General features: G+C 46.4%; 2 protein-coding genes across 6 annotated transcripts; one reads left to right on the top strand and one right to left on the bottom strand.

Moving 5' to 3' along the window:
• Positions 1–1309: 1309 nt before the first annotated feature.
• Positions 1310–20337, bottom strand: LOC109740599 (protein PIN-LIKES 6-like). Its single transcript, XM_073496648.1, has 10 exons — positions 20155–20337; positions 3737–3816; positions 3447–3571; positions 3239–3360; positions 2976–3155; positions 2801–2875; positions 2584–2684; positions 2430–2482; positions 2092–2286; positions 1310–1959 (listed from the first exon to the last, which is right to left on the bottom strand). Exons 1-10 carry the CDS (start codon positions 20335–20337, stop codon positions 1838–1840), a joined length of 1236 nt encoding a protein of 411 aa, XP_073352749.1. The 3' UTR covers positions 1310–1837.
• On the top strand, positions 16319–19538 carry LOC120962979 (uncharacterized). 5 transcript variants are annotated; one of them, XM_040387180.2, is made up of 7 exons: positions 16345–16402; positions 16478–16544; positions 17536–17711; positions 18090–18193; positions 18708–18795; positions 18877–19062; positions 19158–19538. In XM_040387180.2, exons 3-7 carry the CDS (start codon positions 17651–17653, stop codon positions 19229–19231), a joined length of 513 nt encoding a protein of 170 aa, XP_040243114.1. In that variant the 5' UTR covers positions 16345–16402; positions 16478–16544; positions 17536–17650; the 3' UTR covers positions 19232–19538. The 5 variants fall into 5 exon arrangements, with proteins under 5 accessions (XP_073353458.1, XP_040243114.1, XP_040243113.1 ...); XM_073497357.1 differs by having other exon boundaries at positions 16319–16544; XM_040387179.2 differs by lacking the exons at positions 16345–16402; positions 16478–16544 and having other exon boundaries at positions 16558–17711.
• Positions 20338–72089: the final 51752 nt, after the last annotated feature.

Raw genomic sequence — 72089 nt, forward strand, 5'->3', positions numbered from 1 at the left:
TCTCTAGTGGCTTGTGCAAATGCTGGTCTATGCCAACTTTAGACTACCACATGCCAAAAAACGTCTTTAGTGGCTTGTCTATTTCGTCGTCTAAAATTTAGACAATGTCCAAACTAGCTACCCGTTATCCACATTTGGACAACCAAGCCACAATGTCCAAACCAGAAATGCTGGCTCATGATCTCGTCCATGCACCAATTCAGAGCAATTGGAGGACGTCCGCAGGGAGGCAGCTGCGCCGACGCTGGTCACGGAGGCTGTTGCGCCTGGACCGCCGCCTCATCAGGGTTGAACCTCTTGCTATTGTTTATTTCTTGTAAATTATATAGGGTGTTGCTACTGCTGAAGCTAAAATAATTTCGCGGGTGGTTTAATTATATAGGTCCATCTCATATGTCCGTTTAACCACAAACCGACAGACCCGGACGATTTGGGGTCGTGCGCTGGAGTTGGCCTTAACTGCGCCCCAAGATCAAGATCTTTCTTTGGCAGGCCTTTAGGGGCTGTTTGCCTTCGGCGGACCAAATCCGCGAGCGGAATGACCCTAGTTCTGATCGTTGCGCCTTGTGCTCTCAGTTGGAAGATGTCGGCCACATTTTCTTTGGATGTGTGTTGGCCAACACGGTTTGGTGTTGCGTTCATGCCTGGCTTAATGTCTCCTGGCCCCAACTCCTTTCATGAGCTTCGGCTTCTTTCATCTGGGCTCCAGGACGGTCCAAACGTTTGTTTTGGGTCGGCGTTGGCTCTTTATGCTGGTCGCTTTAGACTACAATAAACAAATTCATCATTGAGGGTGTTTTTTCTAACAAACCTGCTTATGTCCTGTTTAAAATGTATCTTTTTGCAGCAGTGAAAATTATTGACTAAACCTGATGATCGGGACTCCCTGAGATGCTGATTGCTAAAGTTCGAGCGTCCACCAACTCTTTATCGTCTCCAGCGGATGATGATCCTGCCTAGTCTTGCCGTCCTCTGTTTTTAGGAGTAGGTTGTTGGCCTGCGTGCCTATGTTATGTTTTTATGCTGGCCCGCGTGTCTGTTGGCCGGTCTTATTTCTCGTGATTGTCCTGGATGTTGGTTGGTTGTCCTGTCTGTTATGTCTTGCTACCCCTCGTGGCTTTATTTGTAAAGTCGGGCTCATGCCTTTTTTTTAAAAAAGACGTCGTTTAATAAAATAATTGAGTATTGAAGTTTAACTTGGTGGATCAAATTAAACGGATTTGGTCAAAAAGAAAATTAGTGAGTTAAGTTTAGGGGATCGATTAGAAACGGCCTTTTTTTAAAGTAGTGAATATACTTTGCTAAATGATACTCAGACCGTGTAGTCCTCTAAATTATAGTAATTGGAAGAGATGCTCTAAGGATTTAAAATTCCTATGAAAATCCTTGGAATCAAAGGAACCCATACACGCTGTGGACAACTCATAAAGAGTGCTAGGTTTTAGTGATCCATAACTCTAATGTAGACCGAATGCTTGGTGCATATTCCTTTCTGTCGTTTATGTGAAGCTGCAGGGCATTTCCAGCGGCGGCAGTATCCCGTCCCCGCCACACAAATCAAAAGGAGCCAAGCCCTTCCCGGCCGGGGCGGCGAGTCTTGTGAGGGACACGTCCTGGACGCACAAATCGAGAGCGTCGACAGCAAACTTTGTCCGCGACCGGGAGGTCACTGTCAGTGTCAGCTACTACTAGCATCACCATCGTCGGCGCGTGTGAACTGCAATAAGCAACAGCAGCGTATGAATTGATGTATCGGTCGGAGTGGATGGAGTACAGAGTAACATTTGCTTGGTGGAAGAAGCGGGAACGGAACCACAGAAGGGGTGGAGGCCTGGCCTCAGAAGAGCATCCTGATGTAGAGCACCATCCACCCGGCGACGGAGAAGACGGCGCAAACGTACATCCAGAAGAGCACCGCCGCCGACTCCTCCCCGCAACCGCGCAGATTAGCGACGGCCCCTGCTCGAATCCAACGTACAGAGCAGAGCTTCGTTACTCATGCATGATTTAACCTGGTGCATGTATGCAACATCCATCCACGCGTGGCGGTTTAATTTGGTTGAGTTGGGTCGGGGACATGAATTGTTGTACCGGAGAGCACGGAGGTGGGCATGGAGTGCTGCAGGAGGAGGACGAACTTGAACATGGTGTCGCCCCTCGGGATGAACCCCAGCCTGTCCGCCAGGGCGACCATGCACATCCCCGCCGGTGGGACCAGCACCAGCCGCCCGATGATGATCGCCGCCGTCGTCCTCAGTCCCAGCTTCTTGCTGCCCGCACCCGGACCTGCATCGATTCCAATCAACAACACATACACGCTTTTCTGAGGAGTGCATATCTTTCTTGTACTCGTAGTAGTAATCATTCGCGTTCACTGATAACTGAGGTTACATGCATGCATGCAGGAGAGCACAGCGGACGGAGCTAACCATCGACGAGATTGCCTCCGAGGGCGAGCAAGATGCATGGGATCATTGCCCCCCTACAGGAAGGCAGCAGACCGTATTGTGTTACCATGCAGTAGTATCCTCTAAGGCACACTACGAGATTTGTGTATACTGCAACTGCAATATGAAATTGTACCCAAGAATGATGCAGGCATCGGTAAAGAAGAATAACGGGGCGTGGTTAGTCAGGACCAAGTGCTTCAGGGATGGCGTTGCTCCAATGGAAATCCCCAGTGCCTGACGAACATGTTGACAAACGTTGAATCACAGCGGTGGATGGAAAGGGCAGCCAGTGCAGAGTCTCTGTGTGAGCAGAATCAAACGAGCACTGTATTACAGTATTAATTACTCACCGAGGCAATCACCGGTGGTTGAAACACTCGCTTCAGCTTAAATTTCCGAACAAAGATGTGCAGGCTTTCCAGTGCCTGTCCAGTTTACAGGGCAGGTACCCTTCAGAAAACCATTCATCGGCATTTCGGAAGAACTTGTAACGACAGAACTACGGAAGAAAGAAAAACATCTTACTTTTGAGCACTTGGGAGCTTGTTCAGATGCACGCGACGTTAGCAGGGGAACTTGTTCAGGTGCAGGTGCGGCAGCCAGGGCCGGGGGAGGGGGCTTCTCCACTCTGCTTCCGTCGAAGGTTTCACCAGGCGGCGGCGCAAGCATCTGAAACACGTAGCTGTACAAGATGATCGCCCCGACCTGGCGGCCAAGGACACATACATGAGATCACACCTCACAACCCACAAGGGATGAAACGGGAACGCATATATGTTATGCTGTACCCATTGCCCAAAGGAGACGTATGCGTTGCCGTCCTGCTTGCATTTCTCAGGGTCGCCAAACGGGTTTGATGGGTCTCGACAGAGAGCGGCGATCAGGACAAGAGGCATGTTTCCATTGTTACCTGCATGCATGCACGCACACACCCATCACAAGCTCAGGACCCACGTATCAAACCATGGATCCACAAGCTGGCAGAATACGGCTTGCCTATGGCGATGTGGACAACGGTGAACTTGAAATATGGACGTGGCGGCTGTACAATGAACGCCACAAGAAGGCCCACTAGAGAACCAGACACTGTCCCCAGAACAATATTTAAAGGGATGTACCACCTGCAGAGTGTTGGAGATTAGTATATAAGGATTCTCGTCTCCATTTTTGCTCAGTGTTCTGACGGAGGAAAATCTGTAAGAAGTATCCACACTAATTTCATAGTATTCCAATTCGACCTAGCGTATTTTTCGTGCTAATTAGAGCTAGAGCTTACTGATACTTACCAGTCTAACAGTTTCTGCACTGTAATTGCTCGTCCAAGCTGAGTGAATATAAGGCACGGAAGTAGTAGGGAAAACACTAGCTGGAAACAACAACCGGATATATACAATTAAAACATGAAGAATACATATGAGAATGTCAGGAGCCGTAGGTAGGGACACAACTGTACTATGAGAATTTCAGGCCACTGACGCAATGAGTTCGTACCTACAGGTATTATTCACATGAATTAATATAAGGTGTCATATCGAGAAATAAGGATGACAGTGAACCTCCAGCCTCCTCAGCGATTTGGAGTTCCCAGCCGTTGGATCGTTTTGCTTGATGCAATCTCGGCCGTTCGATGCTCCTTAGGAAAGATCTTGGCCGTCGGATTGAACAGGAGCTCCTGTAGCAATGAATAGTTTCACCCCACTGTAAAGATCTCGTGCCATCGCCGATATTTTGGTGCCCCCACGAGGGTATTTTTGTCATTTCACATCTTAGGTCAACACGCGCCCTTTTCTGATTCGCTCCCTCCTCCCCAATCAGTGGTAGGGTTCGATCTCCTCGTTCGATTCGCTGCCCCCTCACTTCTCTCTCCCGCACATCTCTTTCTCTCGAGAGCCGCCGCCACCAGCCATCCTCCCCATCCGCCGCCGCCGCCAACCAGCCGCAGCCGCGCTACAATCCTCTCCATGTTCCTCTCCCGTGGCTGAGCCAGCCATGGCCGGAAGAAGCGCAAGTCCTCCGAGAAGCAGCCCAAGGGCAGCCGCCTGCCGCTCGGCGCCACCACCTCCCGTTCCTTCGTCCCCTCCGGGCGCCGCCCCTCTGTCGCCAGCTCCCCGCCGGTTCGAGATCCGCACAAGCCGCCGCTCGCCCCTTGCCTCGCCGCACCACCCTTCAACTAACCCGTTCTCTGCAGGTGGCCTCCGCCGGGGACGTGGATGGACGCGGGGCCGTCGGCGAACAAGGATGCGCATGCGAGGTGTGCGGCGCAAAGCAGCGGTCTCCTCCCTGTCGTCGCCAAGCGCCCTGCTGCCGTCGATGCCCTCTTGTCTCCTCCAAACAGGTTTGCTCCCTGACATCTCTCTCCCTCTCAATCTCTTCTTTCTATTGTTTCTTTTCTCAATCACACATAGATCAGAAAGCTCTTGATCCATCAAAACGCTGAATCATGTGCAATTGTTATAGTAGAAACTTCTTCCACTCCTGCAGTACTGATAAGCATTTTAATAAAAACATATCAAGTGTTTCCTAGAAATCGTACATCTAGACTATGTGGACTGAACATAACATCATTAACCACACAAATAGGGGAAGCATCGAGACCTTCAGCTAATTATCATACTCATATATTTATTGTTAAATAACAATCCCTTTGGCTTGATTCTTATCACATAGGAAACCTTTGTTCTGATGCCTAGACATGGCTTCTTTTTCAGGAGCATATACTTGCTGGTACATTATTTTTGTCTAATTTTGTAAAGAACGGCATGGAATATTTTTCTTGGGTTCATTCAAATAGTTGGGATTGACCTGCATGTGTTGCTTGTGTGTTTTGTATCTTTGTTGACAGAACATATGCTTTTATCTTATTGTGTAATGTTTCTTCTGTACTTGCTTTTTCATATTAGTTTGGAGGTGGTTCTCAGAAGGCATCCTCTTGGCACCAAAACTGAGAATGTTTAGATGTAAGTAACACTATCTCAAACAAATCATTTATCCTCAAGTCTGGTATTATGCCTTCATCAATGCCATATTATGCTGACAATTTTGAGGTAGCTCGTGCAACCCTGGTGTGGTTGATGTTTTTCTTGTACATTGTCTTATAGCACCCGTTCAGTACTCTGATCGTGTGAAATACTCCTGTTCAGGAACAAGTTGTAGAAGAGAGTATCTGCTCATAATAGAGATCTGCCTCCCTGCGACGAGGAGTTCATTATTTAAGTAGTTGTGCATGCCGTTTTCAGTAAGCAGAAGCATTACATAAATATTCATTTTGACCACAGGGCAAAAACAGAGGAAATTGATTGTATTTCCGTTTTTCTTAGGACCAGGAGTAGCTGCAGGGTATCACAGAACCAGTTCTTGTTGGAAATATGCCCTAGAGGCAATAATAAATTGATTATTATTATATTTCCTTATTCACGATAATCGTTTATTATCCATGCTAGAATTGTATTGATAGGAAACTCAGATACATGTGTGGATACAAAGACAACACCATGTCCCTAGTAAGCCTCTAGTTGACTAGCTCGTTGATCAATAGATGGTTACGGTTTCCTGACCATGGACATTGGATGTCGTTGATAACGAGATCACATCATTAGGAGAATGATGTGATGGACAAGACCCAATCCTAAGCCTAGCACAAGATCGTGTAGTTCGTTTGCTCAGAGCTTTTCTAATGTCAAGTATCATTTCCTTAGACCATGAGATTGTGCAACTCCCGGATACCGTAGGAATGCTTTGGGTGTACCAAACGTCACAACGTAACTGGGTGGCTATAAAGGTGCACTACAGGTATCTCCGAAAGTGTCTGTTGGGTTGGCACGAATCGAGACTGGGATTTGTCACTCCATGTAAACGGAGAGGTATCTCTGGGCCCACTCGGTAGGACATCATCATAATGTGCACAATGTGATCAAGGAGTTGATCACGGGATGATGTGAGTTACGGAACGAGTAAAGAGACTTGCCTGTAACGAGATTGAACAAGGTATAGGGATACCGACGATCGAATCTCGGGCAAGTAACATACCGATAGACAAAGGGAATTGCATACGGGATTGATTGAATCACCGACATCGTGGTTCATCCGATGAGATCATCGTGGAACATGTGGGAGCCAACATGGGTATCCAGATCCCGCTGTTGGTTATTGACCGGAGAACGTCTCGGTCATGTCTGCATGGTTCCCGAACCCGTAGGGTCTACACACTTAAGGTTCGATGACGCTAGGGTTATAGGGAAAGTATGTACGTGGTTACCGAATGTTGTTCGGAGTCCCGGATGAGATCCCGGATGTCACGAGGAGTTCCGGAATGGTCCGGAGGTAAAGATTTATATATGGGAAGTCCTGTTTTGGTCACCGGAAAAGTTTCGGGTGATATCGGTAATGTACCGGGACCACCGAGAGGGTCCCGGGGGTCCACCAAGTGGGGCCACCAGCCCCAGAAGGCTGCGTGGGCCAAGTGTGGGAGGGTACCAGCCCCAGGTGGGCTGGTGCGCCCCCCCACCAAGGCCCAAGGCGCATGGGAGAGTGGGAGGGGGCAAACCCTAGGTCCAGATGGGCCTTAAGGCCCACCCTAGTGGCGCCCCCCTCTCCTCCCCTTGGCCGCACCCTAGATGGGTTTGGGGGCTGCCGCCACCCCTGGGGAGGGAACCCTAGATGGGGGCGCAACCCCTCCCCTTCCCCTATATATACTTGAGGTATTTGGGGCTGCCATACATATGAGAATGTCTCTCTTTCGGCACAGCCCTACCCCTCTCCCTCCTCCTCTCCCGCGGTGCTTGGCGAAGCCCTGCGGGATTGCCACGCTCCTCCATCACCACCACGCCGTCGTGCTGCTGCTGGATGGAGTCTTCCCCAACCTCTCCCTCTCTCCTTGCTGGATCAAGGCGTGGGAGACGTCACCGGGCTGCACGTGTGTTGAACGCGGAGGCGCCGTGGTTCGGCGCTTAGATCGGAACCAACCGCGATCTAAATCGCTACGAGTACGACTCCCTCATCCGCGTTCTTGCAACGCTTCCGCATCGCGATCTACAATGGTATTTAGATGCACTCCCCTTCCCCTCGTTGCTAGATTACTCCATAGATTGATCTTGGTGATGCGTAGAAAATTTTGAATTTCTGCTACGTTCCCCAACAGTGGCATCATGAGCTAGGTCTATGCGTAGTTTCTATGCACGAGTAGAACACAAAGCAGTTGTGGGCGTAGATGTTGCCAATTCTTCTTGCCGCTACTAGTCTTATCTTGTTTCGGCGGCATTGTGGGATGAAGCGGCCGGGACCGACCTTACACGTACGCTTACGTGAGACAGGTTCCACCGACTGACATGCACGAGTTGCATAAGGTGGCTAGCGGGTGTCTGTCTCTCCCACTTTAGTCGGAACGAATTCGATGAAAAGGGTCCTTATGAAGGGTAAATATAAATTGGCATATCACGTTGTGGTCTTACGTAGGTAAGAAACGTTCTTGCTAGAAACCTATACAAGCCACGTAAAAACTTGCAACAACAATTAGAGGACGTCTAACTTGTTTTTGCAGCATGTGCCTTGTGATGTGATATGGCCAGAAGATGTGATGAATGATATATGTGATGTATGAGATTGATCATATTCTTGTAATAGGAATCACGACTTGCATGTCGATGAGTATGACAACCGGAAGGAGCCATAGGAGTTATCTTTATTTTTTGTATGACCCGCGTGTCATTGAATAACGCCATGTAAATTACTTTACTTTATTGCTAAGCGCGTTAGCCATAGAAGTAGAAGTAATCGTTGGCGTGACAACTTCATGAAGACACAATGATGGAGATCATGATGATGGAGATCATGGTGTCTTGCCGGTGACAAAGATGATCATGGTGCCCCGAAGATGGAGATCAAAGGAGCAAAATGATATTGGCCATATCATGTCACTATTTGATTGCATGTGATGTTTATCATGTTATGCATCTTATTTGCTTAGAACGACGGTAGCATAAATAAGATGATCCCTCACTAAAAATTTCAAGAGACGTGTGTTCCCCTAACTGTGCACCGTTGCGAAGGTTCGTTGTTTCGAAGCACCACGTGATGATCGGGTGTGATAGATTCTAACGTTCGAATACAACGGGTGTTGACGAGCCTAGCATGTACAGACATGGCCTCGGAACACATGCAAAACACTTAGGTTGACTTGACGAGCCTAGCATGTACAGACATGGCCTCGGAACACAAGAGACTGAAAGGTCGAACATGAGTCGTATAGCAGATACGATCAACATGGAGATGTTCACCGATGATGACTAGTCCGTCTCACGTGATGATCGGACACGGCCTAGTTTGACTCGGATCATGTATCACTTAGATGACTAGAGGGATGTCTATCTGAGTGGGAGTTCAATAATCAGATGAACTTCATTATCATGAACATAGTCAAAAAGTCTTTGCAAATTATGTCATAGCTTGCGCTTTAGTTCTACTGTTTAAGATATGTTCCTAGATAAAATTTAGTTGAAAGTTGGTAGTAGCAATTATGCGGACTGGGTCCGTAAACTGAGGATTGTCCTCATTGCTGCACAGAAGGCTTATGTCCTTAATGCACCGCTCGGTGTGCTGAACCTCAGCGTCGTCTGTAGATGTTGCGAAACATCTGACATACACGTTTTGATGACTACGTGATAATTCAGTGAGTAATGCTGACGGTTTAGAATTGTGGCACCAAAGACAGTTTTTGAAACGTCGCAGAACATATGAGATGTTCCGAAGACTGAAATTGGGATTTCGGACTAGTGCCCACGTCAAGAGGTATGAGACCTCTGACAAGTTTCTTAAGCCTGCAAACTAAGGGAGAAAAGCTCAATCGTTGAGCACGTGCTCAGATTGTCTGAATACCACAATCACTTGAATCGAGTGGGAGTTAATCTTCCAGATGAGATAGTGATGGTTCTCCAAAGTCACTGCCACCAAGCTACTGGAGCTTGGTGATGAACTATAACATATCAGGGATAGATATGATGATCCTTGAGCTATTCGCGATGTTTGACACCGCGAAAGTAGAAATCAAGTAGGAGCATCAATTGTTGATGGTTAGTAAAACCACTAGTTTCAAGAAGGGCAAGGGAAGAAGGGATACTTCATGAAACAACAAATCAATTGCTGCTCTAGTGAAGAATCCCAAGGTTGAACCCAAACCCGAGACTAAGTGCTTCTGTAATGAGGGGAACGGTCACTGAAGCAGAGCTACCCTAGATACTTGGTAGATGAGAAGGCAGGCAAGGTCGACAGGAGTATATTGGATATACATTATATGAATGTGTACTTTACTAGTACTCCTAGCAGCACCAGGGGATTAGATACCGGTTCGGTTGCTAAGTGTTAGTAACTCGAAATAAAAGCTGCGGAATAAACGGAGACTAGCTAAAGGTGAGATGACGATATGTGTTGGAAGTGTTTCCAAGGTTGATGTGATCAAGCATCGCATGCTCCCTCTACCATCGAGATTGGTGTTTGCGTTGAGCACAAACATGATTGGATTATGTTTATCGCAATACGGTTATTCATTTAAGGAGAATAATGGTTACTCTTTTATTTGAATAATACCTTCAATGGTCTTACACCTAAAATGAATCTCGATCGTAGTGATACACATGTTCGTGCCAAAAGATATAAAATAGTAATGATAGTTCCACATACTTGTGGCACTGCCATTTGAGTCATATTGGTATAGAACGCATGAAGAAGCTCCATGTAGATGGATCTTTGGACTCAGTCGTTTTTGAAAAGATTGAGACATGCGAACCATGTCTATTGGTATATATGCATGAAGAAACTCCATGCAGATGTATCGTTTTGACTCACTTGATTTTGAATCACTTGAGACATGCAAATCATACCACATGGGCAAGATGACTGAAAGGCCTCGTTTTCAGTAAGATGGAACAAGAGAGCAACTTATTGGAAGTAATACATTTTGATGTATGCAGTCCAATGAGTGCTGAGGCATGCAGTGGATATCGTTATGTTCTTACTTCACAGATGATTTGAGTAGATGCTGAGTGTATTTACTTGAAGAAACACAAGTCTGAATTATTGAAAGGTTCAAGTAATTTCAGAGTGAAGTTGAAGATCGTCGTGACAAGAGGATAAAATGTCTGTGATATGATCATAGAGATGAGTATCTGAGTTACGAGTTTGGCACACAATTAAGACATTGTGGAAAGTGTTTCACAATTAATACCGCCTGGAACACCATAGTGTGATGGTGTGTCCGAACATCATAACTGCACCCTATTGGATATGGTGCATACCATGATGTCTCTTATCGAATTACCACTATCGTTTATGGGTTAGGCATTAGAGACAACCGCATTCACTTTAAAAAGGGGCACCACGCAATTCCGTTGAGACGACACCGTTTAGAGAAACCTAAGTTGTCGTTTCTTAAAAGTTTGGGGCTGCGATGCTTATGTGAAAAAGTTTCAGGCTGATAAGCTCGATCCCAAAGCAGGTAAATGCGTCTTCATAGAATACCCAAAACAGTTGGGTATACCTCCTATTTCAGATCTGGAAGCAAAAGTAATTGCTTCTAGAAAACAGTTCCTTTCTCGAGGAAAAGTTTCTCTCGAAAGAATTGAGTGGGAGGATGGTGGAGACTCTATGAGGTTATTGAACCATAACTTCAACTAGTGTGTAGCAGGGCACAGGAAGTTGTTCCTGTGGCACCTACACCAATTGAAGTGGAAGCTTATGATAGTGATCATGAAACTTCGGATCAAGTCACTACCAAACCTCGTAGGACGACGAGGATGCGTAATACTTCAGAGTAGTACGTGATCCTGTCTTGGAAGTCATGTTGCTAGACAACAATGAACCTACGAGCTATGGAGAAGTGATGGTGGGCCCATATTCCGACAAATGGTTAGAAGCCATGAAATCCGAGATAAATGGAACTTTGAGAAGAAGACGGACGTGGACGGTAATGTTACCGTCTATGAAGCTCGACTTGTGGCAAAGAGTATTTCCACAAGTTCAAGGAGTTGACTACGATGAGATTTTCTCATCCGTAGCGATGCTTAAGTCCGTCGGAATCATTTTAGCATTAGCTGCATTTATGAAATCTGGCAGATGGATGTCAAAACAAGTTTCCTTACCAGTTTTCGTAAGGAAAGGTTGTATGTGATACAATCAGAAAGGTTTTGTCGATCCTAAGGATGCTAAAAGGTATGCTAGCTCCAGCAATCCTTCCATGGATTAGAGCAAGCATCTCGGAGTCAGAATATACGCTTTGATGGAGTGATCAAAGTTTTTGGGTTTATACAAAGTTTGTTAGAAACTTGTATTTACAATAAAGTGAGTGGGAGCGCTACAACATTTCTGATAAATATATGTGAATGACATATTGTTGATCCGAAATGATGTAAAATTTCTGGAAAGCATAAAAGGTTGTTTGAAAGGAGTTTTTCAAAGGAAGACCTGGATAAAGCTGCTTACATACTGGGCATCAAGATCCATAGAGATAGATCAAGATGCCCGATGATACTTTCAAAGAACGCACACCTTGACATGATTTTGAAAGAGTTCAAAATAGATCAGCAAAGAAGGAGTTCTTGGCTGTGTTACAAGGTGTGAGTATTGAGTAAGACTCAAGACCTGACCACAGCAGAAGAGAGAGAAAGGATGAAGGTCGTCCCCTATGCTTTAGACGTAGGCTCTACAGTATGCTATGCTGTGTACCGCACATGAAGTGTGCCTTGCCATGAGTTGGTCAAGGGGTACAATAGTGATCCGGGAATGGATCACATGACAGCGATCGAACTTATCCTTAGTATCTAGTGGACTAAGGAATTTTCTCGATTATGGAGGTGAAAAGGAGTTCGTCGTAAAGGGTTACGTCGATGCAAACTTTGACACTAATCCGGATGACTCTGAGTAGTAAACCGGATTCGTATAGTAGAACAGTTATTTGAAATGGCTCCAAGTAGCGCGTGGTAGCATCCACAAGATGACATAGATATTCGTAAAGCACACACGGATCTGAGAGGTTCAGACCCGTTGACTAATAACCTCTCTCACAAGCATAACATGATCAAACCAGAACTCATTGAGTGTTAATCACATAGTGATGTGAACTAGATTGTTGACTCTAGTAAACTCTTGGATGTTGGTCACATGGTGATGTGACCTGTGAGTGTTAATCACATGGTGATGTGAACTAGATTATTGACTCTAGTGCAAGTGGGAGACTGTTGGAAATATGCCCTAGAGGCAATAATAAATTGGTTATTATTATATTTCCTTGTTCATGATAATCGTTTATTATCCATGCTAGAATTGTATTGATAGGAAACTCAGATACATGTGTGGATACATAGACAACACCATGTCCCTAGTAAGCCTCTAGTTGACTAGCTCGTTGATCAATAGATGGTTACGGTTTCCTGACCATGGACATTGGATGTCGTTGATAACGGGATCACATCATTAGGAGAATGATGTGATGGACAAGACCCAATCCTAAGCCTAGCACAAGATCGTGTAGTTCGTTTGCTCAGAGCTTTTCTAATGTCAAGTATCATTTTCTTAGACCATGAGATTGTGCAACTCCCGGATACCGTAGGAATGCTTTGGGTGTACCAAACGTCACAACGTAACTGGGTGGCTATAAAGGTGCACTACAGGTATCTCCGAAAGTGTCTGTTGGGTTGGCACGAATCGAGACTGGGATTTGTCACTCCGTGTAAACGGAGAGGTATCTCTGGGCTCACTCGGTAGGACATCATCATAATGTGCACAATGTGATCAAGGAGTTGATCACGGGATGATGTGAGTTACGGAACGAGTAAAGAGACTTGCCGGTAACGAGATTGAACAAGGTATAGGGATACCGACGATCGAATCTCGGGCAAGTAACATACCGATAGACAAAGGGAATTGCATACGGGATTGATTGAATCCCCGACATCGTGGTTCATCCGATGAGATCATCGTGGAACATGTGGGAGCCAACATGGGTATCCAGATCCCGCTGTTGGTTATTGACCGGAGAACGTCTCGGTCATGTCTGCATGGTTCCCGAACCCGTAGGGTCTACACACTTAAGGTTCGATGACGCTAGGGTTATAGGGAAAGTATGTACGTGGTTACCGAATGTTGTTCGGAGTCCCGGATGAGATCCCGGACGTCACGAGGAGTTCCGGAATGGTCCGGAGGTAAAGATTTATATATGGGAAGTCCTGTTTTGGTCACCGGAAAAGTTTCGGGTGATATCGGTAATGTACCGGGACCACCGGGAGGGTCCCGGGGGTCCACCAAGTGGGGCCACCAGCCCCAGAAGGCTGCGTGGGCCAAGTGTGGGAGGGTACCAGCCCCAGGTGGGCTGGTGCGCCCCCCCACCAAGGCCCAAGGCGCATGGGAGAGTGGGAGGGGGCAAACCCTAGGTCCAGATGGGCCTTAAGGCCCACCCTAGTGGCGCCCCCCTCTCCTCCCCTTGGCCGCACCCTAGATGGGTTTGGGGGCTGCCGCCACCCCTGGGGAGGGAACCCTAGATGGGGGTGCAGCCCCTCCCCTTCCCCTATATATACTTGAGGTATTTGGGGCTGCCATACATATGAGAATGTCTCTCTTTCGGCGCAGCCCTACCCCTCTCCCTCCTCCTCCTCTCCCGCGGTGCTTGGCGAAGCCCTGCGGGATTGCCACGCTCCTCCATCACCACCACGCCGTCATGCTGCTGCTGGATGGAGTCTTCCCCAACCTCTCCCTCTCTCCTTGCTGGATCAAGGCGTGGGAGACGTCACCGGGCTGCACGTGTGTTGAACGCGGAGGCGCCGTGGTTCGACGCTTAGATCGGAACCAACCGCGATCTGAATCGCTACGAGTACGACTCCCTCATCCGCGTTCTTGCAACGCTTCCGCATCGCGATCTACAATGGTATGTAGATGCACTCCCCTTCCCCTCGTTGCTAGATTACTCCATAAATTGATCTTGGTGATGCGTAGAAAATTTTGAATTTCTGCTACGTTCCCCAACAGTTCTCTCATTTGTTCTGCAATGCAGTAGGCACACTCCACAATCTCAGTTCCTACTCTTTGTTATGCGCTGAGAGGAGGGAAGAAGGACATTGCGGTCGCAGCCCTATCGGCACCGTTCTCACCTGATTCACCCACAACACGTCATGCAGGTGATCTTCTCTATTGATATATTAAGATTATTGACTGCATTTCTTCTCTATGTTTCCAAACATTGTATATATTGTGTGCCCATGATGAAGTTTTTTCATTTCTATCTCCTGTAGCAATAGTCTCTTGTTCTTGCAAAAATAGGCAACTGTGTATATGATTGGGCATAATCTGTATACTGAGCACATCATATGTTCCTCTACCTCCACCATTTGGTCTTGCATGCATGGGAAAACTTTATATGGGTTCTGGCTACAATAAGTTCTATTTCTATGGATACTGGAGTAACATTGGTTGATGGTCTTGATGGTTTCGCTGGTGGTGTTGCTACTTTGGCACTCATTGGATTATCTGTCGCCGCGGCAACCATGTTCTCTGTTTTGAAAGCATATAAGATAAGAACATATTTCTTAGTTATTTTGGCACTGCCATCCTTTACATTACAGGGTGTTTTACATGACAAACAATGAGGATATTATCTACATATGCAGATTTGTTAGTTAAATTTACTGCATCTTTGAAACCTGCAGTTGTTTACTAATCTCTTAAATCTTTAAGCTGTGTGCTTCATTCCTTTAATTTCAGGACTAGAAAGGTGCAGCTAAATAAGAGTTGTTGGCAACATCGTTAATCATGTGTTTAATCATTTGTGTGGAGTAGTATTAGTGTCCTTGCTGGCAATGGTTGACAGAAATCCCTGTAAGAACTTTATCCTACATGCCATATTTCTCTTTGTTTTTCCTTATTTCCGTTTCCTCTGTTTCTTCTAGCATATTTTCATGTTTATTTTCAGTCAAAAGAATTAGAGATGGAGCTTGGGCCAACAATCTCTGAGCAGAGCAGCTGTGTGCCTTTCAAATATGCCTTTAAAGTTCAGCTTCTTAATTGTATAGAACCGTCGAAACTATTAATTTGTTGCTCCGGTAGACTGATTAATTGACCTTGTGTTTCTCCCTCCTGGGCAAGTTTTCTATCGCATACACACGTGGGTTGTTGTAATAGTAGTAAAAAAAGGAAAAATAAGACGGATTTAATAGTAGTCATATTAGTTGTATGGATATCAGTTCATTTTATGCAGAAGCAAGTTTTACCGCTAAATTGGAAGGAATTCTCTGATCGACCGAAACAAACTTTTGGCACACAGCAGAAAATTCCGAGAAACATTTATTTTCACAAAGTTGGGTACTTCTGTTAGTTGAGAAGACATTACAGTTGCGCTACAGTCAGGAGTAAATGTTATTCTTCCTCTGATATATTGCAACAAATTCAGTTTATGCGTCCTCCGATTATTTCTTCTGTTTTTTGGCCTTGTGCTTTTAGCAGTACATGGTCCAGTAGTAATCGGGGACTCAGGGGAAGGGCAGTTCTATCTTCTATGTGAGGTTGACTACTTCTGATTCGCATGTCCTTCTGAATCAGCTATGTATGAAAGCAGAGGCCCTCCAAATTAGATGGTAGTGTTTAGAATTAGTGATTTATCCCATGTGAATTGACCTTTTCCCTGTTCTTTCATCCTTTTTGTTTAGAGTTAATGATTTATCCAGTGCTGCCCATTGCATGCTCACCAGACTTTTTAAAAAGCTTCATCTTAGTTTGCTAAATGTTCTTTCCTACTGAACTAGCTTCAGAACGATTGGTTGGTTTATTAGCCATTTGATTTTTTTGTGCATTTCACGTTTGCTACTAACAAATATTCAAAAACAAATAGTGTTCCTGTCAACTAATTTTGGATCTTATTTGTTGTAGATCCTCTGTTCTTGTTCTCTGTGCGCCGGATCTGTTGCTGCGGCCCTCGATCTGTACGTGTTTTTCCCTGACCGTCCCAGTCGTGGTTGCCTGGAGCTCATGCTTGATTTGCTCTTTTTCCCTTGCAGGTTCGTCCACTGCGGGTGCTCGTGCTTCTGGTCGATTCGTACTACTACGTCGGTCATCGTTCTGCAGGTCGATCCCTTTTCTTCTTCTCTTCTCAGTTCTCCAACCATTTGCTTGCTTGCGCTCTTGTTGGTAGAGGCCTGGCATCAAGGAGTATATTACTGTTTGCTTGTATTTTTGTTCTTGCTCAGCTGGATCGACTATGAGATGGAATCATGGTTTTTTGTCACTTCTATGGATTCTGGTGGGGCCTATTTTTCTTTTTGTGTGTTTCTTCTATGCCCTACAAGTGAGCTGTTGATTTGCTTGTTGGCGCTGCTCACATCATGTGGGGGAGATTTTCAGGTCTAGCTGGTTTCAAAGAAGCGGTCCTTCTTTGTCTTTGTTGTTTTCCTGGTACTTTGCTGTCAAAGTGATACTTTCATATAGCTACATTTCAAAGAGTACATCTTGGTTGCTTTGCTTGGTTTGATGGTCGTGTCCTGTCCTATACGTCTTGCTGTAAAGCCTTGGATCTACCTGTATCTATTTATCCAAGAGCACAAGCAAATCATTTTCGGTCATGCGTGCTTCCAGAGAAGGGGTTTCTCTTTCTCTTTTTTTAAATCTTGTTGGCGCTTTACTATCAAGCAGAGTCCTGGATCTAGCTACTTTTTGGCAAAGTGCATCTTTGTTTTCTTGCTTGATTTGTTGGCTGCCTCACTTTTTCTTTCTCAGGCAAAATATAATAGCCAAAAGAAAATAAAAGATGTACAACATGAACAAATCTAAACCGTGGCTAGCCAAAAACAAATTGTTAGAAATGGGGTTGTTAGAGGTGGCTTGACATTTTAAAATGACAAATTAAAATGATTGTTTTCCTTATTTTGAAGTGGTAGTAAATAGCAACTACCTGGCAAGACTCAACTAAGGCTAAGTGCTTCAAAGGCTTATTGTATTGCTACATGTTTCTGTTTCTTATCCACTCACCCATTGTAGTGCAAGTTTGTGTTCTTGGATTTCTTTCCCTCCATTTCTTTTTTTGGTGAGCGGGTGAGCTAATTGGGCTACTTTCCTCTAGGTCTGTTGCAGCAATTGAATGCTTCAAAGGATTTTAGTGGAGTTCATTGTAGTTGGGTCGCGAATCTCCAACTTGCTTCCATGTCTTTTCTCACTGGAGACACCTCCCGTCGGCGATGGCGATGACCGCTACCCTGCTCCTCTCCCAGCAAAGTCAGGTCTACCTCTCCTGTGAAGGTAATGCCATCTTTGTCTCTTCCTTCAGTTTTCCTCTATTTTTTGTTACATGACTTTGTGGTGCTTAGTGTATGTATCATCTCCTCCTGTCAATTGCTTGAACAACTCTGCTACATGTGATTGCATTAGCAAACTCCATTTTTTTGTATGTAGAAAAACAAAGGAAACTCTATTTTTGTGTAAATACAAACAAATGAAACTCCATTTTTTGTGTAATTACAAACTAGAGAATTTTAGATGGCGAAGACTGCTACCCTGATCCTAAGAATCTACTGACATTTCACCAAATCCTGTTATACTTTTTTTATCAGCAGCAGATACTTGTTTAATTTGTCTTTAGAATTCCATGTAATGACCATACTGATCCTTCTATTTTAGATGTAGCAGAACACATGTTCGTAATTGATACACCTAGGCTCAGCTTCTCTATTGGTATGAAGGCGTGGAGCGTGATTCTCTTGTTTTCAACTCGAGGCGATCAGGTAGGCCCATATAGACACAGTAAAAGGCCTATTTCTTTGTTCCATGCCTTACAAAAAACAAGCAAGGCTGGCATAATATTTCTGGTTCCCTTCTATTGTGTGTCAAACAATACCTTGCGGCGCAAGAGGAGGCGTATTCTACCACGAAACTCTGGGCAACAAAAACTTCACCAAGAAAAGGCTTTCACTATTAGCCCTATATGTTAGATCCAAATGCCATTCTATAGCACTAATCTTTATGCCATTCTCTGTTAGATCAAAATGTTTCTCTGTTAGGCCCGTTTCTCTGTTATGTTAGATCAAAATCTTGCTTTGTATGAAAAAAATGGCATTCTCTGTTAGCCCTATATGTGGTTTGCTTGCTCAATATCGATCTCATTACCGCTTTGTTTGCTTCTGCTACTATATAGCACTAATCTTTATGCCATACTGCTCTTAATCAAGCTAAATGCTTCTGCTTTGTGCTCAACTCCTATTGCTATTAATCAGGATAAATGCTTCTGCTTTATCATAGGCCAGTAAACATGCTAAGCTTGCCTGGCTGGCACACACGCTTAGGCACAACAATCGGCCCCGGCACCGCGCGCCAAGGCGCGCTGCAGGTCATTTATATAGCATCTCTTATTTGTATATTATTCACATATAGCATCTCATTTCTTGGTTGATTGCTTATATATATTCAGCTTCTGGCTCTTTTGCTCCCAAGCTGGCCTCGCTTTCCTCGGTGGTCAGCGGGAGAAGCATGAGGCGCTGCACCTCTGACCCCGTAGTGCTCAGCTCCAATTCATCAGGGAGGCCAGCGGCAAGCATCAAGTTTCCCTTGGTGCTTCCTCATCAAGGAGGACGACTCGGGCAGCGCCGTCCTCAAGGTCCTCGCTGCTTCGACCCGCCTCTTCCGTGCACTTTATCCTTCCCTATTTCTCTTACCGTCGTCGTGCTCGTGCTGCTGCTGATCATAACCTAGGTTGCTATCACTCCTCGGCACTCCGCAGGATAGGCACAGCCGCCACCACACCGCAGAGATGGACGAGGATGTGATGCTGCTCCTTCTTGTGGTGTATGCGTTGGCGTGGCTTGCGGTAGTGAGGCATATCCTCGTGGGCAATGCTATTTGAAGACCATTCAAGTGATTTAAAAGAGAAAATGTCCAGAATGTAAGGAGGTTGAAGATGACGATCAAAAGATTGACATATTAAGCCACTGCCAAGATGCCAATAATGCTTGCCCCTGCCATTAGTAATACCCTTGCTCTTCTTTATGAAATCTTTCCTATTATATATTGATGCATCAACTATCGGTGCAGATTGCGAGATCCCTATTTAAATGCATTCCCTATTTAAATGCATTACTCAGCGGCTGGCCGTGCATATATGTTCCCACCCATCTTATCAATTGTAGGCTTAGAATGATTTATTTCGTCCAAGTGTTGTTCGTCAACAATTCCTTTGCATATGTCCCACCCATCTTATCAATTGTAGGCTTAGAATGATTTGCTTCGTCCAAGTGTTGTTCGTCAACAATTCTTTTGTTTGTTCATGTCGATTCTGGTTTTAGAGGACACATATATTTTGGTAGGAAGTGACTTGTTCTTATGTTTATTTCTGGTATGTACGCAGTAACTAATGTTCCAGATTATGAAATCCCTATTTAATGGATCACTCGGTAGTTGTCCTGTATAAATGCATATGCTAAATCTGGATTCCTACTAACTTGGGACCGGCATCCTCGCGCCAAGGCGCGGTACCGATCTAGTGTAATGTTATTGTGATTGAAGCTAAGTACGCAGGGCCCATTTATCCTCCTTTAAAAACAGATAACCATATATATGTAGTCTGCCCATACATAATTTTGTGCTACGTATAGATTTTCGAAGCCATCGATAGAGGTCTAGTCCATTGAGAATAATTTGAGGTGAACGTTTTCTGAAAGACCAGACGCGCATGGATATGGAATTTGCTCACCCCGTTGAGAAGCTTGCGGCCGTTGGCGTCGAGGATGCCGATGTACCTGGTGGCCATGAGGAAGCCCATGAAGCACAATGTGAACACCTTGGCGATCGGCAGCACCGCAAACTTCATCGACGTCAGGATCGACTCCCCGGTGCCGCCGCTCACCATCGCTTCCATCAGCGACATCTCCATCATGTATGCGCCACCACGTCGACGGCGAATCGGCAGCGAGGTAGCCAAGAGCAATGCAAGAACGCATGCATGCACGCACGCAGTTGGTCAAACGCCGTGTTTAATTACCTCCCGTTTCCTCGGCGGCCGTGCTTCTCTGGATCTCAATCGATGAATTCGGGAGTGCGCGGCTGTTGGTGGTCGACGTGGGGGGCCTAGGCCGATGCGCCCGGGCGCTGCGGAGATGCATGGCGGGGAGCGGAGCGGAGTAGAGCGCGAGCATGTGACGGGTCCTTCATTGCCGCTGTCTCGCGGCCTTGCACTAACTTTGGGGCTCAATCTAACCGTAAGATCAAAGTATATGTATAAAGTTGAATCACTTATTTTGAGACGAAGGGAGTATAAAAAAAATCTAAATAAACTCTTAACCGTAAGAGCATCTACAGCCGGACTTGACAAATCCGGCCTCTCAAACGCCGGGGCACTGACCGGTCACCCCCCAAATAATGTAATCCACATCCGACCACCTAAATTATCATATCTCAAATCTATACAAACTCATGCAACTACGTCGATGCACACACATTGTCCGGTTACCCCATCACTACTACTAAACATGCCATCAGACTACCAAAATTTGGCATGTTTGACTATGATGGAGTTCATCCACGGCTGCCCTTGCCCTTCCCGGCGCCCTTGCCGTCCTTCTCGCGGAAGTACCGGTCGAAGACGCAGTACGGATTGAACCGGATCTGCTCGTCGTCCGAGTTGTCCTCGCCATCACTACTAGGGAAAAGCTTATACACAGGATCTTACCAGCAGCGAGTTTTAAATTAAGGCGCTGCCTGCAATGTAGCAGTAGCGCGCTCCGGCAATACTCGCTGCTGAAATAAACGTAGCAGTAGCGCGCCTCCTCCAAGCCGCGCTACTGCTACAATTCCCACGACCCTGCCGTGAAGCTAGTTCTAGCAGCAGCGCGTTAATTCGGAGCGCGCTACTGCTAGGTAGTTTAGCAGTAGCGCCTTTACCTTTAGAGCGCTACTGCTAAAACTAGCTATCTCCCACCCCCCACGCTCTCCTCTATCCGATCCACACTCACACTCACACTCACTCCATCTCCCCCTCAACCCCCCCGCGCGCCGGTCCTCCCCCGCCAGCCGCCGTCGCCTACCCCTCTTCCTTCTGCGCCGCCGTCAACTCCTCCTCCTCGCTGGACTCGGTACCGCCCTCGTCCTCCGTCCACCCTCGACTCGCCGCCGGCCGTCCCCTCCTCACTCCGCCCTTCCTCCTCCGTCCTACTCTCTGAAGGAAATATGCCCTAGAGGCAATAATAAAGTATTATTTATTTCCTTATATCATGATAAATGTTTATTATTCATGCTAGAATTGTATTAACCGGAAACATAATGCATGTGTGAATACATATACAAACAGAGTGTCACTAGTATGCCTCTACTTGACTAGCTCGTTGATCAAAGATGGTTATGTTTCCTAGCCATAGACATGAGTTGTCATTTGATTAACGGGATCACTTCATTAGGAGAATGACGTGATTGACTTGACCCATTCCGTTAGCTCACTCGATCGTTTAGTATGTTGCTATTGCTTTCTTCATGACTTATACATGTTCCTATGACTATGAGATTATGCAACTCCCGTTTACCGGAGGAACACTTTGTGTGCTACCAAACGTCACAACATAACTGGGTGATTATAAAGGTGCTCTACAGGTGTCTCCAAAGGTACTTGTTGGGTTGGCGTATTTCGAGATTAGGATTTGTCACTCCGATTGTCGGAGAGGTATCTCTGGGCCCACTCAGTAATACACATCACTATAAAGCCTTGCAAGCATTGTAACTAATGAGTTAGTTGCGGGATGATGTATTACGGAACGAGTAAAGAGACTTGCCGGTAACGAGATTGAACTAGGTATCGAGATACCGACGATCGAATCTCGGGCAAGTAACATACCGATGACAAAGGGAACAACGTATGTTGTTATGCGGTCTGACCGATAAAGATCTTCGTAGAATATGTAGGAACCAATATGAGCATCCAGGTTCCGCTATTGGTTATTGATCGGAGAGGTGTCTCGGTCATGTCTACATAGTTCTCGAACCCGTAGGGTCCGCACGCTTAACGTTACGATGACAGTTTTATTATGAGTTTATATGTTTTGATGTACCGAAGGTTGTTCGGAGTCCCGGATGTGATCACGGACATGACGAGGAGTCTCGAAATGGTCGAGACATAAAGATTGATATATTGGAAGCCTATGTTTGGACATCGGAAGTGTTCCGGGTGAAATCGGGATTTTTCCGGAGTACCGGGAGGTTACCGGAACCCCCGGTAACTTAATGGGCCTTATTGGGCCTAGGTGGAAGAGAGGAGAGGAGGCTAGGGCAGGGCCGCGCCCCCCTTCCCCCCCAGTCCGAATATGACAAGGAGAGGGGGGCGGCGCCCCCCTTCCTTCCTCCCCTCCACCTCTTCCCCCTTCCACTCCTAGTCCAACATGGAAAGGGGGGGAGTCCTACTCCCGGTAGGAGTAGGACTCCTCCTGGCGCGCCTCTACCTCCTAGGCCGGCGGCCTCCCCCTTGCTCCTTTATATACGGGGGCAGGGGGGCACCTCTCTACACACAATTGATCAACGATCTTTTAGCCGTGTGCGGTGCCCCCCTCCACCATATTACACCTCGATAATATCGTTGCGGAGCTTAGGCGAAGCCCTGCGTTGATAGAACATCATCATCATCACCACGCCGTCGTGCTGACAAAACTCTCCCTCAACACTCGGCTGGATCGGAGTTCGAGGGACGTCATCGAACTGAACGTGTGCTGAACTCGGAGGTGCCGTGCGTTCGGTACTTGACCGGTCGGATCGTGAAGACGTACGACTACATCAACCGCGTTGTGTTAACGCTTCCGCTTTCGGTCTACGAGGGTACGTAGACAACACTCTTCCCTCTCGTTGCTATGCATCACCATGATCTTGCGTGTGCGTAGGAATTTTTTTGAAATTACTACGTTCCCCAACACTCTCTCCTCCCTCCTCCAGTCGCCCCTCCTTCTCCCTCCTCCCTCCTCCATCCACAACCCCTCCTCCCTGCTACATTTTGATTTAGTAGGCTAGTTCATATGCAACATTTTGATTTAGTTCATATGATTTAGTTGATTTAGTAGGCTAGTTGATTTAGTTGATTTAGAACATTTTGATTTAGTTGATTTAGTAGGCAAGTTGATTTAGTAGGCTAGTTGATTTACTTGATTTATAGAACATTTTGATTTAGTTGATTTAGTAGGCAAGTTGATTTAATAGGCTAGTTGATTTATAGAACATTTTGATTTAGTTGATTTAGTAGGCAAGTTAATTTAATAGGCAAGTTGATTTATAGAACATTTTGATTTAACAATTATTTTTCTTTTCTGTGAAGTGGATCGTTAATCCTTGCTCATATTGCTTTAGGAAAATGGCCCCACCACCACCACCACCATGTCGATTGTGCAAGTCAAGGTGCGCCAGCAGCCTTGCAACTGGCAAGCTGTTCGGCATCTACTTCTAGCTGAGTTTTCGTCATGCGGCGGTAAGAAATTATATGAAATTTAACAACTATTTTATTTTTAGTGTTGACATTACTGCATTGTGTCATTTTGCTTTTTTACACAGATCGTCCCATGCAATGTGAGGCTGAAATTCAACAAGCTGACAGGAGACACTGTGACATTTGGAGGGCCGTACACTATGGAGGTCGAGAAAGGACGCAATATGTCGCAGATTGGAGGACATGGATGTTGGAAATATGCCCTAGAGGCAATAATAAAATGGTTATTATTATATTTCCTTGTTCATGATAATTGTCTATTGTTCATGCTATAATTGTGTTATCCGGAAATCGTAATACATGTGTGAACACATAGACCATAACATGTCCCTAGTGAGCCTCTAGTTGACTAGCTCGTTGATCAATAGATGGTTACGGTTTCCTGACCATGCACATTGGATGTCATTGATAATGGGATCACATCATTAGGAGAATGATGTGATGGACAAGACCCAATCCTAAGCATAGCACTAGATCGTGTAGTTCGTTTGCTGAAGCTTTTCTAATGTCAAATATCATTTCCTTAGACCATGAGATCGTGCAACTCCCTGATACCGTAGGAATGCTTTGGGTGTACCAAACGTCACAACGTAACTGGGTGGCTATAAAGGTGCACTACAGGTATCTCCGAAAGTGTCTGTTGGGTTGGCTTGGATCGAGACTGGGATTTGTCACTCCGTATAACGGAGAGGTATCTCTGGGCCCACTCGGTAATGCATCATCATAATGAGCTCAATGTGACTAAGTAGTTAGTCACGGGATCATGCATTACGGAACGAGTAAAGTGACTTGCTGGTAACGAGATTGAACGAGGTATTGGGATACCGACGATCGAATCTCGGGCAAGTAACGTATCGATTGACAAAGGGAATTGTATACGGGATTGCTTGAATCCTCGACATCGTGGTTCATCCGATGAGATCATAGTGGAACATGTGGGAGCCAACATGGGTATCCAGATCCCGCTGTTGGTTATTGGCTAGAGAGGTGTCTCGGTCATGTCTGCATGATTCCCGAACCCGTAGGGTCTACACACTTAAGGTTCGATGACGCTAGGGTTATAAGGAAGGTTTGTATGTGATTGCCGAATGTTGTTCGGAGTCCCGGATGAGATCCCGGATGCCACGAGGAGTTCCGGAATGGTCCGGAGGTAAAGATTTATATATGGGAAGTCACCATACGGTCACCGGAACAATTCGGGGGTATACCGGTATTGTACCGGGACCACCGGAGGGGTTCCGGGGGTCCACCGGGATGGTCCACCTGCCCCGGAGGGCCTTATGGGCTGTAGGTGGAAGGGAACCAGCCCTAAGTGGGCTGGGTGCCAAACCCCCCAAGGGCCCATGCGCCTAGGGTTTGGGGGGAACCCTAAAAGGGGCGCCCCCTTGCTTGCGGGGCAAGCCACCTCCCCCTGGCCGCCGCCCCTCCCACCAGATGGGATCTAAGGGGGCCGGCCCCCCCTCCCTTGCCCCTATATATAGTGGACGGGTAGGAGGGCAGCCACACCTTTCCCAAGGCGCAGCCCCTCCCCTCCCCAACACCTCTCCTCCTCCGCGTGTGCTTGGCGAAGCCCTGCCGGAGAACTGTCACTCCACCACCACCACGCCGTCGTGCTGCTGTTGGAGCCTTCTTCCTCAACCTCTCCCTCCTCCTGGCTGGATCAAGGCGTGGGAGACGTCACCGCTCCGTACGTGTGTTGAACGCGGAGGTGCCGTCCGTTCGGCGCTTGGATCATCGGTGATTTGGATCACGACGAGTACGACTCCATCAACCCCGTTCTCTTGAACGCTTCCGCTCGCGATCTACAAGGGTATGTAGATGCACTCCTCCCCTCTCATTGCTAGTAAACTCCATAGATTGATCTTGGTGATGCGTAGAATTTTTTTAATTTCTGCAACGATCCCCAACAGTGGCATCATGATCCAGGTTTATGCGTAGTTTCTATGCACGAGTAGAACACAAGTTGTTGTGGGCGTCGATTTTGTCAATTTACTTGCCGTTACTTGTCTTATCTTGATTCGGCGGCATCGTGGGATGAAGCAGCCCGGACCGACCTTACACGTACGCTTACGTGAGACAGGTTCCACCGACTGACATGCATTAGTTGCATAAGGTGGCTAGCGGGTGTCTGTCTCTCCCACTTTAGTCAGATCGGATTCGATGAAAAGGGTCCTTATGAAGGGTAAATAGAAATTGGCATATCACGTTGTGGTTTTGGCGTAGGTAAGAAACGTTCTTGCTAGAAACCTATAGCAGCCACGTAAAATTGCAACAACAATTAGAGGACGTCTAACTTGTTTTTGCAGCAAGTGTCATGTGATGTGATATGGCCAGAAGGATGTGATGAATGATATATGTGATGTATGAGATTGATCATGTTCTTGTAATAGGAATCACGACTTGCATGTCGATGAGTATGACAACCGGCAGGAGCCATAGGAGTTGTGTTAATTTATTTATGACCTGCGTGTCAACTGAAACGTCATGTAATTACTTTACTTTATTGCTAACCGTTAGCCATAGTAGTAGAAGTAATAGTTGGCGAGACAACTTCATGAAGACACGATGATGGAGATCATGATGATGGAGATCATGGTGTCATGCCGGTGACGATGATGAACATGGCACCCCGAAGATGGAGATCAAAAGGAGCAAAATGATATTGGCCATATCATGTCACTATTTGATTGCATGTGATGTTTATCATGTTTTACATCTTATTTGCTTAGAATGACGGTAGCATAAATAAGATGATCCCTCGCTAAAATTTCAAGAAAGTGTTCCCCTAACTGTGCACCGTTGCGAAGGTTCCGAAGCACCACGTGATGATCGGGTGTGATAGGTTCTAACGTTCGCATACAACGGGTGTAAGCCAGATTTACACACACAATACACTTAGGTTGACTTGACGAGCCTAGCATGTACAGACATGGCCTCGGAACACAAGAGACCAAAAGGTCGAACATGAGTCGTATAGCAGATACGATCAACATGAAGATGTTCACCGATGATGACTAGTCCGTCTCACGTGATGATCGGACATGGCCTAGTTTACTCGGATCATGTATCACTTAGATGACTAGAGGGATGTCTGTCTGAGTGGGAGTTCGTTAATAATTTGATTAGATGAACTTAGTCCAAAAAACCTTTACAATATGTCTTGTAGATCAAATGGCCCACGCTAATGTTGCCCTCAACTTCAATGCGTTCCTAGAGAAAACCAAGCTGAAAGACGATGGTAGCAACTACACGGACTGGGTCCGTAACCTGAGGATTATCCTCATAGCTACCAAGAAAGCATATGTCCTTGAAGCACCGCTAGGTGATGCACCTGTTTTCCCAGCAACTCAAGACGTTCTGAACGCCTGGCAGTCATGTAGTGATGATTACTCCCTGGTTCAGTGCGGCATGCTTTACAGCTTAGAACCGGGCCTCCAAAAGCGTTTTGAGCAGCACAGAGCATATGAGATGTTCCAAGAGCTGAAAATGGTTTTCCAAGCTCATGCCTGGGTCGAGAGATATGAAGTCTCCGACAAGTTCTACAGTTGTAAGATGGAGGAGAATAGTTCCGTCAGCGAACACATACTCAAAATGTCTGGGTTGCACAACCGCTTGTCTCAGCTGGGAGTTAATCTCCCGGATGACGCGGTCGTTGACAGAATCCTCCAGTCGCTCCCACCTAGCTACAAGAGCTTTGTGATGAACTTCAATATGCAGGGGATGGAAAAGACCATTCCTGAGGTATATTCAATGTTGAAATCAGCGGAGGTGGAGATCAAAAAGGAACATCAAGTGTTGATGGTGAATAAAACCACTAAGTTCAAGAAAGGCAAGGGTAAGAAGAACTTCAAGAAAGACGGCAAGGGAGTTGCCGCGCCCGGTAAGCAAGCTACCGGGAAGAAGACAAAGAATGTACCCAAGCCTGAGACTGAGTGCTTTTATTGCAAGGGAAATGGTCACTGGAAGCAGAACTGCCCCAAGTACTTAGCGGATAAGAAGGCCGGCAATACCAAAGGTATATGTGATATACATGTTATTGATGTGTACCTAACCAGCGCTCGTAGTAGCTCCTGGGTATTTGATACCGGTGCGGTTGCTCATATTTGTAACTCAAAGCAGGAGCTGCGGAATAAGCGGAGACTAGCAAAGGACGAGGTGACGATGCGCGTCGGGAATGGTTCCAAGGTCGATGTGATCGCCGTCGGCACGCTACCTCTACATTTACCTACGGGATTAGTTTTAAACCTCAATAATTGTTATTTAGTGCCAGCTTTGAGCATGAACATTGTATCTGGATCTCGTTTAATGCGAGATGGCTACTCATTTAAATCCGAGAATAATGGTTGTTCTATTTATATGAGAGATATGTTTTATGGTCATGTCCCGCTGGTCAATGGTTTATTCTTAATGAATCTCGAATGTGATGTTACACATATTCATAGTGTGAATGCCAAGAAATGTAAGGTTGATAATGATAGTCCCACATACTTGTGGCACTGCCGCCTTGGTCACATTGGTGTCAAACGCATGAAGAAACTCCATACAGATGGACTTTTGGAGTCTCTTGATTATGAATCATTTGACACGTGCGAACCATGCCTCATGGGCAAAATGACCAAGACTCCGTTCTCCGGAACAATGGAGCGAGCAACCAACTTATTGGAAATCATACATACTGATGTGTGCGGTCCAATGAGCGTTGAGGCTCGCGGTGGCTATCGTTATGTTCTCACCCTCGCTGATGACTTGAGTAGATATGGGTATGTCTATTTAATGAAACACAAGTCTGAGACCTTTGAAAAGTTCAAGGAATTTTAGAGTGAGGTTGAGAATCAATGTGACAGGAAAATAAAGTTCTTACAATCAGATCGTGGAGGGGAATATTTGAGTCACGAGATTGGCACACACTTAAGGAAATGTGGACTTGTTTCACAACTCACGCCGCCTGGAACACCTCAGCGTAATGGTGTGTCCGAACGTCGTAATCGCACTCTATTGGATATGGTGCGATCTATGATGTCTCTTACCGATCTACCGCTATCATTCTGGGGTTATGCTTTAGAGACTGCCGCAATCACTTTAAATAGGGCTCCGTCGAAATCCGTTAAGACGACACCGTATGAATTATGGTTTGGAAAGAAACCTAAGCTGTCGTTTCTTAAAGTTTGGGGATGCGATGCTTTTGTCAAGAAACTTCAACCTGAAAAGCTCGAACCCAAGTCGGAAAAAATGCGTCTTCATAGGATACCCTAAGGAAACCATTGGGTATACCTTCTACCTCAGATCCGAAGGCAAGATCTTCGTTGCCAAGAACGGGTCCTTTCTGGAGAAAGAGTTTCTCTCGAAAGAAGTAAGTGGGAGGAAAGTGGAACTTGATGAAATGACCCCTCTCGAACCAGAAAGTAGCGCAGCACAAGAAAATGTTTCTGTGGTGCCTGCACCGACTAGAGAGGAAGTTAATGATGGCGATCATGATCAAGTTACCACTAAACTTCGTAGGTCCACAAGGACACGCTCCGCACCAGAGTGGTACGGCAACCCTGTCCTGGAAATCATGTTGTTGGACAACGGTGAACCTTCGAACTATGAAGAAGCGATGGCGGGCCCAGATTCCAACAAATGGCTTGAAGCCATGCAATCCGAGATAGGATCCATGTATGAAAACAAAGTATGGACTTTGACAGACTTGCCCGATGATCGGCGAGCGATAGAAAATAAATGGATCTTTAAGAAGAAGACGGACGCGGATGGAAATGTTACCATCTATAAAGCTCGACTCGTCGCTAAGGGTTATCAACAAGTTCAAGGAGTTGACTACGATGAGACCTTCTCACCCGTAGCGAAGCTGAAGTCCGTCCGAATCATGTTAGCAATTGCCGCTTTCTACGATTATGAAATATGGCAAATGGACGTCAAAACGACATTCCTTAACGGCTTCCTTAAGGAAGAATTGTATATGATGCAGCCGGAAGGTTTTGTCGATCCTAAGAATGCTGACAAAGTATGCAAGCTCCAGCGCTCAATCTATGGGCTGGTGCAAGCATCTCGGAGTTGGAACATTCGCTTTGATGAGATGATCAAAGCGTTTGGGTTTACGCAGACTTATGGAGAAGCCTGTGTTTACAAGAAAGTGAGTGGGAGCTCTGTAGCATTTCTCTTATTATATGTGGATGACATACTATTGATGGGAAATGATATAGAATTCTTGGAAAGTATAAAGGCCTACTTGAATAAGTGTTTTTCAATGAAGGACCTTGGAGAAGCTGCTTACATATTAGGCATCAAGATCTATAGAGATAGATCAAGACGCCTCATAGGTCTTTCACAAAGCACATACCTTGACAAGATATTGAAGAAGTTCAATATGGATCAGTCCAAGAAGGGGTTCTTGCCTGTATTGCAAGGTGTGAGATTGAGCACGGCTCAATGCCCGACCATGGCAGAAGATAGAGAAAAGGTGAGTGTCGTCCCCTATGCCTCGGCCATAGGGTCTATTATGTATGCCATGCTGTGTACCAGACCTGATGTAAACCTTGCCGTAAGTTTGGTAGGAAGGTACCAAAGTAATCCCGGCATGGAACACTGGACAGCGGTCAAGAACATCCCGAAGTACCTGAAAAGGACTAAGGATATGTTTCTCGTTTATGGAGGTGACGAAGAGCTCATCGTAAAGGGTTACGTTGATGCTAGCTTCGACACAGATCTGGATGACTCTAAGTCACAAACCGGATACGTGTATATTTTGAATGGTGGGGCAGTCAGCTGGTGCAGTTGCAAGCAAAGCGTCGTGGCGGGATCTACATGTGAAGCGGAGTACATGGCAGCCTCGGAGGCAGCACATGAAGCAATCTGGATGAAGGAGTTCATTGCCGACCTAGGAGTTATTCCCAATGCATCGGGGCCGATGACTCTCTTCTGTGACAACACTGGAGCTATTGCCCTTGCTAAGGAGCCCAGGTTTCACAAGAAGACCAGGCACATCAAGCGTCGCTTCAACTCCATTCGTGAAAATGTTCAAAATGGAGACATAGATATTTGTAAAGTACATACGGATTTGAATGTCGCAGATCCGTTGACTAAACCTCTTCCACGGGCAAAACATGATCAACACAAGAACTCTATGGGTGTACGATTCATCACAATGTAACTAGATTAATGACTCTAGTGCAAGTGGGAGACTGTTGGAAATATGCCCTAGAGGCAATAATAAAATGGTTATTATTATATTTCCTTGTTCATGATAATTGTCTATTGTTCATGCTATAATTGTGTTATCCGGAAATCGTAATACATGTGTGAACACATAGACCATAACATGTCCCTAGTGAGCCTCTAGTTGACTAGCTCGTTGATCAATAGATGGTTACGGTTTCCTGACCATGGACATTGGATGTCATTGATAACGGGATCACATCATTAGGAGAATGATGTGATGGAAAAGACCCAATCCTAAGCATAGCACTAGATCGTGTAGTTCGTTTGCTGAAGCTTTTCTAATGTCAAGTATCATTTCCTTAGACCATGAGATCGTGCAACTCCCGGATACCGTAGGAATGCTTTGGGTGTACCAAATGTCACAACGTAACTGGGTGGCTATAAAGGTGCACTACAGGTATCTCCGAAAGTGTCTGTTGGGTTGGCTCGGATCGAGACTGGGATTTGTCACTCCGTATGACGGAGAGGTATCTCTGGGCCCACTCGGTAATGCATCATCATAATGAGCTCAATGTGACTAAGTAGTTAGTCACGGGATCATGCATTACGGAACGAGTAAAGTGACTTGCCGGTAATGAGATTGAACGAGGTATTGGGATACCGACGATCGAATCTCGGGCAAGTAATCTATCGATTGACAAAGGGAATTGTATACGGGATTGCTTGAATCCTCGACATCGTGGTTCATCCGATGAGATCATCGTGGAACATGTGGGAGCCAACATGGGTATCCAGATCCCGCTGTTGGTTATTGGCTAGAGAGGTGTCTCGGTCATGTCTGCATGATTCCCGAACCCGTAGGGTCTATACACTTAAGGTTCGATGACGCTAGGGTTATAAGGAAGGTTTGTATGTGATTTCCGAATATTGTTCGGAGTCCCGGATGAGATCCCGGATGTCACGAGGAGTTCCGGAATGGTCCGGAGGTAAATATTTATATATGGGAAGTCACCATACGGTCACCGGAAATATTCGGCGGTATACCGGTATTGTACCGGGACCACCGGAGGGGTTCCGGGGGTCCACCGGGATGGTCCACCTGCCCTGGAGGGCCTTATGGGCTGTAGGTGGAAGGGAACCAGCCCTAAGTGGGCTGGGCGCCAAACCCCCCAAGGGCCCATGCGCCTAGGGTTTGGGGGGAACCCTAAAAGGGGTGCCCCCTTGCTTGGGGGGGAAGCCACCTCCCCCTGGCCATCGCCCCTCCCACCAGATGGGATCTAAGGGGGCCGCCCCCCTCTCCCTTGCCCCTATATATAGTGGAGGGGTAGGAGGGCAGCCACACCTTTCCCAAGGTGCAGCCCCTCCCCTCCCCAACACCTCTCCTCCTCCGCGTGTGCTTGGCGAAGCCCTGCCGGAGAATTGTCACTCCACCACCACCACGCCGTCGTGCTGCTGTTGGAGCCTTCTTCCTCAACCTCTCCCTCCTCCTTGCTGGATCAAGGCATGGGAGACGTCACCGCTCCGTACGTGTGTTGAACGCGGAGGTGCCGTCCGTTCGGCGCTTGGATCATCGGTGATTTGGATCACGACGAGTACGACTCCATCAACCCCGTTCTCTTGAATGCTTCCGCTCGCGATCTACAAGGGTATGTAGATGCACTCCTCCCCTCTCGTTGCTAGTAAACTCCATAGATTGATCTTGGTGATGCGTAGAATTTTTTTAATTTCTGCAACGATCCCCAACAATGGATGGGCCCATTTCCTCGCCCGCATGCGTCTTACTGGTGGTGAGTTGATCGCTTCTCCTTCAGAGCAGAAAGACCCAAGCTGGCTGTCATTTATATCAACCTGGTGGAAGATGATGAAGATGACGAAGATGGTGAACATAATGAGGACCCACTCGATGAAGATGATGAGGACCCACTTCATGAAGCCATCGTAGCTCAAAGAGTGAGGCTGAGCGAGGAGGAGGTGTGCAACCTATGGGACATAATTCCGCCACGTGGTGACTTTGTCGAGGTGCCATTCGTGACCCGCCTGACAAGTACCATGGTCGATCGACATGATATGGTATGTTATACTTACAAATGCAAATTATCCGATGATATGCTTAGTGTAGAGTCCAATGATATGTTGTGTGGAATCTAGTCGATGATATGCTTTAGTGTAGAGTTCGATCACATGCTTATTAGTGTAGAATCTAAGGAACTATTAATAGTGTAGATAATCCATATATACCTATTTACAAGAGTATGTGCGAGGCTATTTATTAATTAATATGTTTTTCTTATTCAGAAATTGGCAAAGATCCTATCTGTGAGTTATGGTATCGAGCCTGATGAAGAAGGCTCAGCTGGACTACGCCTTACTGCAAGGGGCTCTGTCACAATCTGTACTTACCGCGTGGACACAGACGGTCGCACACACTTAAACTCGGTTGGGTGGAAGAGATTCCTCGATGGCAAGAATCTTCGTGTTGGATAGGCCATCCTAATTACTATCAGCAACACCCACCGCCCAGGCTTGAGGATGATGATCGTCTTCGATATCATCTAGAACTACATATGTGTGTGTGGCCATATCATCTAGAACTACATAGGATGATCGTCGTCGATATCATCTAGAATTACATATGATGATCGTCATCGATATGCCGTTGTACTGCTTGAGGATGCATGTTGACTATACATGAAATTGTTATCTAGTACTCCCTTTGTTCCAAATTACTCGTCGTGGTTTGAACTAAAACCACGACGAGTAATTTGGAATGGAGGGAGTACTACCTAGTACCTTTAATGCTTTATGAAATTGATATCTAGTAGTAGTATCTGGAAATTGCAGTTTATTGAAACCGAAACAGGGTAGGAAGCGGGGGAAAATGATGAAAGATATAGCAGTAGCGAGGGGCTAGGAAATCGCTACAGCTAACTAATAGTAGCGCATTCCAGAAAAGCGTTGCTGATATAGTCAACAGTAGTAGCGCGGGTGCGGACCGCGCTACTACTTACAGTTAGGTGTAGCGCTGTAGTAGTAGCACGGCTGCCCGCGCTGCTGCTAGCCTCAAAACCCGCGCTACTACAAGGGTTTTCCCTAGTAGTGTTACCTCCATCAAGAGGGCCTGAACCTGGGTAAAACATCGTCTCTCTGTTCCTATTACCATTTGTCCGAGATCCACATCTCGGGACTCCCTACCCCAAGGTCTGCCGGTTTTGACACCCACACTCGTGCTTTCATTGAGATTTCCACTACGGGATCAACAGAAAGATCGATGGCTCACTCGCAGATCAACTGCGACAAGGTCCATGGGAGCGTTTACGCCCCCGGCCAACTTTTTGTGTTCGGCAGCATGATCTTCTGCGTCGACTCAATGGGCCATCCGGCCTTCGTTGAAAACTACGCCTCAGGTCGGGTCGTGACCTTCGGCGGCCATGAGTCACTGCAGATTCCCGCAGCGAACTCGTCCTGTCAGGCTGGAAGCCCGGCCGGATTGAGGACCTGGCCGGTTCTGGAGGCTTGACTCCGGAGCTGATCTCTGCCGAGAATGTCGGGCAAGGACTTGTGGCATCACCATAGACCCCCGGCGTAACAACTCCGGACGGTCCCCTTTCGATCTCCGGCCCGGACGTAGATCCGATTCCCACCCCTAAAGTTGCGTCAGCCTTAGAGCCGACCCTGGCGAGGATGTAGAATCGCCTTAGGATCCCCTTGATGTCTACTATGCAACCTTCTTCTTGTAGACGTTGTTGGGCCTCCAAGTGCAGAGGTTTGTAGGACAGTAGCGAATTTCCCTCAAGTGGATGACCTAAGGTTTATCAATCCGTGGGAGGCGTAGGTTGAAGATGGTCTCTCTCAAACAACCTTGCAACCAAATAACAAAGAGTCTCTTGTGACCCCAACACACCCAATACAATGGTAAATTGTATATGTGCACTAGTTTGGCGAAGAGATGATGATACAAGTGCAATATGGATGATAGATATAGATTTTTGTAATCTGAAAATATAAAGACAGCAAGGTAGCGAACGGTAAAAGTGAGCGTAAACGGTATTGCAATGCTTGGAAACAAGGCCTAGGGTTCATACTTTCACTAGTGCAAGTTCTCTCAACAATAATAACATAATTGGATCATATAACTATCCCTCAACATGCAACAAAGAGTCACTCCAAAGTCACTAATAGCGTTGAACAAACGAAGAGATTATGGTAGGGTACGAAACCACCTCAAAGTTATCCTTTCTGATCGATCTATTCAAGAGTCCGTAGTAAAATAGCACGAAGCTATTCTTTCCGTTCGATCTATCCTAGAGTTCGTACTAGAATAACACCTTAAGACACAAATCAACCAAAACCCTAATGTCACCTAGATACTCCAATGTCACCACAAGTATCCTTGTGTATGATTATACGATATGCATCACACAATCTCAGATTCATCTATTCAAACCAACACAAAGTACTTCAAAGAGTGCCCCAAAGTTTCTACCGGAGAGTCAAGACGAAAAAGTGTGCCAACCCCTATGCATAAGTTCACAATGTTATGGAACCCGCAAGTTGATCACCAAAACATACATCAAGTAGATCACGTGAATATCCCATTGTCACCACAGATAAGCACATGCAAGACATACATCAAGTGTTCTCAAATCTTTAAAGACTCAATCCGATAAAATAACTTCAAAGGGAAAACTCAATCCATTACAAGAGAGTAGAGGGGGAGAAACATCATAAGATCCAACTATAATAGCAAAGCTCGCGATACATCAAGATCGTACCACCTCAAGAACACGAGAGAGAGAGAGAGAGAGAGAGAGAGAGATCAAACACATAGCTACTGGTACATACCCTCAGCCCCGAGGGTGAACTACTCCCTCCTCGTCATGGAGAGCGCCGGGATGATGAAGATGGCCACCGGTGAGGGATCCCCCCTCCGGCAGGGTACCAGAACGGGTCTAGATAGGTTTTCGGTGGCTATAGAGGCTTGCGGCGGTGGAACTCCCGATCTAGGTTATGTTCTGGAGGTTTCAGTATATATAAGAGGTTTTGGCGTCGAGAACAAATCAGGGGGGTCTCCGGGCTGTCCACGAGGTAGGGGGGCACGCCCATGGGGGGTGGGCGCGCCTCCCACCCTCGTGGGCAGCCCGAGACTCTTATGGCCCAACTCTTTTACTCCATGGCCTTCTTCTGGTCCAAAAATAAGCTCCGTCAAGTTTCAGGTCAATTGGACTCCGCTTGGTTTTCCTTTTCTGCGATACTCAAAAACAAGGAAAAAACAGAAACTGGCACTGGGCTCTAGGTTAATAGGTTAGTCCCAAAAATAATATAAAATAGCATATAAATGCATATAAAACATCCTAGAAGGATAATATAATAGCATGAATACTTATAAATTATAGATACGTTGGAGACGTATCAGCATCCCCAAGCTTAATTCCTGCTCGTCCTCGAGTAGGTAAATGATAAAAGAAATATTTTATGAAGTGTGAATGCTAGCAGGTGCACAAGTTTGATCAATGATAATTTCAATCACCTTTTCCAGCATCATTATATGCCATAACAGTAGCTCATATCATAAAGCTTCTCATGATCAAGTAACAAGCTATTAACATGTTAAAGTATAGATCATAAACTTTCTCGAAAACTGACAAACAGTTGTCAGGCATCAAACAATTGCAATTCATCTTATTTTCAGGAAGGGTCTATGTAAGAGCTTTGATTTAGCAAATCCCACATACTCAACTATCATATAGTCTTCCATGATTTCTACCACTCAAAGCATAGTTTTAGAACAAATAGCATCCATCGAACACAGAGAAAGATAGGGGCTTAATGTTTCGCGTCCCAACTTATTTATCATATAGATAATTGTCAACAATAATAATTCACGATCAAATATATTTGAATGACCATATATGCTTAGATCTTTCTCCACCACATGATGCTTGCCAACTAAAGAGTAGGTTGGAATGAGAAGGAATACTACTGACTCTTGCATAAAAGTAAAAGATAGGCCCTTCGCAGAGGGAAGCAGGGATTTGCAGAGGTGCCAGAGCTCGAAGCCAAAACAGAGATGAAAATAATTTTGAGAGGTATGCTTTCATCGTCAACATAACGACCAAGAGTTCCCAATATCTTCCATACTAGATACATTATAGGAAGTTCCCAAACAGAAAGGTAAAATTTTTACTCCCCCTCCACCAACATTCACACTCCACAGCTTGTCCGAAACAATGGGTGCCGTCCAACTATCAACATTCCTAGGGGAGTTTTGTTTAAATTATTTGTGATTTTGTTTTTGATCTTTTGATCATAGGATTGGGCATCCCAGTTACCAGCCATTTTCTCATGAATGATGAGCGGAGTCCACTCATCGTGAGAATAACCCACCTAGCATGGAAGATATTGACAGCCCCTAGTCGCTACATGAGCGATTCGGGCATACAAAACAGATTATTATTTGAAGGTTTAGAGTTTGGCACATGCAAATTTACTTGGAACGGCAGGTAAATACCGCATACAGGTAAATATAGTGGACACTCATGGAATAAACTTGGTTCAATGAATTTGGATGCACAAGTAGTATTCCCACTTAGTACAGATATTTTGGCTAGCAAAGGATTCTAAATAGCAAGCACCACATGTTCGAGGATCCATAACAAGATAACTTCTATACAAATATACCCAAGCATAACTCATTATGTTGTCTTCCTTGTCCAACTTCAACTAATTTTCTCAGGTTTGAAAATAATTAATGGGGCTCACAATCATAGAAGATGTCCAAGATAGTATATTTATATGTGAAATCTCTCTTCCTTCAATATTCTTTCATGAATTGTTCAAGTGACCAATACAATGTTTGCTAACCTTAAATTTTTTTACCACCTCTACTTCTTATATGTGAAGGCATTACTCCCCATGGGATAAGCATATGAAATATATATAATTTCAGATTTATGATATTCAAATCATTCAACCATTTACTCATAGGATATAAGTGAAGCACACGAGTAAATGACAAACTACTCCAAAAAGATATAAGTGAAGATCAATGAGTAGTTAAATAATTATGTAGCTATGTGAAGACTCTCTCTCATTTAAGAATTTCAGATCTTGGTATTTTATTCATACATCCAGCAAAACAAAAGAAAATAAAATGACGCTCCAAGCAAAACACATATCATGTGGCGAATAAAAATATAGCTCCAAGTAAAGTTACCGATGAATGAAGACGAAAGAGGGGATGCCATCCGGGGCATCCCCAAGCTTAGGCTCTTGGTTGTCTTTGAATATTACCTTGGGGTGCCTTGGGCATCCCCAAGCTTAGGCTCTTGCCACTCCTTATTCCATAGTCCATCGAATCTTTACCCAAAACTTGAAAACTTCACAACACAAAACTCAACAGAAAACTCGTAAGCTCCGTTAGTATAAGAAAATAAATCACCACTTAGGTACTGTTGTGAAATCATTCTAAATTCATATTGGTGTAATATCTACTGTATTCCAACTTCTCTATGGTTCATACCCTCCGATACTACTCATAGATACATCAAAATAAGCAAACAATACATAGAAAACAGAATCTGTCAAAAACAGAAAAGTCTTTAGTAATCTGTATCAAACGTATACTTATGGAACTCCAAAAATTATGAAATAAATTTGTGGACCTGAGGAATTTGTCTATTAATATTTTGCAAAAAGAATCAACCTAAAAAAACTCTCCAGTAAAAAATGGGAGCTAATCTCGTGAGCGCTAAAGTTTCTGTTTTTTACAGCAAGATCACAAAGACTTCACCCAAGTCTTCCCAAAGGTTCTACTTGGCACAAACACCAATTAAAACATAAAAACACATCTAACCAGAGGCTAAATGGATTATTTATTACTAAACAGAAACAAAAAGCAAGAAACAAAAATAAAATTGGGTTGCCTCCCAACAAGCGCTAACGTTTAACGCCCCTAGCTAGGCATGATGATTTCAATGATGCTCACCTAAAAGATAAGAATTGAAACATAAAGAGAGCATCATGAAGAATATGACTAGCACATTTAAGTCTAACCCACTTCCTATGCATATGGATTTTGTGAGCAAACAATTTATGGGAACAATTATAAACTAGCATAGGAAGGCAAAACAAGCATAACTTTAAAACTTTAAGCACATAGAGATGAAACTTGATATTATTGCAATTCCTACGAGCATATATTCCTCCCTGATAATAATTTTCAGTAGCATCATGAATGAATTCAACAATATAACCATCACATAAAACATTCTTTTCATGATCTACAAGTATAGAATTTTTATTACTCTCCACATAAGCAATTTTATTCTCATCAATAGTAGTGGGAGCAAACTCAACAAAATAACTATCATGTGAAGCATAATCCAATTGAAAATTAAAATCATGATGACAAGTTTCATGGTTATCTTTATTCTTTATAGCATTACGTGTCATCACAATAATCATCATAGATAGGAGGCATGCTTTCATCATAATAAATTTGCTCGTCAAAACTTGGGGGACAAAACACGTCTTCATCAAACATAGCATCCCCAAGCTTGTGGCTTTGCATATCATTAGCATCAAGGGTACTCAAAGAATTCATACTAACAACATTGCAATCATGCTCATCATTCACATATTTTATGCCAAGCATTCTATGTAATTCTTCTTCTAGTACTTGAGCACAATTTTCCTTCCCATCATTTTCACGAAAGACATTAAAAAGATGAAGCATATGAGGCAACCCTAATTCCATTTTTTTCTAGTTTTATTTTATAGACTAAACTAGTGATAAAACAATAAACTAAAAGATTCAATTGCAAGATCTACAGATATACCTTCAAGCACTCACCTCCCCGGCAACGGCGCCAGAAAAGAGCTTGATGTCTACTACGCAACCTTCTTCTTGTAGACGTTGTTGGGCCTCCAAGTGCAGAGGTTTGTAGGACAGTAGAAAATTTCCCTCAAGTGGATGACCTAAGGTTTATCAATCTGTGGGAGGCGTAGGTTGAAGATGGTCTCTCTCAAACAACCCTGCAACCAAATAACAAAGAGTCTCTTGTGTCCCCAACACACCCAATACAATGGTAAATTGTATAGGTGCACTAGTTCGGCGAAGAGATGGTGATACAAGTGCAATATGGATGATAGATATAGGTTTTTGTAATCTGAAAATATAAAGACAGCAAGGTAGTGAACGGTAAAAGTGAGCGTAAATGGTATTGCAATGCTTGGAAACAAGGCCTATGGTTCATACTTTCACTAGTGCAAGTTCTCTCAACAATGATAACATAATTTGATCATATAACTATCCCTCAACATGCAACAAAGAGTCACTCCAAAGTCACTAATAGCGGAGAACAAACGAAGAGATTATGGTAGGGTACGAAACCACCTCAAAGTTATCCTTTCTGATCGATCTATTCAAGAGTCCGTAGTAAAATAGCACGAAGCTATTCTTTCCGTTCAATCTATCATAGAGTTCGTACTAGAATAACACCTTAAGACACAAATCAACCAAAACCCAATGTCACCTAGATACTCCAATGTCACCACAAGTATCCGTGGGTATGATTATATGATATGCATCACACAATCTCAGATTTATCTCTTCAAACCAACACAAAGTACTTCAAAGAGTGCCCCAAAGTTTCTACCGGAGAGTTAAGACGAAAAAGTGTGCCAACCCCTATGCATAAGTTCACAATGTTATGGAATCCGCAAGTTGATCACCAAAACATACATCAAGTAGATCACGTGAATATCCCATTGTCACCACAGATAAGCACATGCAAGACATACATCAAGTGTTCTCAAATCCTTAAAGACTCAATCCGATAAGATAACTTTAAAGGGAAAACTCAATCCATTACAAGAGAGTAGAGGGGGAGAAACATCATAAGATCCAACTATAATAGCAAAGCTCACGATACATCAAGATCGTAGCACCTCAAGAACACGAGAGAGAGAGAGAGAGATCAAATACATAGCTACTGGTACATACCCTCAGCCCCGAGGGTGAACTACTCCCTCCTCGTCATGGAGAGCGCCGGGATGATGAAGATGGCCACCGGTGAGGGATCCCCCCTCCAGTAGGGTGCCGGAACGGGTCTAGATTGGTTTTCGGTGGCTACAGAGGCTTGCGGCGGTGGAACGCCCGATCTAGGTTATGTTCTGGAGGTTTCAGTATATATAAGAGGTTTTGGCGTCGAGAACAAGTCAGGGGGGGTCTCCGGGCTATCCACGAGGTAGGGGGCGCACCCATGGTGGGTGGGCGCGCCTCCCACCCTCGTGGGCAGCCCGGGACTCTTCTAGCCCAACTCTTTTACTCCATGGCCTTCTTCTGGTCCAAAAATAAGCCCCGTCAAGTTTCAGGTCAATTGGACTCCGCTTGGTTTTCCTTTTCTGCGATACTCAAAAACAAGGAAAAAACACAAACTGGCACTGGGCTCTAGGTTAATAGGTTAGTCCCAAAAATCATATAAAATAGCATATAAATGCATATAAAACATCCTAGAAGGATAATATAATAGCATGAATACTTCATAAATTATAGATACGTTGGAGACGTATCACCCCTTCGCACGAAAACATGGCAAGTTACACACCGGGTACACTTCGGGTCAGCCCCGCTTATAACCAAGCAATAAATTCCGAAGAGCTACCCCACCTCAATGAGGTGCTTGACCATATACAGAGCATGTCTATCTCGGACGGTAAGACTTCGGTTTATGATCAGATCAGACTTAAAGCCGACGATCGGGAAATTTACATCCCACCCACCACCCACCTAGTCACCACGTTCAATGATTTAACCGACGTGCTGGACTACGGCGAGGCCACGGACATGGATGAAGGTGCCGATGGCCCCACAGAAAACACCTCGCCTCTAGTAAACACTGGCAGGTGGACTGCGGCATCCACTTATGATGTCTACATGGTTGACACCCCCAGATCCCCCCAAGGCGTCGATGTAGACGCAGAAGGGGCACCAATGGGGAAACTTGAAGGAAATATGCCCTAGAGGCAATAATAAAGTTGTTATTTATATTTCCTTATATCATGATAAATGTTTATTATTCATGCTAGAATTGTATTAACCGGAAACTTAGTACATGTGTGCATACATAGACAAAACAGAGTGTCCCTAGTATGCCTCTACTTGACTAGCTCGTTGATCAAAGATGGTTATGTTTCCTGACCATAGACATGTGTTGTCATTTGATGAATGGGATCACATCATTAGAGAATGATGTGATGGACAAGACCCATCCGTTAGCTTGGCATAATGATCGTTAAGTTTTATTGCCATTGCTTTCTTCATGACTTATAAATATTCCTCTGACTATGAGATTATGCAAGTCATGAATACCGGAGGAACACCTTGTGTGCTATCAAACGTCACAACGTAGCTGGGTGATTATAAATATGCTCTACAGGTGTCTCCGAAGGTGTTTGTTGGGTTGGCATAGATCAAGATTAGGATTTGTCACTCCGAGTACCGGAGAGGTATCTCTGGGCCCTCTCGGTAATGCACATCAGTATAAGCCTTGCAAGTAATGTGACTAATGAGTTAGTTGTGCGATGTTGCATTACAAAACGAGTAAAGAGACTTTCCGGTAACGAGATTGAACTCGGCATGTGAAGGAAATATGCCCTAGAGGCAATAATAAAGTTGTTATTTATATTTCCTTATATCATGATAAATGTTTATTATTCATGCTAGAATTGTATTAACCGGAAACTTAGTACATGTGTGAATACATAGACAAACAGAGTGTCCCTAGTATGCCTCTACTAGACTAGCTCGTTGATCAAACATGGTTAAGTTTCCTGACCATAGACATGTGTTGTCATTTGATGAACGGGATCACATCATTAGAAAATGATGTGATGTACAAGACCCATCCTTTAGCTTAGCGTAATGATCATTTAGTTTTATTGCTATTGCTTTCTTCATGACTTATACATGTTCCTCTGACTATGAGATTATGCAACTCCCGAATACCGAAGGAACACCTTGTGTGCTATCAAACGTCACAACGTAACTGGGAGATCGAGATTAGGATTTGTCACTCCGTGTATTGGAGAGGTATCTCTGGGCCCTCTCGGTAATGCACATCACTATGATCCTTGCAAGCAATGTGTCTAATGAGTTAGTCACGAGATGATTCATTACGGAACGAGTAAAGAGACTTGCCGGTAATGAGATTGAACTAGGTATGGTGATACGGACGATCGAATCTCGGGCAAGTAACATACCGATGACAAAGGGAACAACATATGTTGATATGCGGTTTGACCGATAAAGATCTTCGTAGAATATGTAGGAGCCAATATGAGCATCCAGGTTCCGCTATTGGTTATTGACCGGAGATGTGTCTCGGTCATGTCTACATAGTTCTCGAACCCGTAGGGTCCGCACGCTTAACGTTCGATGACGATTTGTATTATGAGTTATGTGATTTGATGACCGAAGTTTGTTCGGAGTCCCGGATGAGATCACGGACATGACGAGGATTCTCAAAATGGTTGAGAGGTGAAGATTCATATATTGGAAGGTTATATTCGGACACTGGAATGGTTTCGGGAAGTATCGGATAAGTTTCGGAGTACCGGGGGTTACCGGAACCCCCCTGGGGAGTTAATGGGCCACACATGGGCCTTAGTGGAGGAGAGAGGGCCGGCCAGGGAGGTGGCGCGCGCCCCCCTTGTCAGTCCAAATTGGACAAGGGGTGGGGGCGCGCCCCCCCCTTTCCCTCTCCTAATCCTCCTCGATTTCCCTCTTTGCTATTCCGAAAAAGGAAAAAGGAGAGGGGAATCCTACTTGGACTAGGGAGTCGTAGTTGGATTCCCCACACCTGGCGCGCCCCCTTTGGGCCGGCCACCTCTCCTCCCCCCTTTATATACGTGGGAGGGGGGCACCCCAAAGGCACACCAAGCCTTCTCTTAGCCGTGTGCGGTGCCCCCCTCCATAGTTACACACCACGGTCATATTGTCGTAGTGCTTAGGAGAAGCCCTGCGCCGGTAACTTCATCATCACCATCGCCACGCCGTAGTGTTGACGGAACTCTCCCTCGTCTTCAACTGGATCAAGAGATCTAGGGACGTCACCGAGCTAAACGTGTGTTGAACGCGGAGGTGCCGTACGTTCTGTGCTTGGATCGGTTGGATCGCGAAGACGTTCGACTACATCAACCGTGTTACTAAACACTTCTGCTTTCGGTCTACGAGGGTACGTGGACACACTCTCCCCGCTCATTGCTATGCATCTCCTAGATAGATCTTGCGTGATCGTAGGTAATTTTTTTGAAATATTGCGTTCCCCAATAGTGGCATCCGAGCCAGGTCTATGCGTAGATGTTATATGCACGAGTAGAACACAAAGTGTTGTGGGAGATAATAGTCATACTGCTTACCAGCAACGTCTTACTTTGATTCGACGGTATTGTTGGATGAAGCGTCCCAGACCGACATTACATGACCGTGTTCATGAGACTAGTTCTACAGACGTGCTTTGCACACAGGTGGCTGGCGGGTGTCCGTTTCTCCAACTTTAGTTGAATCGAGTTTGACTACGCCCGGTCCTTGTTGAAGGTTAAAACAACATACTTGATGAAAAATCGTTGCGGTTCTGATGCGTAGGTAAGAACGGTTCTTGCTAGAAGCCCGTAGCAGCCACGTAAAACTTGCAACAACCAAGTAGAGGACGTCTAACTTGTTTTTGCAGGGCTTGTTGTGATGTGATATGGTCAAGGCAAGATGATATATAAATTGTTGTATGAGATGATCATGTTTTGTAAAAGTTATCGGCAACTGGCAGGAGCCTATGGTTGTCGCTTTATTGTATGAAATGCAATCACCATGTAATTGCTTTACTTTATCACTAAGCGGTAGCGATAGTCGTAGAAGCAATAGTTGGCAAGACGACAACAATGCTTCGATGGAGATCAAGGTGTCAAGCCGGTGACGATGATGATCATGACGGTGCTTTGGAGATGGAGATCAAAGGCAAAAGATGATGATGGCCATATCATATCACTTATTTTGATTGCATGTGATGTTTATCCTTTATGCATCTTATTTTGCTTAGTACGGCAGTAGCATTATAAGATGATCCCTCACTAAATTTCAAGGTATAAGTGTTCTCCCTAAGTATGCACCGTTGCTACAGTTCGTCGTGCCGAGACACCACGTGATGATTCGGTGTAATAAGCTCTACGTTCACATACAACGGGTGCAAGCCAGTTTTGCACACGCAGAATACTCGAGTTAAACTTGACGAGCCTAGCATATGCAGATATGGCCTCGGAACACTGAGACCAAAAGGTCGAGCGTGAATCATATAGTAGATATGATCAACATAGTGATTTTCACCATTCAAAACTACTCCATCTCACGTTATGATCGGACATGGTTTAGTTGATATGGATCACGTGATCATTTAGATGACTAGAGGGATGTCTATCTAAGTGGGAGTTCTTAAGTAATATGATTAATTGAACTTTAATTTACGATGAACTTAGTACCTGATAGTATTTTGCATGTCTATGTTGTTGTAGATATATGGCCCGTGCTACCGTTCCTTTGAATTTTAATGCGTTCCTAGAGAAAGCTAAGTTGAAAGATGATGGTAGCAACTACACAGACTGGGTTCGTAACTTGAGGATTATCCTCATTGCTGCACAGAAGAATTACGTCCTGGAAGCACCGCTGCAGGAGCAACTCCGGACGTTATGAACGTCTAGCAGAGCAAAGCTGATGACTACTCGACAGTTCAGTGTGCCATGCTCTACGGCTTAGAACCGGGACTTCAACGGCGTTTTGAACGTCATGGAGCATATGAGATGTTCGAGGAGTTGAAGTTAATATTTCAAGCAAATACCCGGATTGAGAGATATGAAGTCTCCAATAAGTTCTACAGCTGTAAGATGGAGGAGAATAGTTCTGTCAGTGAACATATACTCAGAATGTCTGGGTACCACAACCACTTGACTCAACTGGGAGTTAATCTTCCTGATGATAGTGTCATTGATAGATTTCTTCAATCATTGCCACCAATCTACAAAAGCTTCATGATGAACTATAATATGCAAGGGATGGATAAGACAATTCTCGAGCTCTTCGCAATGCTAAAGGCTGCGGAGGTAGAAATCAAGAAGGAGCATCAAGTGTTGATGGTTAACAAGACCAATAGTTTCAAGAAAAAGGGCAAAGGGAAGAAGGGGAACTTCAAGAAGAACGGCAAGCAAGTTGCTGCTCAAGTGAAGAAGACCAAGTCTGGACCTAAGCCTGAGACCGAGTGCTTCTACTGCAAAGGGACTGGTCACTGGAAGCGGAACTGCCCCAAGTATTTCGCGGATAAGAAGGATGGCAAAGTGAAAGGTATATTTGATATACATGTTATTGATGTGTACCTTACTAATGCTCGTAGTAGCGCCTGGGTATTTGATACTGGTTCTGTTGCTCATATTTGCAACTTGAAACAGGGGCTACGGATTAAACAAAGATTGGACAAGGACGAGGTGACGATGCGCGTGGGAAATGGTTCCAAAGTCGATGTGATCACCGTCGGCACGCTACCTCTACATCTACCTTCGGGGTTAGTTTTAGACATGAATAATTGTTATTTGGTGCTAGCGTTAAGCATGAACATTATATCTGGATCTTGTTTGATGCGAGACGGTTATTCATTTAAATCAGAGAATAATGGTTGTTCTATTTATATGAGTAATATCTTTTATGGTCATGCACCCTTGATGAGTGGTCTATTTTTGTTGAATCTCGATAGTAGTGATACACATATTCATAGTATTTAAGCCAAAAGATACAAGTTTAATAATGATAGTGCAACTTATTTGTGGCACTTCCGTTTAGGTCATATTGGTGTAAAGCGCATGAAGAAACTCCATGCTGATGGACTTTTCGAATCACTTGATGCTTGCGAACCATGCCTCATGGGCAAGATGACTAAGACTCCGTTCTCCGAAACAATGGAGCGAGCAACAGACTTGTTGGAAATAATACATACCGATGAATGCGGTCCGATGAGTGTTGAGGCTCGTGGCGGGTATCGTTATGTTCTGACCTTCACAGATGATTTGAGCAGATATGGGTATATCTACTTGATGAAACATAAGTCTGAAACATTTGAAGTTCAAAGAATTTCAGAGTGAAGTGGAAAATCATCGTAACAAGAAAATAAAGTTTTTACGATCTGATCGTGGAGGAGAATATTTGAGTTATGAGTTTGGTCTTCATTTGAAACAGTGCGGAATAGTTTCGCAACTCACGCCACCTAGAACACCACAGCGTAATGGTGTGTCCGAACGTCGTACCCGCACTTTATTAGATATGGTGCGATCTATGATGTCTCTTACTGATTTACCGCTATAGTTTTGGGGTTATGCATTAGAGACAGCTGCATTCACGTTAAATAGGGCACCATCTAAATCCGTTGAGATGACATCGTATGAGCTGTGGTTTGGTTGCGATGCTTATATGAAAAAGCTTCTACATGATAAGCTCAAACCCAAATCGGAGAAATGTGTCTTCATAGGATACCCGAAGGAAACTGTTGGGTACACCTTCTATCACAGATCCAAAGGCAAGATATTCGTTGCTAAAAATGGATCCTTTCTAGAGAAGGAGTTTCTCTCGAAAGAAGTGAGTGGGAGGAAAGTAGAACTTGATGAGGTAATTGTACCTTCTCCCGAATTGGAAAGTAGTTCATCACAGAAATCAGTTCGAGTGATTCCTACATCAATTAGTGAGGAAGCTAATGATGACGATCATGAAACTTCAGATCAAGTTACTACCGAACCTCGTAGGTCAACCGAAGTATGGTCCGCACCACAGTGGTACGGTAATCCTTTCTGGAAGTCATGTTACTAGACCATGACGAACCTACAAACTATGAGGAAGCGATGATGAGCCCAGATTCCGTGAAATTGCTTGAGGCCATGAAATCTGAGATGAGATCCATGTATGAGAACAAAGTACGGACTTTGATTGACTTGCCCGATGATTGGCGAGTCATTGAGATTAAATGGATCTTCAAGAGGAAGACGGACGCTGATAGTAGTGTTACTATCTACAAAGCTCGAATTGTCACAAAAGGTTTTCGACAAGTTCAAGCTATTGACTACGATGAGAGTTTGTCACTCGTATCTATGCTTAAAGTCTGTCCGGATCATGTTAGCAATTGCCGCATTTTATGATTATGAAATTTGGCAAATGGATGTCAAAACTGCATTCCTTAATGAATTTCTTAAAGAAGAGTTGTATATGATACAACCAGAAGGTTTTGTCAATCCTAAAGGTCCTAACAAAGTGTGTAAGCTTCAGCGATCCATTTATGGACTGGTGCAAGCATCTCGGAGTTGGAATGTACGCTTTGATCGTGTGATCAAAGCATATAGTTTTATACAGACTTGCGGTGAAGCTTGTATCTACAAGAAAGTGAGTGGGAGCACTACAACCTTTCTGATAAGTATATGTGAATGACATATTCAAAAATGATGTAGAAATTTCTGGAAAGCATAAAGGAGTGTTTGAAAGGAGTTTTTCAAAGAAAGACCTCGGTAAAGCTACTTACATATTGGGCATCAAGATCTATAAAGATAGATCAATACGCTTGATAAGACTTTCGATGAGTACATACCTTGATAAGATTTGAAGGAGTTCAAAATGGATCAGTCAAAGAAGGAGTTCTTGCCTGAGTTGTAAGGTGTGAAGTTGAGTAAGACTCAAAACACGTCCACGGCAGAAGATAGAGAGAGAATGAAAGTCATTCCCTATGCCTCAGCCACAGGTTCTATAAAGTATGCCATGCTGTATACCAGATCTATTGTGCACCTTGCCATGAGTTTGGCAAAGGGGTACAACAGTAATCCAGGAGTAAATCACTCGACAACGGTCAAAATTATCCTTAGGGGACTAAGGAAATATTTTTCGGTTAATCACATGGCGATGTGAACTAGATTATTGACTCTAGCAAACCCTTTGGGTGTTTGTCACATGGCGATGTGAACTAGATTATTGACTCTAGTGCAAGTGGGAGACTGAAGGAAATATGCCCTAGAGGTAATAATAAAGTTGTTATTTATATTTCCTTATATCATGATAAATGTTTATTATTCATGCTAGAATTGTATTAACCGGAAACTTAGTACATGTGTGAATACATAGACAAAACAGAGTGTCCATAGTATGGCTCTACTTGACTAGCTCGTTGATCAAAGATGGTTCTGTTTCCTGACCATAGACATGTGTTGTCATTTGATGAACGGGATCACATCATTAGAGAATGATGTGATGGACAAGACCCATTCATTAGCTTAGCATAATGATCGTTAAGTTTTATTGCTATTGCTTTCTTCATGACTTATACATATTCCTCTGACTATGAGATTATGCAACTCCCGAATACCGGAGGAACACCTTGTGTGCTATCAAACGTCACAATGTAACTGGGTGATTATAAAGATGCTCTACTGGTGTCTCTGAAGGTGTTTGTTGGGTTGGCATAGATCAAGATTAGGATTTGTCACTCTGAGTATCGGAGAGGTATCTTTAGGCCCTCTCGGTAATGCACATCACTATAAGCCTTGCGAGCAATGTGACTAATGAGTTAGTTGCGGGATGTTGTATTACGGAACGAGTAAAGAGACTTGCCGGTAACGAGATTGAACTAGGTATGATGATACCGACGATCGAATCTCGGGCAAGTAACATACCGATTGTTGGTGTCAAAACCGGCGGATCTCGGGTAGGGGGTCCCGAACTGTGCGTCTAGGGTAACAGGATACGGGGGACACGATATTTACCTAGGTTTGGGCCCTCTTGATGGAGGTAATACCCTACTTCCTGCTTGATTGATCTTGATGAATATGTGGATTACAAGAGTCGATCTACCACGAGATCCTCATGGCTAAACCCTAGATGTCTAGCCTGTATGATTATGATTGCCTCTACGGACTAAACCCTCCGGTTTATATAGACACCGGAGGGGCCTAGGGTTGTACATATTCGGTTTACAAAGGAAGGAATCTACATATCCGAACGCCAAGCTTGCCATCCACGCAAGGGAGAGTCCCATCTGGACACGGGAAGAAGTCTTCTGTCTTGTATCTTCATAGCCCATTAGTCCGACCCATGTTACATAGTCCAGACGCCCGAGGAACCCTTAATCCAGGACTCCCTCAATAGCCCCTGAACCAGGCTTCAATGACGATGTGTCCGGCGCGCAGATTGTCTTTGGCATTGCAAGGCGGGTTCCTCCTCCGAATACTCCAAAACATCCTTTGAACACAAAAAATGTGTCTGGCTCTGCAAAACAAGTACCACACACACACGCAGAGAGTATAACATTTCACGAGTCCAATCTACTGACAACTTTTGTAGCGTGACATCACGTCGCTGCCCGGTCATTATTCAAACCGTTTTTTAGCCTCCCGCTCCATGTTTCAAGATGCGGTTTTATTGGCACGTCTTGTCGAAGCAAAGATCCTGTCCCCTAATTGCGGGATTCTCATCAATACGTGCGTGGCTAATCCAACCGCACTGTCTGCGCGGCCCTTGGGGAATAGGCGAGTTTTAAGGTGAGTTGGGAGGCGCTTGATATTCACTGCCTTTATAAAGGGATAAGGATTTCACCTTTTCACCCATGCCTTCTTTCTCTCTGCCCACCCATTCTCGAGCTCCAGCGCCCAAGCTCTCATCCTCTCTGCCTTAGAAAAGCACTCTGACCATGTCCGGATCTGGAGTGCAGGGCAAGTGGATGGTTTCCTCCGTCAAGGAGAAGGACATCACCAAGCTTTGGGAGGCCGGATACTTAGCCCAGGAAATCGCCCACCGGCTTCCAGCAAAGGGGCAGATCATCCCCACCCGGAGCCCCATGAGAGGGTGGTATTCATCCCCCACTTTGTCCGCGGATTGGGATTCCCTCTCCACCCATTCGTCCGCGGACTCATGTTCTACTACGGGCTGGATTTCCACGATCTGGCCCCCAACTCCTTCCTCAACATCTCGGCATTCATTGTCGTGTGCGAGGCCTTCCTCCGCATCCCACCCCACTTCGGATTGTGGTTAAATATCTTCAATGTGAAGCCCAAGGTGGTGGGTGGTCAACACGCAGAGTGCGGAGGCGCCATGGTGAGGAAGATTCCCAATGTCTCATGGCCCAAAGGTACCTTCGTGGAGACCGTCAAAGGGTGGCAACAACAGTGGTTCTACGTCACAGAGCCTCACGACGCCACCTGGGCCGCGGCTCCCGAATTCCAGTCCGGAGCCCCGATGCCGCTCACCTCCTGGCTAGAGAAGGGCCTGGACCGGTCTTCGTCAGACGAGCTGACCGCGCTTCAGACGCGCATTAGGAGCATGGTAGACAAGAACATCAAGCTTGTCAATGTGATCCAGGTGATGCTTTTTCGCCGGATCCTTCCGTGCCAAAGCGGGACTTTCCATTTGTGGGAGTTCGATCCGGCCGAGCACCAGACCCTACAACAGTTCTTCGGCACTACACACGAAGACATCTGGAAGGTGCTTTTCAAGGCCAATGAGACGTGGCCGAAGACGACCGAGGATCATGGGTACAATCTGACCCATCCTGCCAATCCAGTAAGTTTTTTGTATTTCAAGGTGTATCCTTTACTTGCATACTCAAGGAAGATGTCTAAGCTTCCCTATTTGTTTTTTCAGGGCTGGACAAAGAAGGCGGAGCAGATTCAGTGTCCAGCTCCGCTGCCCGAAAACTCAGCAATCCCACTTCTGACACAGATGCTGGTTCTGGCGCCCTACCAAGTGCCGGAGAAGAAGGCCAAGGAGACCAGGAGTGGCCTCTGCCGTAAGGTCACTTCGGACGTGACGTCCGAAGACGCCGAGACCCACTCCTCTCCCGCCGAGGACGAGGAGGAGGAGGAGGAAAGCAACTCTCCCCCAGAGGGGGGAAGGAAGAAAAGGGCGGCCTCCACACATCTGGAGGCAGAGGCGTCCAAGAAGGGGAAGTTCTCCCTCGTGGATAACTCCGCGTGGGACATCGATAGCAACTCCGAGTGGCACCCCAGGGATAAGCCTCTGGCCGAATCGTAAGTACTCAAAGACGCGCACATATATCCAGATTCTTTACTCCATGGTTTTAACATGTTGAATCATGCGCTGCAGTCCGGCTCGTTCCGACCTCCAGCGATCCTCATCTTCGGGGAATTCGCTGGATCCGAAGGTGATGGACAGCGGGTCCCTTCCGGCGGCCTCTTCTCCCAAGGCCATGGATGACACCGAGGTGCTGTCCTGAAGGACCTCCCCAGGCCAGGGAGAGACGCAGGAGGCCATCAGGGTGGCGCCAGAGGGTGAAACCTCGGCCGCCGGACACATGGGGGAGCAAATCCCCATGGAGACTGGCGATGGGGGCCATATCCAATTCGGCCCCCAGCCAAATACAATTCCGGAGACCTATACGGCTCCAGAATTAGGCAAGCAGCCTCCTTCAAAAGAAGGAGGTGCACCGATTCCACCGGTGACCTCTGTCCATCCAGAGGCACCGGATACTCTACTGGAAGCGCTGCAAAGCGCTTCCATTGTTGAGGAACACCGTATCCTTATGGGTACGGTGGTTGAGAGGGTTCAGTCCGCTAAGAGCGGACTGACCAAAGCCGGCACCAGCCTTCTAACAGGCTTTTAGGTATGCGACGTAATTATGCAAAAAGAAGGTCATAGTATAGAAAGTAGCCCCTGAGACTCAGTCCGGTGTTCGGAAAGAAAAGCCGGCAGAGGATCAAATAATTTTTGCAGGAGACTAACCATACATGTCTATGTGAATAAGCAGGCGTCGTTGCTGGCTGTGACCTCCCATTCTGCCAAATTCTCCAGACTGAAGCAGAGTCTGGAGCGGACCGAGGAAGAGCTTGGCCGTGTGAAAAAATAGCTGGAGGACAATCAAGGTATGCAATGATCTTGTGTAGATTCAGAAAGGATGAATGATTTGTGTTGACCATAGTGCCATTATATTTTGTAGGAGCGGCGACCGAGGTGGATACCCTCAAGAAGGTGTTGGCCGAAGCCTAGGAGAGAGTGGCAAAGGAACAAGCCGCTCGCGAGAAACACGAGGCCAGGGTCGGTGAGGTCCAGCAGGAGCTCTAGGACGCCGTGAAGAAATGCGAGTCCTTGGAGCGCAATATTGCGGATCAAGAGTCCAAACTTGCCAAGGCCCGCCAAAGCGCACAAGATGCCCGGGTTGAAGCCCAGGGCGCCCTCCAGGAAATCCAGGAGGCCAGGAAAATCGCGGCGGGTAAGGCCTTTATTATGCAGAGCAAATTTGTGAAAAGGTACCTCTTACTGACCTGGATTTGGAGTTCTCCAGGAGCGTTTGCGGACCTGCCGAGCAGTGTTGCTGATGCGGCGGAGTTCTTCCGAGCCGAAGAGGGGAGCTCAATGGAGAAGCTGTTCTAGTCGCAATACCTTGCGCCAGAGCATCCGGTGCCTTTTAGCGATCAGCTGAAACAGCTAACCGAACTGCATAGGGTGGCCGAACTGGCCATGAAAGATTTGATAATCCGTTTATGGCCTACCGAAGCCATACCCAGCAGCTACTTCGGGCTCATGAAGCAGCTGGTCAATGCCTGCCTCGGCTTGATGCCGTCAAGCGGTCGGTCTGCATCAAAGGTGCGCGGATGGCCTTCGCCCGTGTCAAGGTGCAGTGGGCGAAGATGGACGCCGTCAAGCTCGCGACCGAGGGACCCCCCGCGGGCAAGGAGCACCGCATGTCCGAGCGGTATTTTGATGATGTCCTGAAGGGATCCCGCATTGTAGAGGGCCAGTGTTCAAAACACATGATCTTTGAATGAAGTCTTTCGGATTTTGGGTTCCGGCAAAACCCTTGAGGTTCGAACACTGGGGTGCCCACGAAGATCTCTCCCTCCCTAGATCGCTCTCGCCAAATCGCAAGGCCTAGCTCGACGAACCCGAAGAACGAGAGACACAAGAGTTTATACTGGTTCGGGTCACCGATGTGGTGTAATACCCTACTCCAGTGTGGTGTGGTGGATTGCCTCTTGGGCTGAGGATGAACAGTTACAAGGGAAGAACAGCCTCCTGAGGAGAGGTGCTCTTATGCTTGGTGAACTTGTGTGGTTGAGGATGATCTGAATGATCCCCCCTCTATGGTGGTGGCTAGTCCTATTTATAGAGGCCCCGGTCCTCTCCCCAAATATTGAGCGGGAAGGGATCCAACAATGGCCAAATTCAAAGGGAGACAACTAGTACAAGTTATTCTGACTAAAGGTGGTCTTCGCCTGCCAAAGGCTCTGGTGGTGAAGCCGTCTTGGGCTCCACGGTGACCTCCGTCCTATCATCCTACTGGTCTTGGTCTCGTTCCACCGATATGGAAACCTTTGCCTGATGCCTCAGGACTCCTCGCCTGCGCTTGCCTCTTTAGCACCAAAGAGGAAATGAGGACATTGTGCACGCTGGCGCCTGCCTGGCTCCAGTCGTCATGGCTTGCGTCATAGGAAGCTCGCGAGGCATCCCTTGCCTTGATCTCTCTGCCCCGCGCGAGCCAGCCTGGTGAGGCCGCCCCTGAGGAGGTCTTGTGTCGTCCCCCTCGCGAGGCTTGGCCCCTCGCGAGGGTCTTGAGTGTTTGCTGGTGAAGATGGGCCGTACAGGGCCGCTGGTGGAGCCACGCCGTGGGCCGCAGGCAGGCAAGTCTGGGGAGCCCCGTTCCCAGGACACCGACAGCAGCCCCCAGGCCCAAGGCGCGCTCGGACTTGGCTTCGAGGCAAAGCCAAAGGGCAAGTGCGGAGCGCCATGAGCCCCAACAGCCTGTGGCCCCGCTCGACGCGTGGCGGTTGATTGGACGTGGGCGTCTCCGCTTCCCCACGCTGCCTCGGCAACTGCCCGCCTGATAAAAGGCTGGCACGGGTAACGCTTGCCTTCATTGCTTTCCTTCGTCTTGCTCCAGATCCCCTTTCTGGCTCCTTGCCTCCAAAATTTCCAGATCTGCTTCAATCCCCTTCCGAGCTTCCGACTAATGGCGCCCCGAAAGACCAAGGTCGTTTCGCCGCCTGCCTGGTACGAGCCATCTCTGGATGCACCCAATGTCTCAGAGAAGAACCTCGCCGCCACGCGCCTGCTGACGGCGGGGGAGAGAAACGAGAGGGGGAAGACCGAGCTCCGGGCTGGCTCCGCCGAGCCGGAGGCTTCGAAGAGCACCTTCTACCCCTTCTTCATGAGCAGCATCGTCGCGGGCCTGGTTCCCCCCTTCTCCGACTTCTTCTACGCCGTCCTCCGTCACTACAGGTTGCAGGCCCTCCATCTCCATCCCAACTCCATTCTTCTCTTGTCAATCTTCGCCTTCTACTGTGAGGCGTATGTCGGGGTGATGCCGTCCGTGGCACTGCTGCGCCACTTCTTCTTCCTCTGAATCAATGACGGCCACACCTCAGGGTGCGCCAACTTCGTCGTGGCCGGCAAGGCCAACGCGATCTCGAAGGCCGGGAAGAAGGCCGATGGCTTCAGGAGCAAGTGGGTCATGATGGATGCCAAGTGTGTCCACCCACGGTTGAAGCTGCCGACGGAGATGCCCCAGTCTGACGAGGGGTGGTCTCATGTGAAGCTTACTGACGACCGGGCGAAGTCGGTGCTGGGGAAGATGACCGCCGACTTGAGGTCGGGCAACGCGAAGGCGGCGAAGCTGACGGGGGCCATGCTCCTGAGAGAATTCCTGATGCTGCGGGTGGCTCCGCTCCAAGCACGCTCGCGCTCCTTGTGGACGCTTGGGGGCGAAGAAGACAAGCTTCGCCTGAGTCCAGAGGCCTTGTCTGACGAAGAGCAGGCTGTGGCTCTCCGCCTCTTGGTCGGAGACGACCAAGAGTATCTGCCGAGTGCCCTCGTTCCCTTGTTCCTCCGCAAGGACGGGGCGCAGGTTGTGGTCGCCATGCCCACCTTTGACGGGCGTGGCCTGGTGCCGCCGGCGCCCCATGGGGTCCCGGTGGCGACGACGCCGGTGGACGTGTCCTCTGGCGATTCCCGCAAGGAGGAGGAAGAGGAGGAGGGCGAGGAGCGTGACTCGGAGGTGACCCCCGAGGGGATGGGGGAGACCTCCCCCTTGCGCAAGGCCGACATCCTCCGCACCCTGCTTGATGATGATGACGAGGCCGGCGTCCTCCCGGAGAGAGAGGAGCCGCCCGTGGTTCCGACGAGGGGTGATACGTCTCCAACGTATCTATAATTTATGAAGTATTCATGCTATTATATTATCCATCTTGGATGTTTAATGGGCTTTATTTTACACTTTTATATTGTTTTTGGGACTAACCTATTAACCCAGAGCCTAGTGCCAGTTCCTGTTTTTTCCCTTGTTTCGGTGTTTCGAAGAAAAGGGATATCAAACGGAATGAAACCTTCGGGAGAGTTATTTTTGGAACGGAAGCAATCCAGAAGACTTGGAGTGTACGTAAGGGAAGCAACGAGGAAGGCACGAGGCAGGGGGCGCCCACCCCCTGGGCGCGCCCTCCACCCTCGTGGCTCCCCTTACCGACTTCTTTCGCCTATATATATCGATATACTCTAAAAACTTCGGGGAACAGAAGAGATCGGGTGTTCCGCCGCCGCAAGCCTCTGTAGCCACCAAAAACCAATCGGGGCCCTGTTCCGGCACCCTGCCAGAGGGGGGGATCCCTCACCGGTGGCCATCTTCATCATCCCGATGCTCTCCATGACGAGGAGGGAGTAGTTCACCCTCGGGGCTGAGGGTATGTACCAGTAGCTATGTGTTTGATCTCTCTCTCTCTCTTGTGTTCTTGAGGTGATACGATCTTGATGTATCACGAGCTTTGCTATTATAGTTGGATCTTATGATGTTTCTCCCCCTCTACTCTCTTGTAATGGATTGAGTTTTCCCTTTGAAGTTATCTTATCGGATTGAGTCTTTAAGGATTTGAGAACACTTGATGTATGTCTTGCATGTGCTTATCTGTGGTGACAATGAGATATCACGTGATCTACTTGATGTATGTTTTGGTGATCAACTTGCGGGTTCCGTAACCTCGTGAACTTATGCATAGGGGTTGGCACACGTTTTCTTCTTGACTCTCCGGTAGAAACTTTGGGGCACTCTTTGAGGTACTTTGTGTTGGTTGAATAGATGAATCTGAGATTGTGTGATGCATATCGTATAATCATACCCACGGATACTTGAGGTGACATTGGAGTATCTAGGTGACATTAGGGTTTTGTTTGAATTGTGTCTTAAGGTGTTATTCTAGTATGGACTCTTGAATAGATAGATCAGAAAGGATAACTTTGAGGTGGTTTTGTACCCTACCATAATCTCTTCGTTTGTTCTCCGCTATTAGTTACTTTGGAGTGACTCTTTGTTGCATGTTGAGGGATAGTTATATGATCCAATTATGTTATTATTGTTGAGAGAACTTGCACTAGTGAAAGTATGAACCTTAGGCCTTGTTTCCTAGCATTGCAATACCGTTTACGCTCACTTTTATCTTTAGTTACCTTGCTGTTTTTATATTTTCAGATTACAAAATCCTATATCTACCATCCATATTGCACTTGTGTAGCGACCCGACCTCAAACGGTCAAGTCTCTGTGCTTCAGTGTCATCCCTGGATCGGTAATGCTGACACACACATTACTCGAAGGATTTATAACGGAGTAGCAATCACACACTTATTACATCCAATGTCTCAAAATAGAACTTATTACAATAAATATGGCCTAAGGCCATCTAATACGATAACAGCGGAAGGCTTGGAAGATAAAGTGAGTCCATCAACTCCAACGACATAGCTGAGCTGCACGGCAACGACCTAACGAACCTTACTCCTTGTCTGAAAAGTCTGCAACATAATACGTTGCAGCCCGAAAACGGGTCAGCACATGGAATATGCTAGCAATATAACACAGTAGAGCAAGAACAGAATAATGCTATCACTACATGCATATTTGGCTGGTGGAAAGCTCTATGGTTATAGTTCCGTGAAAAGCCAATTTTGCCCTACAACAAAGGAATAAGTTTTATTTTAACTATCATGGTAGTTGAAACATCATTGAGAAGGTTCCTTCAACTCAATCCCAATTAAAGTAATTATCAACCCAACAATATTAATTTAGAGTGATGAGATACTTAGGATACTCCAAGTACTAGATACTCAAGATTGTCCATAACCGGGGACACGGCTAACCATGATTAGACTGTACACTCTGCAGAGGTTTGCGCACTTTTCCCCACAAGACTCGATCTCCTCCGTTGGATTTCTCGCACTACAAGGTGTTTGAGAAACGGATGACCAAGACATAGTCTTTCAGAAATATTAAATCTTTACTCCGGGCAGACCATACCAAACCTACATCCCTCTACCTGCTGATCCACCTCTTCAAGAGCTCATGCAACTTACTCAACTATGCTAGAGCCCATAATAGCTTGTGGCTGCACACGGAAGTTTCTAGCATGAAAATATCTCAGTTCCCTTTGAGCCTGGGTGGCGGACCTTAGGATGATCACACGGGTACTCCGGGATATCCTAGAACAACACTGGATTCTCCAGGTGCCCGACAAGCAATCCACCCAGATGTGTATTAAAGTTGCCACCTTAAGTTGAACCATTAATTAACAATCTCACATCTGTCATGGATACACTCAAACCCAATCCACGTCTACGAGCATAGCATAGCAATATAAGCAATACGTAGAGGTAACTCCCAAGGTTTGAATATAACAGGACAATAGGTACTACCTCATCCACTACTTCCCAACCCACATCTTAATCACATCGTAATCATGCAATATTTGGGGATTGAAACTAATGCATAAAAACTGGGTATGGAAAGAGTATGATCAATGTGTTACTTGCCTTGCTGACGATCTGCAAAACCTAGGGACTCGTAGTAGCACGCTTCGCACTCCGGGAATTCTATCGCAAACAAACAATAGCATACATAAGAAATCAAGCAAAGAAGCACGAGTAAAACTCAAATAAGAAGATCTAACCAGAAAGTTCAACTTAAGAACTCCGGTTTGCAAAAAGAATCAAATCAAACGGAGCAACGAAACTCAAACTGCGAAAGAAACAAGATCCGTTTACTAATCTGAACTAAAGTCAAATTTTACAGTACCAAAATCTTGTTCAAGTTGATTAAACAGAAAGAGGGTTTCGAGACGAAGATCTAGGCGCTTGAATCGCCTGATTCCGACAAACGAGCGAAGAGATAAACTAAAACGAAAATCGGATCAGAAATCGCGATCGAAAATAATCGCGGAAAATCCGAGAAAAAGAAAAACTGACGAACAGGCTAACGAACGAACGTTCGCTGTCTGCGGTTAAACGGTGAAAACCGTTCGTTAAAACGAACGTAAAACGGGCATTCACTAAATAACTAAACCAAAAATAAACCGAACCGGATAAAAAAATGGATCTAGGGTTTCGAAAAAAACCAAGACGGTTTTCTCACGAAAACCGAGGCGGCTACCTCAGGTCCGGCGAGGTCCGGCGAGTCCGGCGCGGCGGCGGGCGGCGGCGCGGCGGCGGCGGCTGCGGCGCATGGCGGGATTAGGGTTAGGGCGCGGGTGGCGGCTGGGCTGGCTCGAGGCTCAGGGTCTCGGGCTTTAAAGGCCGGCCCGAGGAGTCCTGGCCGGTTACGGCCCGGAGTCGGTTCACTTTTTTTTAAATAATTCCGACGTGCAGAAAAAGAAAGAAAAGAAAGACTAAGCGGACTCCAAAAATTCCGAAATAAATTTTCCCCGTCCTCTAAAAATAGGCCGGACAAGGTGAACATTTATTTGGGCCTAAAATGCAATTTTGAAAAACACATATTTTCCCTAATTCAAATAAAATAGCAACAAAACTCCGAATAAAATCCAATATTTGATTTTAATAGTTTTCCTCCAATATTTCATTTGTTTTGGCGAAGTCATATTATGTCCTCTCATATATTTTACTATGAAATATTTTCGGAGAGAAAAATAATTAAAATCAAAATCCTCGTTTCAATATTTGATAAAATTCAGATATGAAAACAGGGAAATCCCCAACTCTCTCCGAGGTTCCTTGAGTTTCTTAGGATTTCGAGGATCGCGAAATGAAATGCAATAAAATATGATATGCATGAATGATCTATGTATAACATTCCAAATTGAAAATTTGGGATGTTACAAACCTACCCCCCTTAAGATGAATCTCGCCCTCGAGATTCAGGTTGGCTAGAAAATAGGTGTGGGTGGTCTTTGCGAAGATCATCCTCTTGTTCCCAGGTGGCTTCATCCTCGGTATGGTGGCCCCACTGAACTTTGCAAAACTTGATAACCTTGCTGCGGGTGACTCGGCTGGCAAATTCAAGAATCCTGACTGGCTTCTCCTCATAGGTCAAATCATTGTCCAACTGAATCGCCTCCAAGGGTACTGTATCTCTTAACGGTATATCGGCCATCTCAGCATGACACTTCTTTAGCTGTGAAACATGAAATACATCATGAACTCCTGACAGTCCTTCAGGTAACTCCAACTTGTAGGCAACTTCTCCCATACGTTCCAAAACACGATACGGTCCTACAAATCTCGGGGCTAACTTTCCCTTAACTCCAAAACGTTTCACTCCTCGCAAGGGTGATACTCGCAGATATGCTCTGTCTCCAATTTCATAGGTTACCTCCTTGCATTTTGGATCTGCATAACTCTTCTGCCTGTACTGAGCTACCTTCAGTCTATCTCGGATCAACTTAACTTTCTCTTCAGACTCCTTGATCAAGTCTGGTCCAAACAACTGTCGGTCTCCAACTTCATCCCACATCAACGGTGTTCTGCACCTTCGTCCATACAGGGCTTCGAACGGTTCCATCTTCAAACTGGCTTGGTAGCTATTGTTGTATGAGAACTCCGTGTAGGGAAAATTGTCATCCCAACTAGATCCATAATCTAGTGCACATGCCCTCAACATGTCCTCCAGAATCTGGTTGACTCTCTCGGTCTGTCCATCCGTCTGGGGTGAAATGTTGTACTGAACTCCAATCTCGTTCCCAAAGTCTGGTGCAGGATGCCAAAACTTTGAGGTAAACTGTGTTCCTCTATCTGATACGACGGTCCTCGAAACTCCATGCAGACATACGATCCTGGTCATATATATCTTGGCCAACTTCGCACTTGTATAGGTTGTTTTCATTGGGATAAAGTGAGCTACTTTGGTCAAGCGATCGACTACTGCCCATATAGAATCATATCCTGATTTGGTCCTGGGCAATCCGGTGACAAAATCCATGCAAAGTTTATCCCACTTCCATTCGGGTATCGGCATAGGCTGTAACAATCCTGCTAGCTTTTGATGTTCTGCCTTCACTCTCTAACATACATCACATACGGCTACATACTCGGCAATATCCTTCTTCATACCTGTCCACCAGAAACGTTCCTTCAAATCCAAATACATCTTGGTGTTTCCGGGGTGTATCGAGTATGGTGAGTCATGAGCCTCCTGAAGTATTAACTTCCTGATCTCTGTGTTATTGGGCACATAAACACGGTCCTCAAACCATAAGGTGTCATGCTCATCCTCACGAAAACCTTTGGCCTTTCCTTTGCTCATTCTCTCTTTTATCTCGGCAATCTCTTTGTCATCCTTCTGAGCTTCTCGAATCTTTCCTAACAATGTAGACTGAACCTCCATTGTTGCAACAAAACCTCTAGGAACAATCTCCAATCGGAGTTCCCTGATATCCTCTGCTAACTCCTTTGGTAATCCCGTGCTCACTAGGGTGTTAGCATAACTCTTCTGACTCAAGGCGTCTGCTACGACATTGGCCTTGCCTGGATGATAGTGCAGCTTCATGTCATAATCCTTTATAAGCTCCAACCATCTCCTTTGCCTAAGGTTCAGCTCCTTCTGTGTGAAGATGTACTTCAAACTCTTATGATCTGTGTACACATCACAACGGTTTCCAATAAGGTAATGTCTCCAAGTCTTGAGCGCATGCACTACTGCTGCTAACTCCAAATCATGCGTGGCATAATTCAATTCGTGCGGTTTTAGTTGTCATGAGGCATACGAAACAACTCTTCCGTCCTGCATAAGCACACTTCCAAGTCCTGGGCGAGAAGCGTCGCAATACACTTGGAAATCCTTGCGTATATCCGGCAAAATCAGCACTAGGGCTGTAGTCAAACGTTTCTTTAACTCCTGAAAGCTTGCCTCACATTCTTCCGTCCATTTAAATTTGGTATCCTTCTTCAATAACTCCGTCATTGGCTTCGCAATCTTGGAAAAATTCTCAATGAATCTTCGGTAGTATCCCGCGAGTCCAAGAAAATTGTGGATCTCGCTAACTGAAGTGGGTGCCAACCATTTAGTGACTGACTGAACCTTGGTGGGGTCTACCGCTATACCTTCTCCTTATATAACATGCCCAAGGAATCCGACTTCCTTCAACCAAAACTCGCATTTGCTGAACTTGGCATACAACTGGTGTTCCCTGAGTTTCTCAAGAACTAAACGCAAATGCTCTTTGTGCTCCTCCTCATTCTTCGAGTATACCATTATATCATCAATGAACACCACAACAAACTTATCCAAATATTCCATGAACACTTTGTTCATCATGCTCATGAAGTAGGCAGGGGCGTTAGTCAGTCCAAATGGCATGACCGTATATTCATACAACCCGTACCGTGTGGTGAATGTTGTATTTGGTATATCCTTCTCTCGAATCTTCAGCTGGTGATATCCTGATCGCAGATCGATCTTTGAAAACACCTTAGCTCCTTGCAGTTGGTCAAACAAATCATTGATCATCGGCAGTGGGTATTTGTTCTTGATCGTCACCTCATTTAACGCATGATAATCAACAACCATTCTTAGAGACTTATCCTTCTTCTCAACCAAAAGCACCGGGGCTCCTCATGGTGATGAACTCCGTCGAATGTAACCTTTCTCCAATAACTCCTTGATCTGCTTCTTAATCTCCTCCAGATCATTTGCGGGCATCCGATAGGGTCTCTTTGATATTGGCCCTGTACCTGGCAATAGCTCTATCAAAAACTCGATGTCTCGATCCGGTGGCATGCCTGGTAATTCCTCTGGAAAAACATCCGGATAATCCTTCACTATAGGCACTTCCTCCTGAACAACTCCCGTGAGGGTATTTACTTGGCTCCTCCTAGGCGCATGCCTAGATACATACTTAATCCTTTTCCCCTCCGGGGTGGTGAGATAAATCGACTTACTAGCACAATCAATGCTTCCTCCATACTTTGACATCCAGCCCATGCCTAATATCACATCCAATCCTTGTGACTCCAAGATTATTAGGTCGGACGGAAAAACATGGCTACCAATGGTTAAGGGTATCTGGTCGCACGATCGACTAGCCATATACTCTGCTTCAGGTGAACTCACTAACAGAGGGGTCCTAAGGGTTTGGGTTGGTAGTTTAAACTTATCCACGAATCCCCTTGATATGTATGAATGCGATGCACCAGTATCAAAAAGAACAAGGGCGGTAAAAGACTTAACCAAAAACTTACCTATAACCGCGTCTGGCTGCTCTTCAACCTCCTCCACGTTAACGTGGCTCACTTGTCCTTTGTTGAATGGATTGGGCTTCTTCCCAGCGCTCCCATTGCCGTTTCCATTCTTCGCTTCAGGGCACTCCGTGGCATAGTGTCCAGTCTTCCCGCACTTAAAGCAAGTAATGTGACTTAGATCTCTCTTGGCGGGTGTGGCTGGATTGGGGCGGTTCTGATTGTTGTTTGTTCCGTTCCCAGTCCCATTATTAGAACCATTGTGGTTATGCGAACTTCCTCCCGTGTGGTTATGACCTCCATGGTTATGAACAAGTCCTCACGAGTTCAGGGTTAGGCGAGGCTTCTGCTGAGCTCCTGAGTTATACCTCCCTTGCCCATACTTCCTCTTACGGCTCTCAATTTGCTGCGGCTTCCCTTCAATCATAAGAGCCTTATCTACCAACTCCTGGTAGTTGTTGAATATTGCCACCATCAACTACATGCTCATCTCATCATTCAGCCTTTCCATAAACTTCTCCTGCTTCGAGGCATCTGTGGCCACATCATCAGGGGCATAGCGAGATAACTTGCTAAACTCGTCCACGTACTGAGCCACAGTACGGTTCCCCTGGCGTAAGTTGCGAAACTCACGCTTCTTCATATTCATAGCTCCAGTTGAGACATGGGCTGTGCGGAAAGCTTGCTGAAACTGATCCCAAGTGACGTTGGCTATGGGGAAAGTGGCCGTATAATTCTCCCACCATGAGGCTGCTGGTCCATCCAATTGATGTGTGGCAAAGCGCACCTTCTCAGCATCTATGCATCCTGCGGTGGTCAACTCCCTTCCAATACGGCGTAGCCAATCATCAGCAACTATAGGCTCGGTGCTACTGGAAAACACCGGCGGCTGCAACCTCAGAAAGCGAGCTAAGTTGTCAACTGGAGGCGGGTTGTTGTTGTTGTTGTTGCTCTGGTTCTGGACTAGCAATTGCATCAAGGCATTCTGCTGCTAGATCAACTGAGTGAGCTCTGGCGGGAAGGCAAATCTGGTGTCACGTCTCGGAGGCATCTGGCGGGTTTAGAGGGTAGAGATTATTATAGAAAAGGGGTCTAGTGAGAAAGCACTACCCATATGCACATGAGACAAACACAATCATTTCACTCAGTCAATCAAGCAAGGGCATACAAATGGTCTAGAACTATCGTAAAAGTGCTCAACTACTACTATATACATGGGGGAAATACTACTATCATTTGGTGGTCGTCTAGAAATTTTGATCGGTGGAAGACTCCATGATGTCTGCTCCAGCTTCCACTACAAAAAAAAAGACACATCCGTGACATTTTGGGCCGAACGAAAAAAATTTCTGTCATACATATGACACTTCTACGATGATAATTGTGACAAAACCCGGTATCATCATAGATGTGGTGGGCTCCTACTTCTATGACAAAAAATCATGACAGAAAATGGGCTTTTCGTCCTGGGCGGGCTGGAGACGCAGCTGCATGACATTCTTTGGGCCGTCCATGACGGAAAAAACCGTGGTAGAAGCGAGGGGGAGGAAAATTTTGGGGAGTTCCCGGTTACGGTGGGAGGTCGGGGGCCGAGCGATGCGCGTTTCTCTCGTACACTTATGCGCGTGTGTGCGAGGCGTTGGCTCTAACTGAACCCAAGCGAGGCGTTGGGCTCTAACTGAACCCGAGCGATTGCACTGCAGGCTACGCGTTACTGAATCCGAGCGATCGATCGATGGCTGTTAACTGAACCCGATCGAGCGATTCCTTCGCTACTGCTGCTAACTGAAGCCGATCGATTGGATGAACAGTGAGCTTTGCGGGAGGGGGGGGGTTGGATGAACCGTGAGCGGTGGCGTTGCCTTTGGATGAACATGACCCCGTGGTGTGGTGGAGGGCTGGATGAACAATAGACAGTGGAGGGGTGCACGTGGAGGGGTGGTTGAACAGGACCCCGTGGTGTGGAGGGCTGGATGAACAGTAGACGGTGGAGGGGTGCCCGTGGAGGGGTGGTTGAACAGTAGCCGGTGGAGTAGCGCGCGGTGGAGGCTGGATGAACAGGAGCCCGTGGAGGCTGGAGGAGGTCGACGGTGGAGATGAAAAGTATCCCGTGGAGTCCCGTTTTGCGGTACGCCACACCCCTCCCGATGAACAGGACCCCCGTTTCGACCGTAGGAGGTCCGTTTCGTCCGTTTTGCGGTACGCCACACCCCTCCCGATCAACAGGACCCCCGTTTCGACCGTAGGAGGTCCGTTTCATCCGTTTTGCGGTACGCCACACCCCTCCCGATCAACAGGACCCCTGTTTCGACCGTAGGAGGTCCGTTTCGTCTGTTTTGCGGTACGCCACACCCCTCCCGATCAACAGGACCCCCGTTTCGACCGTAGGAGATCTGTTTCCTCCGTTTTGCGGTACGCCACACCCCTCCCGATCAACAGGACCCCATTCCAAATGTAGGAGGTCTGTTTCCTTCGTTCTGCGGTACGCCAGGCCTCGTTTCCATCGCCTGTTCCGTCCAAGCCCTCCCGATGAACACGACCACGCATTCCGTTCTGACCCAGCCGGTTGGCTCCCACGCATTTCATTGCCTCCCGATGAACACGACGCATTCCGTTGCCTCCCGATGAACACGACGCATTCCGTTGCCTCCCCATGAACAGGACGCATTCCGTTGCCTCCCCATGAACACGATGCATTCCGTTGCCTCCCCATGAACACGATGACGATGCTGTTTCTCCGTTCCGACCCAGCCATGTACACGAGCCCTAGCCGTACGTATGCGCGAGTAGGCGTTCGAGACCCTGCCCGTATGTACACATACGTGGCCGTATTTTCTTTCTTGCACCCTGGCCGCTGTACATACGTGTACATGCTACGTGCGCGCCTCTACTACGACACGTGCGCGCCTCTACATCGACCAGTATGTACGTACACGTTCGCGACCAGAATGACAACGCTACGTACGCTTCGACTAGGTGGGTCCCGACTGTCAGGCACTTCCTTGCCTGCGAAGATGTAGCTGGTGGGTCCCAGCAGTCAGGGGGGCGAATCGTTTTTTTTTTTCCCGGACGCACTTCCTTGCGTGCGAAGGTGTAGCTGCTGGGTCCCAGCAGTCAGGGGGCGAATCGTTGTTTTTGCCCGGACGCACTTGCGTGCGAAGGTGTAGCTGGTGGGTCCCAGCAGTCGGGGGGCGAATCATTTTTTTGGACGCACTTCCTTGCGTGCGGAGATGTAGTTGGTGGGTCCCAGCAGTCAGGGGGCGAATCGTTTTTTTCCCGGACGCACTTCGTTGCGTGCGAAGATGTAGCTCGTGGGTCCCAGCAGTCAGGGGGCGAATCGTTTTTTCACGAAATATGGTGGCCCGTCCGATGGGTCCCCGCTGTCAGGTGGAGGAATAATTATTTTGCGCGTAATAAGGAGGCACTTCGTTGCGGCTGCCGTGGACCCAGCTGTCAGCCTCTCCACGTACAGTCCACGTCCGATGGAAGTCGTTCCTTGACCACGTTGACCACGCCGCGCCGAGAGGACCAGGGCGGTGGACGACGGCGAGGCCTAGGAAGGGGACGACGCGGAGCCGGGGAAAACGCGACAGTGGATGCACACGCGGAGAGGAGTACGAGGGTTCACTGGTTCGGCTGCGCTGCCATTGCTGCAGAATAACAGGGGGTGTGGGTGAGTGGAGGGATGGCCTGGCCAGCGGTGGGAGTAGTAGGGGGCGGTGAGGCCTCTGCGGTAGCACAGTCGGCCACGGGAGGCAGGAGCAGGCGGCACGACCGGCGCTGCTTTGGGCGGCTGGAGCAAGAAGACCAGAGGTTGAAGAAGCACGACGGCCGTTGGATGGACATCGTACGGTCACTGCAGCTAGAATCGTTTATATTGACTAAGTTGACAAAGCCCTTGGTACGTCAACTTAGTAGGCCCACAGGTCAGCTTCCGAAATGGTGCGCCCCAGATGTCAGGGGGAGGAATCATTTTTTGGGCGGGTGAAGCTAGAATATCCGAGATTGAAGAAGAAGCACGGCATCCGTTGGATGGACATCCAACAGCCACTACTGCTAGAACCGTGTGTTGACTATAAGTTGACAAAGCCTTGCATACGCGTCAACTCTATTTTTTAGGGGACGCGTCAAATTAGTAAGGCCAGAAGTGTGTGGCAGAGAACTTATAGCCCATTTGAGATTTGTAAGAATGTGTAGCCCATTTTTGAATTCTAATGGAATTTACTACAGCCCATTTACCGTTTGTTAAAAGTACAGCCCATTTCAACCAACCGTTCGAAACAGAATTCAATAAAATTTCCCACATTTTGATGGGATCGGAAATATTTTTATGCCGAAATTTCTAGTCAGATTAAATACAATTTCAATATAAATTTATATTACGTAAAAATCCAACGAAACATTGCGCTCGCAACAATTAATGAAATTAAAATTTTCAATATCCAAAAATAATATTTTATAAAGTAATCACGTGTTTGGTGCATGTTTTATAGTTACTGCCCAGTTTTTATAATTACATCCCATTTATTATTTCTTAAAGCCCATTTTCTTGTTAAGCCTAATGCATCCCTCCTAGGAAAGATTTGTAGCCCAGCGGGGCGGAGAATAACAACTTGACCTTGCCTGGGTATTCCTAAAAGAAGTATAGCTGGGCTAGCCATTTTCAGCTTGAAAAAAATTAATATCTGGGCTGGATATCTGGCCTGGGCTAGACGGGCCAGAGCCCGCCCAGTTAATACCTGCAGCGATGTTTTCATTGTTGTTCAGAGGAGAAAAATTAATATCTGGGCTAAACATCGAAAAACTTTGCAGTGCTCACACCTCAAAAACACAAATACTGCTCGAGCTGCTTGGTCCCAGCTGTCGGCCGCTTCTTGTGCAATTCTCTCGTTTATTGACTACTACATAGGTTGACAATGGTGTGGGACCGTGATGTCAGGAAACCAGGAGGAAGCAAAATAAATTATAGTTATATATATATAATAAGGAGGCACTTGCGTACGTTAGGCTATGGACCTGGTGGGTCCCCATTGTCATCCTCTCCAAGTAAAGTCATCTCCTCGCCCGCGCGCGCTTTCCGCCCGAAACAGTCAGCGCCGCCCGCCCCGCTTCCCGGTGCAGGCGATTGCTCCGCCTTCAAACGACACAAGTGCCGTCCGTCCGTCCATCTACCGCCCACATTAATGATACGCGGTTGCCGAGGCGGCTACTCCGGCGCCACACGTTCGTCCCTCCGCCCGCCCACCATTGCTATATAAATTGTTGTGCCGGCCATAGCCGCAGTCATCCGCATCCGTTCCCTTTCTCCTGTCCACACCTCTACTACCCACCATGGCTTCCTCGCGCTCCAGCGCTCTTCAGGACGGGCGGACGATGGACCACAAGGAGATGGCAGCCATTGCTGCCGACCGGCTGGCCGGCAGGCAGCTGGAGGACGACGACGTCCCAATGGAGAACATGGTAGTCGACGATCCGGCGCCAACCCCCTCCTCCGTGCCATCCTCGCCGGTGCATTGCACCATGACCATCGGCGAGGCCCGTGCCCAATATATGGACAGGGTGAGGCAGATGCGTGAGTAGCAGTTCCGGGAGGCGCAGGCCGACGCCGCCTACAACCTCCATCTCCTCCAGGAGCATCTGCAGGCAGAGGAGCAGATCGCCGCGAAGCGGGTGGAGCAGGAGGCGCTGCTCGACTCGTACCGCTCCGCCCGCAAGGGCCGCCTCGAGCGCTGGCGGTACCGCATGCGGGTGGCGGAGGCTGCGGCCGCCTACAAAGAGGCTAGCAAAGAGGGCGATGACGCGGGCGAGGCGCTGTTTGGCGAGACCGAGGACGAGGCAGAGGACAATGCCGACTCCGACGAGTCCCCGCTCCGCTGGCGTCGATGAGGCCCTGCTCCGCCGATGCCCCGCGGCGCCAACAACGAGGCAGAGGACACCGCCGGCTCCGCCGAGGCCCCGCCCCGCCAACAACGAGGCAGAGGACATCACCGGCTCAGCCGAGGCCCCACCCTGCCGGCAACGTGGGGGAGGATTTCCACCGCTCCGCTGAGGCGCCGCCCGCCGGCAACGAGACAGAGGACATCGCCGGCTCCGCCGAGGCCCCGCCCCGCTGCCAACGAGGCCGCGCCACACAGAAAACGAGGAAGAGTAGAACATGGTAGGTCGCCGCCGCTCGGGTCCATGTAAGGCCACCGCTGCTACCCTCCGGTTGAAGCCAAGCTAGGTGGGTTGACCATTGACGGCCGGTTAGCTTCTTGGCGGCGACGTGGAGTCGGAGAGCTGCGCTGGAGAAGAACGCTGATTCTACTTAACTGTTGGTGCAGTTGGCTGACTGACACGTGGGCCCAACAGGCCACATGTCAGTTACGCAACTGCACCTGCAGTTAAGTCACTGAAGCTTCTGTTCGGCTTAGCGGGACACAGGTGGGTAGCTTCGGTTAATTAATTATACCTCTAGCGCACCCCTTTTTAGTTGAAGAATGTATGAAATGTAATGAAATCCGGCATGTTTATATGAAATCCGACCGTGTATGAATGAATTTATTTCGATTAGTTCGAATTCCTGTATCAGTGGCATTGGATGAACATGCAAAACAATACGTACTAGCATTATTCCCAGGGTGATCACCTAGCTTGCAGCAGTTTCACATGTACTCCCTCCGGTCCTTTCTAGTCGTGCATACAAGTTTTGTCTGCAGTCAAAGTATCTCTACTTTGACCAATCTTATACAAAAAAGTATGCACTTTCACAATGTGCGAAGTAAAAAGGAACAGAAGGAGTACAAAGAGTTTGAGCAGCTTTTTAGCGTTTCTCTACATTGCAATCAAACACACAGGCTTGGCAATTCATAGAGAACATTCAAAACAATCGATGATTATGCATCTTAGCGACTCACATGTCAGAGGCAATATTTACTTCACAACTAAAGAATAAAGAAAAAATTGATCGACGCTGTTGACAGCAAAGGGCATCCCATTCGAAAATATCAAACGCATGTCTTGCTAAAATCAATGAGCAAAATTTGACAAGGTTGTCCCATTCCAAAATATCAAATGCCTACGATTGTGGAATGGGCAGGGTTTGCCATCAGTTCGGACATTGACATGGTACCTCGTGCTAAATAAACCAGCTGTTCTTTTTGTGCAGTTCCACCAAAATCAACCAAATTCGCGCGTAGCTTGTATGATTTCGCCCTTATATGTTGCAACGCCTTGAACTTATCGGCACCTCCTTTCTTGTGGTGGAAATGAATGATTTGATGTATTCATGAACATTTTGTGCAGTTCCCATTGAAATCAAGCTGAGCACCCCTGTTTGCACAAATACAAAAAAGTGATTAGTATAAAGCAAATTGTACTATGAATTGACACTTTTAACAGGCACATACATGGTCCATGTAGAGCACACTTTTAGAAAAATGGAACTCACCAGAAAGAATCCTAGAACAACATTGTACTCGCGCATCATAGCAAAAAAATGGAGATTTGTCAGTCCTTCTGAGCTGAAGTTAGTTTGGTCTTGTGGGGAGTAATGTAACCATCCTTCAACTGCTCCTTCTGATGAGAAGATAGACAGGGCTTCTTCATCCTGGCATAATCGGAACTAGTCACTTCACGTACTCCATATTCTTCTTCAGAGGAAGATGATCCTGTTGTGCAAAGAAAAGAGGACTACTAAATGCTAGCATCCTTGTTTGCTCGAAAAAAAGGAAATGAAATATTTAAAACAGCACAGATGAAGCACTTCTCAAGGACAATACTACTTTTTCATGACAATATCTAAACAGTAGCACAACACCAATAGAGATGACAAAGCTCAATCATATGGATGAAATCAGTGGGCGAGTACCAACCTTTGTCAGGAGGCTTATTGTGTAGAGCATACAGATGAAGCACTTCTGCGGAACCATCTGTTGCTATCTACGGTGGTGGCCATGCTTACTATATACACCTCGATTAGTTTAATGTTTCCAACATCTTCTTGTGTAGTTCCACTAAAATATATGGTATCTTCAAAGAAGATCCCTGTTTGCACAAGTAGAGATAATTACATATTACATTAAGAGTGGCATCAAATCAGTGGCAGAACAATTGCTCGTTCCAGCCATAACAATAAATTAAGATGCAAAACTATATCATTACTTGTGTCATCACAGTTCCAGTGCTTCATTACAGCACCGGGAGTTGATTTTTGTTTTTCTTCCGCTTGTTCTTCCCCTTCATCACTTGGTTCAATAACAGACAAGCTTCGCCTTCAATGTAAGATTTGGCATGTCAATTAGGGAGCACAAGTATAGTACTAAACTTAATTTTCTGATGAAAGTGGAAAAATACAGGCCAGCAGTTGTGAAATATCCTTATCTTACCTCAATGGGATATTACGGTGCACATACAGATTGGAAGTCTTGTCTCCATTTGTGCAGTTCACTAAAATCAAGCAACATTATCGTACAAGTAGCACAACATATGAAAGCACACTGCAGAATCATGTGAAAGAAGGCTAG

This window comes from Aegilops tauschii, chromosome 4 (genome assembly GCF_002575655.3).
Source record: "Aegilops tauschii subsp. strangulata cultivar AL8/78 chromosome 4, Aet v6.0, whole genome shotgun sequence".
Taxonomy (NCBI): Eukaryota; Viridiplantae; Streptophyta; class Magnoliopsida; order Poales; family Poaceae; genus Aegilops; species Aegilops tauschii.

Bases quoted from the DNA above. Each gene is read 5' to 3' on its own strand.
- LOC120962979 (XM_073497357.1), top strand. From the start codon at position 17,651: ATGGCGATGACCGCTACCCTGCTCCTCTCCCAGCAAAGTCAGGTCTAC. The intron at 18,796-18,876 runs GTCATTTATATA...ATATATATTCAG, and splicing joins CGCGCCAAGGCGCGCTGCAG to CTTCTGGCTCTTTTGCTCCC. The intron at 19,063-19,157 runs GTCCTCGCTGCT...ATCATAACCTAG, and splicing joins CGGGCAGCGCCGTCCTCAAG to GTTGCTATCACTCCTCGGCA.
- LOC109740599 (XM_073496648.1), bottom strand. From the start codon at position 20,337: ATGATGGAGATGTCGCTGATGGAAGCGATGGTGAGCGGCGGCACCGGG. The intron at 3,156-3,238 runs GTACAGCATAAC...CTTGGCCGCCAG, and splicing joins ACGTCTCCTTTGGGCAATGG to GTCGGGGCGATCATCTTGTA. The intron at 2,876-2,975 runs GTAAGATGTTTT...TAAACTGGACAG, and splicing joins AAGCTCCCAAGTGCTCAAAA to GCACTGGAAAGCCTGCACAT.